General features: G+C 39.5%; 1 protein-coding gene across 2 annotated transcripts; it reads right to left on the reverse strand.

Annotated features, from left to right (window-relative positions):
• Positions 1-7,272: 7,272 nt before the first annotated feature.
• On the reverse strand, positions 7,273-33,902 carry Hasp (Hig-anchoring scaffold protein). 2 transcript variants are annotated; one of them, XM_076786654.1, is made up of 6 exons: positions 32,714-33,902; positions 31,326-31,456; positions 29,411-29,651; positions 27,507-28,296; positions 24,696-26,126; positions 7,273-8,638 (listed from the first exon to the last, which is right to left on the reverse strand). In XM_076786654.1, exons 1-6 carry the CDS (start codon positions 33,504-33,506, stop codon positions 8,566-8,568), a joined length of 3,459 nt encoding a protein of 1,152 aa, XP_076642769.1. In that variant the 5' UTR covers positions 33,507-33,902; the 3' UTR covers positions 7,273-8,565. The 2 variants fall into 2 exon arrangements, with proteins under 2 accessions (XP_076642769.1, XP_076642778.1); XM_076786663.1 differs by having other exon boundaries at positions 24,681-26,126.
• Positions 33,903-72,089: the final 38,187 nt, after the last annotated feature.

Consider the following 72,089-nt stretch of genomic DNA (forward strand, 5'->3'; position numbering starts at 1 on the left):
CCCCGGGCCCCTGGTCGAGGGATACTTATCGTGGAACAGGGTGGATCAATTCAAAGTACCGAACCTGTCGTGACCAATTCCCGCGGATGGGATTCCCTTCTCCACGTGAAATAGATACACCTCGGACCCCTTTGCCTCCCCGAACGACGCCTCCTCCTTCTCACTTAATTGGGAATAAATTGGATCCAATCTAATTCGAATTAAGGGCCGATTTTTTTTTCTGATGCAGCCGTTTCTTCGAAAACGAGCCACGAGATGCTGGATTTGTTCCTAACGCTAGCCCCACCTTATGCTGATTGGGGATGCCAATAATGGAGTTATTCCCTGAAATTGATCTGCGTTCTTCGGCGTCTGATTCTTTCTGTTGGACGCTTTCGATAGGGCTTCAGGTTCGAGCTGCAACGGGCTTGGCTATCTTTGATGCATAGATTGGGGAGAGGGGTTTCTCGTTTCTTTGCATTCTTTGGTTCTAGATGTGTATTCGGGAGCTGCTAATGTTCTTGCGGTGGTGTACGGCTGATAGGAATGTGCAAAGTTTTGATCTTTATGTGACCAATTAGTTATCGAGTTCGCACGTCATGTGGTAGGAAGCATTCTCGAGGTTGAATTTTTGCCACGTGATAGCAAAGCTATAAGGTCTAAGTGGAGTTCTCGAGCCTGCAAATTGTGATAATCGAGTCTTATGAATAGACTGCAGGTCCTTATGTAAAATATTTTCTACGTCGATTGCAAGGGAATTTCTTCAATCCTACACACAACTCTTTACAATGTTCTTTTGGATAGCACATAGTACATTTTGTACAATTTCTTATTTTACTAGCTTTAATAACTTTAGCTTTCTCTCATACTCCACACGTTTAATCGAGCGAAATTTCATGAACTAAATAAAACTGTGTTCGTTTTTGTCTTGATAGATAGAGATTAAATTGTATTTAACATAATTTTAACAATTCTTCTAAGGACAACCTTACATGGTTTATAATAATTCTTGTAAGGACATCATTAGTTTTAGGCGAGTTTTAAATAAAATTTTCGTCCTATGTAATATGATTTTCGAATAACGCCATTTTTATAATGTAACACGTTTCGAAAATATACACTGATTTCTCTATATATGTCTGACATGAGGTGCCACGAAGGATGCGAGGCCTCGGACGTCGAGGAGTGTAAACATAACACGGCTCGGGTATGTCTCCTGTACGATACATGACGCTGGCAAGACCCGTACTGTTGACAAATATCGAGAATTCACTGTAATTCTTGCATCACAAAAATAAAATTACCACATTTATCTGTAAAGGAGCCATTTAACAAAATTATTGTAATAAATAGCACATTATTTGGAAATCTTGTTTTATGTAACCATTAATTAATTATTTATATAATCTTTCCAATAGTTCATTCTCACACTCACGAATCTGTAACGCAAGAATACTCTACCGGATTCCTAAAAAATATCGAATGACCCAGGTTCCACCTATCACCCGTAAACAATAAAAAATCAATGTTAAAAATCGGTGGCAACATTTTTTCCCGGCAAACCTGGCCGAAGGTTCGCGGTCAGCAACAAATCACGTTGCGGTCCGAGCGGCGATCGTCCTTGGGAAATAAAACGTGCGTCTGACAAAGGGGTATCCCCTATCAAACGTGAATTTCCAGAGATCAAATCCAGATTTAGCTTCCATTTAATTCGTGGGCAGTTCAGATTAATCTGTCCCATAGAAACGCGCCGTTTTTCATTTCCACTCCGGGTCGTCCGAATAGCCGGCTCGCCGTGCCACCTGTGCATCCTTGAATCCGGTTTCAAAAAGATCCACGCAACATGGGAAGCAACCGAAAAAAGGGGTGGGACGAAGGGGACCAAAGGACCACAATGACCGGTGCTATACTACTCGGGCTATACCGCTCGGAGCTAGGACCACCGACGGGGCTCGTTTCCATGACGGGGGTAGACGGTGTCTCGAATTGAAAACGGGTCCACGCGTTCCGAATTTAATTCATCTACAAATCCCGTGATTCATGAGCGCCGCCATGTGAAATCCAGCCGGGACCATGTGTGGAACGTTGGTTGGCCGATCGAGAGATTCTTCAGCATCTTTGTTGGTAGATCTCTGGCCGAGGACGTGACGGATCGATTGGGTTCTCGGAGTCGTGGGAACGGTCAATTGCAATCGGCGAAATTTACGGTGGAGAGAGGGTGAACAATCACCTTTCTTCAAGCTCTTACGGTATCAGTGCTTGACGAGATTCTTTTGTAAGGATCAGGGTGTATGGAGTCTTTTATCGGAGCTCTCTTTGCTCAGAGACTCTGCTCTGCATCCTGAGTTGGCGAGTGGATGGCCGAGGATAAGCTGGATTACCATTTCTTTTGGGAGAGAAAATTTTTAGGTTCTTTGCAAAAATTCAGTCCTTATGATGCTAGTAGTGGAAGAACTTTTGTTGAAGACCGCTTCTAGAGGTGACGTCACAGCATTCCAAAGCAATCTTCAGTGTTCGTATTATCGTAAATATTGGGAATAATTTGTTTGAATGCGATGCATATGATGCTACAATGAATTCTCGATATATGTCAACTCCGATACATGTTTACACTCGAGACCTCTCGAGCGTCATGGCCCCTCACGGGGTATATTCCGCGGTAGTGGGGATAATTCCGCGACATTTATCATGCAGGTCTTGGCGACATATATAGAGAAATCACTGTACCAGTAGGACAACATTTTTGTCTTGCTGGAGAACAGTCCTGGCAATGAAGACGATCAAAAGAGAACGATCAGACGATCTAAAGCAACCTTGACTATTCAGTCAAGGTCACTATTCAATCTTGAAGATCATGCTTATGAGAGAGAAAATTTTCTAATCCCATGCGAAAAATCCTTTCCAAATTAAATTTTATATATCTGATCTCGTGATAAATCGAATTTCACTAATTTTAGTAGAAATGCTGGTTCATTGAACTTCGCATAAACTAATTAAGCACATACCTCTCTCTATTAGGTCGTCAAACATTTCTCCCTCTCTCGTATATTTTATGCGGAATGAATCATTTGAAATTGTTGTTGTTTGTCTTTAATTATAACCATACAGAAGTTCGCAATCGAAAACTTTCCCAATTAACGGGTCGAGCATTATCTGGTTGCTAATTATTATGCAAATTAGGAACGTGCAATTTGCGTTAATGGATCGTTCATACCCTTGATTGGGTTGGCTTATTATTCAATGACGTTTTTGAGATCGTATTGTGTTTCATGATTTTGGCGTAATCAAATTTTAGTAATATTTCCAGCAGAAGTGTTATGAAATCGTTCGTTGTGAACTTTAACTGTTAACATTCAACGTACCCTAACATTTAGCTTTTATGTCTTTATATCTTTCTATTGTGAATAATAATAGAATCGTCTGTGTAACAAATAATTTACGGAATTTTAGACAGAACAAAATTTGTCTGCCACCATTGTACAAAATGGAAGAAAAAAAGAAATGTCTTCCTTTCTTTAATAATCTTAGCAGGTTAAATATGATACATCAACTCATTTTTATCGTAAATACATAACAGTCGAGTAGTATCTTTTTATAAGGGATAATGTAAGACAAGGAAGAAATATAAAAGAAATTATTTGTACACGAGATACAGCTTTAAATAGAATTTCTATAGCAGGTGCCTTCTTATAAAAGATAATATTGTATAAGATTTAAGAGGAGAAAAAGATATTAAAAGAATTATTAAATGCAGCTTTAAATAGAAGTATTACAATTTTCCTTTTACTCAAATCAAATTCTACAATTTTGTTAGACAACCACTTTCTAGTATAACCATATAATTTAATTCGATAAAGCATTTTTAGATAAAAAATTACCAGATTTCATGGTTTCCATAAAGCAAGAATTATAACACTACTGGACCCGTCAAAATGATATATTTTAGATATTTTATTTTACAGTCATTGCAACTATAATTCTGCTTTCGCGGGAAATCGCAGACATTATTTATTCGGCCACAAATCATAATAAAAATCGCCTAAAATCAGACTAACCGAATTCTCATTACCCCCATAAAACCGTGAGGAGGCAATTCGGGGATCAGTGAAATTTCAACGACAATTTACAACTTCCCGTAAAGTCCAAGCCCACGCGACGGAGCACCGATGCCGATAAGGCTCCATAAAATTCCAATTTCGACCGGGATCTGTAACTTCGTGACAGTCTCGTTGCCCGTTTCCGGTACGCGAAAGTGGCCGCGAATTTGCCTGAACATCACTTGGGTTAGGTAATCGGAATACGGGATGAATTAATGAAACGGAACAGCGAAATAAAACGAGAGGAGGATAACTTAATGACAGCCGAGACCGACCGGAACGGCACAGAATTTCACGTACCCGCCCACAGCGATCGTTCTGCAATATCCTGCACTGTTTCGCAACCGGAGTATATCGGAGACACGTCGTTTTCGAGCCCGCAATTAAATCGACGATGATTCGCCTCGACTCATGGAGAATTAAAGTCGGACGACAATTATCGAATCGTTTACCCGCGCGAGTAAAGACGGCAATTACCATGGCAATCGTCCCCGCAGGCTTTCATTAACTCCCGGGATCGTCATTCGCAGCCATCATTTCGCTCGCTCTGATTGCAAGGTCCCTCTCGCGTACTCCTCCGCCACCAGACGTCATCGTTCCGGCTAACGGGGAATTCTGCCGCTGTACAACTTCATTGATTATGCAAAAGGCCCCGGTAAATTGGCCGTGCCCGACGCTTCCACCGAAACGAGGGTCAATTATTTTCCGATTAATTCGATGACTTGGACTTTTATCGGGCCAACGGTTTCTTGACGTCGGGGAAGAATTGATGGTGAGAATGATTGCAGATCGATAACACGGTCCGTCTTTTAGGAGACTGGACGCGTGGCAGGAATAAGGTGTTATGATTAGACTGTGGGTCTTTATGTGAAATAAAAATGATCTGCTTCGATTATTTGTTTTATTATACTGCCTTTCTGTAATTCTTATAATGTATTCAATATTCTTTTAACGATTTTAAGGAGCTGAAGGTAATATATTGATATTTTCTATATACTTGATCGCAATATCAATTTTAAATTTAATCCACTCGCTTTTATCGTCAGAAAACAGTAAAAACATTTAAGGAATTCAAGAATATAGTTGTACTGCTCTCAACTCAATATTAAGGAAAGAAATAAATGTCTATGTAATTGAGTATTGCAATTGATAAAGACAATTTTCTTTGTGCATAAAAATCCGCTGTCTATTTATCATACATGCATCAAATTCGTAGTTTAGTTATGATTGATAGTACTCGATGATAATAGTTGTTATTTGACATAGATTTTCGGGGTAATCATAGAATTTGGACAATTAGGCAAATAAAGGTAATTGAAGTAATGTGCATTATAATGAACACCAAATACGAGGAAATTAATGAACACTAAAATTTCTCCTTTCTATATATGTCGTACATTGTATAATCTAAATAATTGTATTAGAAATTAATTAAAAGACAAATCTATTGAAATTTGTATTGCAATAATTACAATCATCGCCAAAATTATTCTCAATATAGCGATACAATGTACGTGAATACATGTAATTAAAATAATTGTAGTAGAACCACATTAAAATTCATTGAAGGTAATATATACAATGAATAAATACGATTACATTAAACTATCCCAAGATTGATCCTCAGCGTAAAATACACACGATTAAAATAATTGTGGGTGAAGCAAACTAAAAGTCAGTCGAATCAATATACATAATAATCATTACCACAGCGACCACCATCAAAACGTCATTTTTAATAAATACCCTCCGAATGCCAAGATTATTCTCAATATAATGTACGTACGTATAATCAGTAAAATGTACAATGAATAACAATGTACATAAATAATCTACAACAAACCAATGAAAATTTCACTTTAAATAAATACAATTACATTAAACCATCCCAATGTTTATCCTCAGCGTAAAGTACACATAATTAAAATAATTCTGGGCGAGACAAAATCAAGTCGAATCAGTATGCATAATAACCGGCATCAAAAGATCATTTTTAATAAATACGCTCACATTAATAAACGTTACGACTTTTACCATCAAATTTCACCTTCGCGATCGATCCCCATGTTCCGAGCGTCTCGGAGCCATCGTTCAAAATATTGATCGTGGGTCGGTGCGAAAGGCTAACGAGTGAAATCGCTCAATTATTAATGCCGTAACCGAGATTATGGCGCCGATAATTCGGGTCCATTAACGAGCACACAGGCGCGGCGGTCCGGAACGAGCCAAACCTGGAAGCCACCGCGAAATCGAAGGTTTGTTTCTGTCGGGGCCGTCCCGGGGCCCGATGGAGATTCACTTAAACCGCGTATGGTGTGACTCTCCTTGTTATTGAAATTAACCGGCGTGTAATCGTTCCTTTGCCGCGCGCCTTAAACGGACGAGGAGGGACGCGAGAAATCCGCCATTTGTAGGACAGCGAGGCGTAACTCCTCGCGCGGCACAGCAAGGTGCGAAACCCATATTTGGCGATGCTTCGATAAATCTGCGTCGAGGGCTGAAATGAAACCGTCCTGCAATTTCGCCGCCGCCCCATTCACTCTCTTCCGGTTCGAGCTGCTTGCTTGGAAACCCGGTGCTTCAGGCTCGATAGCCACTGTCGCTGTTAATAAACTGGAACCGGGCTCGGAGAACGTTCGGTCGCTCTTTATTTCATATCGACAGACGGCACATTTTGCGCACTCGTGTGCCCCAGGCGAGAATCCCGCTTACAATGGTCGAAAAACCGATTTTTTAACGCGGTGTCCATGCATAAGAATTTTTTTGAGACGGCGCCGCACTGTGTGCCCGATCGAGCAATTAGCTGTTCACAAATATTTTAGTATTGTTTCAAGACTTAAAGCCATAGCAAAGGAGTCACTGGATTCGCCTTGACGTCAACTATAACATTATTAAGTAAAAAATATATAGCGGCAATTAAAAAATCTAGGTGACATGAATTTTTTATTTAAAAAAAATTTTTTAATTTTTCATATTGAACATTATAGAAGATTAATTACTGATTAATTTTTATTTGAAACATTTTCTTGTCAGAGTACAGGAAATGTCCAAAAAATTGCGATAACATGTGAAGAATGAATGACATTAGGGGTACCCATAAGTAATCAATTATTTGCAAAGAATTTGTTTCGCCTATAGTTCTGTACCGATCGTTCAAGAGGAAACACGTATTCTTTTACAGTTTTCGGTAAAGCAGCCTGTGTTCAAAATATTCTAAAAAGTATAATTTTTTTTACAACCCCGTAATAAAACGACGCCGTCCGTACCTTCCGAGCATCGTTATTTCAATAAATTATAAATATTAAGTCTTAGTACACAAGATATACTCTCAATACAGACAAATACTATTCATTTGAAACAAAAATGGACAGATAATATTAAGTAGATTCTCCAGGATATCAATAAGAAATTATGTAATTTAATCGGTGAAAAATAGGATCCATAAAGTGTTGATGTTTAAATGCTTGTTCTAGTCACAATTTTTAATAAATAATTAATAGACATTTAAGAAGCAACATACATTCGATAAACATCGACATGAGCAAGTTGCTTGTTTATCAAATAAACAGCTAATTCCTCGATCTGGTCCATAGTGCGCCGTTGGCATTTGCATGTTTTCAGAAAGGAACTTCTTTCAAATTGGACCAAACGACTTAAACTGTCCCCAGTTATTAAAACAATTATTATATGACGAATATAAACAAAAGCCATATTTTCAATTAAATTCCATTTCTTTTTGTCTAGTACACTATTCCTATTAGCATCTCAAAAAAAGTAGTCCGGTCTAATTTCGAAAATTAGTTTTTAAAGTGTGTCCACTTAATTTTGTCGCCGACTGCATATACCACGGATTTACATTTTAATATCCCATTCGGCAAACGGAAAGCCGAAATCGAGCATTTTCCCGAAGACGCTTACTTTCACGAGCAGAAGCACTTCAGCGGAATGGGTTAAAGTTAGATCGGCGTGGTAACCTCAGGCTTCCCAGCTCCCACGAAAGTTGTCCAATCAGCGTAGCAGCTTCGACAGCCCGAACGATCTCCGAAAACTCTCGAACCCTCGATTCAGAAGACCGATCCATCCGGAAGGACGTTTAACGTCAGATACGACAGCTTCCCTTTTCGCACCTAGCACCAGCAACTTTTCGAGCTTGGCCGTTGAATGGTGCCGGGGCAGCACAATAAAACGATTTATCCCATAAAGAGGCCAGGGCTTGTGATCCGCGTTACGCGAGGCCGTTAAAGTCTCTCTTCCCCTTTAACGCCTTCTCGCTTTCTACTTTTATCGTTGCCTGTGCACGCGTCCCTGCTCGCTCGCAAATTAGCCAGCTGCTCGCAAGCAAAATCCCGAGATTATGACACCATCACAGCACGCGGGGGAGGTGTATCGAGACATCTGGCGACCTCCTATCGTTCCAGGGTAAAGGATTTTCGACGGTGAAACACCGTAGGTGGTCCTCCTTCAACGTTTAACCACTTCGTTGCTTCCACTACTTTCTGTAATCACGGAATCGTGCCCTCTCATTGGCACGGTCTCTTTGTTGTTGCTGGGTCTCTGCGAAGCTGCAAGCAAAGGCGGGATAATTCGTTATATGAGAAAAGGGTTTAAATCATTCGGTAGCCTAGGAAGCTCGTGATTTTTCAATGAGTGAATGGTATACAAAGCGGTTCATGTGATACCTTGTTTAGGAAAGTTGTTATTCTGCCGTTGTATTACATTTTTCCAACGACACAAGAAACTCTGCATTTCTTCTTTCGTGAAAGCTTTTGCTTATAGTGTCAAACATGTTTTCCAATTTTTTTTCGGCACGAACTTTCTTGGCTACATAGTCGATGAAGTCAATTATTTTTTCTCCTTTTTAAAGACACACAGCTTCAGATTATAGACTCTTTCATGATAGTGCTATATTAAAGAATGTTTTTGAATAATGATAGTCTGGGGGGAAATTGTTAGTGCTATTGAAGAATTTATTAAGAAATCCTTAGCTATGAATTATACATGTTTGAAAATTTTCAAATAGTCCCTGATAGGTTAAGTTCTCATTTTAAAAACTAATTGTATGGTTTCTTTGTACTGTACTAATTGGAACGGTTTCTTTTAAGGGTTGTTATGTGACAGGTTCTCGTATTGTAATAGTAGTTGCAGGTGTGAATAATAAACTGCGAATAACATTCATTTTTTAATGGAATGCAGGGTCAATATACAGGGTGTCCCAAAAATGTTGTACTTCCTTGACAGGAGTGATTCCTAAGGTCATTTGAAGTAACTGTTTCCTTTGTTCTCCGCAGCTTTGATAAGGAGTTATTAACGAAAAACGTAGGCCCAATGCCAACGTCATGCTTAGCACGATACGTCGCCGAGTCGCAATCCGGAAACTATAGCCGTGCTCTGATTGGTCCGTGTTTTTCGTTAATAACTCCTGAACGAAGCCGCGGAGAACATTTTCCCAAAGTAAAAAATTACTTCAAATGACACGTAGGCCCTGTTAACACTTTACCGACCGGTAGCCTATTAGTTTATTAGTTTATTAGTTTGTTAGTCTATTAAATCTGCTGACACAATGTGGTTACTCTGTTTTTGTATCTAGCGTTTATACACCTCCACCATCTGACCTGCCTAGTATAATCTGACCCTTAATCGGCCATATTGAAAGCCGATTAAAATTGTGATTAAATTGTCGAACAGGAACAGTAAACCAATCGTTTCTCAGTTCATATAAATGTGAAAAGGAATTGAAGATCTGCACCCAAAATTTTAATACAATAAAGTATATTTTTTAAACAAAAGAAAGTGTTCTGCTCCTAGGAATATTGTGCGGTGATTATCTGTATCCAGTAGTTTACGTTGAAGCTACGTTATTGCAAAATTGTAATAATTTCTGGCTGAAAGTGACGAGGAAGCTCGCTCGTGAATTTCCTGTTTAACGACCACCCGCTGATTCCGCTTTTTTCTTAATTAGCAGCCGCTTAATCAACTGTAACTACACTAGCGGTATACCATAGACCGAAAACAGCTTAATGAATCGGGTAATTAACCGAGTCGGATAGAAGTACCTGTCACTTTTCGGCTGATAACGAGGCGAAAATGTAGGCGAATTGCAGTCGGTAAAGATCGTGTATTTACAATGGTAATAAACTGTGCGCTCGAACGCCATTAAAAACGGTGTAAAATTGTAATTTTTAAAGGCGTCGTCGAGCTGAATGATATTCGAGCCTGAGGCTACAAAGAGACGACAGAAGTTCCGAAAGCGTGGGCGCTCGCGAGAAACATCTGTCGGTAGCGAATGGAAACTTGCTCCGACGGAAATTGTAAACTGTTTTTAACTTTCTCAACATTTCTCTGTTAATGATACAAAAGGAATTGCAATAAATATAATTATTTAAAAACATATAAATTTTATAGTCTGCAAAACTTGGAATTTGTGGAAGTTGCAAGTGGACTTTGGCCGAACTCTAAATTGGATCTCTTAATTAGTTTAATTTACAGAGACTGTGCACTTTATCTATGTGAACAATCTTATTACGTAATATCCATATAGTATATCCTTTTCCAGTAAGACATGTATCTGTACTGAAAAGAATATATATTTTGTGGCTCTACCGTTATTTAGTGTTATTTAAGACTACCTAGATGATGATTTTATACATATTTAAATTATCCAATTTAAGACTAGAAAGTCTAGAAGGATTATGCAATTCATAAACTTTTAGCAGATCATATTTAATCAATAATTTTTTAAAATCTTTCTTTTGTGAATTGAGGATCTCTCATAAAGTGTTAACCAATAAAGTGGTTACCCGATATTTGTCCAAAACACGGGTCTAGTCAGGGACATATATCGGCCAGGAGATTTCTTTGATCCACGCCGAACGTAGAAAAGGACAACGAAGCTTCAGAGGCCTCGGTTCATTCGTCGCAGTGGGGATAGCTGTGGGACTTTTATCGGGTAGGCAATTGGGACATATATCGAATAAACACTGTATATAAAAAACTGAACGAAAAAATTTAATTCCTGATAATTCCCTCGTTGGTCTAAATACTTTGCTTTGTCTTTAATAATTGCTGAAAATTAAGGAAGTAAATAATTAAAGAATTCGTCCTTTGTGGGCGAAAAACCTGTAACAAAACATGAGCCACTACCCACAAAACTAAATAACAGTCTTCGAACGTATACTGAGGATTTTATGCATTTACGAGAAAAATGGATGAGCATAGTTTGTAAAAATAGAAAGCAGAAAAAGTTTGGGTAATATCAACATATTGTTTGCAACCTAATAAAACTATAAAAGCGATAAACAAACTCCAATTGGATTCCTGTGTTCTGCAGGCAACGCAAACAATTTCTATTTTGCATGAAGGTCCACAGTCTGGTAATTAATAATGTAGGTATAATTAACAGAGACATGAATTTTCTCCAGCTTTTGGAGATTCTGGCCAACTGTGGAACGATTCCTACGTTACCCCAACTCCTTTATTTTCGATAATTGTCGAAGAGTTGGAAAGGCGCGCGGTCAGAAAAATGTTCCTTTGTGAACGAGGGCCCCCTAACAAAGTATCAGCGAACATGGTCGAAAACGTAGTACCTCTCATCCCCCTCGACGAAAAGTTCATTCACAGAAGCATCATTCAGTGGGCAGTTTCGCCATTGGCAAAGTCACGTCCAGAAGCGGCGGGTCTCAACGATGGAAGCATGGAGTTCGAGGAAAGTTCGCGGAACAATTCTGAGCGGGCAAGTCGATTGTCCAGCGAGGCGCGACTCGGAGCTAACCTGTAAACCCTTTCGCTGGGTTTCCGATCCATTGGAGGTGTAGCCGGTAGCTTGGTGGCTACCAGGGGAGGGGGGGGGGGCACGGTGCCATTCATGAACTCGTGGAAAGTACAATGATCCGTCTAACTTGGCACGCCTATCCACCGGCCGGGCTGTGCGGTTATCTAGGCAAATCCTCGCTCGGAATACCAGTAGGTTTCATTGAGCGAAGCCACCGAGCAATTTCGTGGCGGCATTGACTGCGCTAAGGCGACACTTGGCTCGGTGAATTGGCAGGAAGCCCGCGCCGCTTAACTCCTCTTTGTATGAGATTATCACCGGCTACTCTCTCGGCCCCTGCTACACCACCGGCCGGCATCAACTGCGTTCACATTGTCGTCATAGGGACCCTTGACGATTTCTGGACGAGTCTTTCCCGCAAGATCGATCCGCTCACGCCGTCTCAAGTGGGTCCTGCCGTCGGCAGGTGATCGCCAATCCTCAGACGCGTTCGTCATGGACTGGCGAAATGGTCTCCATGGTTCGCCAATTTTTTCCAGGTGGTCCTTGACAGTGTATTATACACTCGATGAACGAGTTCATTCAACGCAGACACCAAAATTGACACGTTTCGAGTAGCGTGAGTTGCATATCTACATTTTGAACTTTTCATTCCCATGCATTCCAAGTTTTTGCTTTTCTTTGGTAGGGGAGAATGGGGTAACATGTTCAATTGCTCAGTTTTATTTTATCACTTTTGAGACACGATTTATAATGTACAGCCTTTACTCGATATATGCCACAAATATTTAGCCAATAAAAGTCCCAGAACTATCCCCACTGCCGCGGGATATACCCCGTGAGGAGCCAAGTTACACTCCTCGGCGACCGAGGTCACTGGAGCTTCACTGTCCTTTTATACGTTCGGCAGTGTATCAAATAATAGTACAATCTTCTAACCGATATATTAAGGGGACCCATAAGTAGCAATTATTAAAGTAATGTTGCTTCTTAAATGTCTATTAATGATTTATTAAAAATTGTGATTAGAACAAGCATCTAAACATCGACACTTTATGGATCCTATTTTTCACCGAAAAATTACATCATTTCTTATTGATATCCTGGAGAATCTATTCAATATTATCTGTCCATTTTTGTTTCAAATGAATAGTATTTGTCTGCATTGAGAGTATATCTTGTGTACTAAGATTTAATATTTATAATTTATTGAAATAACGATGCTCAAAAACTAAAGTGAATCTTCAATGTTTTGTATAATTGGTAAAGGACATCTTTTGAGTTCCATATAGTTCCGCATTGTATCAAAGAGCATTGTTTTGAGTACACTTTCCCCTATAAAATCATGCAAGATTCACATCCCATTCGGTCCCGGTACAAAAGTTATTATTGTTTAAAGCGCCTCTGTGACCAGAACAGCGCGGAGCGTTAAGAGGTTTTTAAGGTTGTCATATGATTGTTTTAAGATAAGATGGGCAAATAATCGCAATTTAAAATAAAAAAACACATTATCCCCAGAATTAAAGATTATTTTGTTCTTTCAAAAACTGGTAACAGCCAACTAAGATCAAAACCTGAAAGTCGAGGGTAAAAAACATTTTCCACGAATATCTTGGAAACTACTGCAGATAGGAAAATGGTGTACATGGCAGAATTGTGTGTCTTTTTATAAGAAATACACCTGCGAAGACAGATTTCAAATATCACCATTTGTATCAATAATGTACTAAATATTAGGGAGGCCCATAAGTAGTCAATTATTTTGAAATCTAAAACAAACTTTGTCGTAAATTCAGGTTTTTATTTCTTAATTTATTATACAATCTCCATCATTATCAAGGACAGTTTGCCATCTTTCCTGCAAGTTTTTAATCCCCCTCTTTTAGAAATCCAGGGTTCGTGAAGCAAAATATGACTCAAGGTGCCTCCTTACATCTTCTATAGAAGTGAATGTTTTATTTCTTAAATAATGCTCCAGAGATCTGAAAAGATGATAGTCAAAGGGAGCAATATCCGGTGAGTACGGGCGGTGCGGTGTAAAACTTCCCATTGCAATTTTTTTATTTTTTCTGGAGTGAGTTTTCTATATGGGACAGCGTATTGTCAATTTGCAGTATTACACCTTTCCTGTGGACTAAAGATGCCCACTTTTTCAATAGTTCTGAATACAGCCGTTGTAATTGCTGACAATACAACTCAGCAGTAACTGTTTCCCCAGGTTTCAACAATTCAAAGTGAATTATTCCACGACAGTCCCAACAAATGCACAGTAACACCTTTCTAAGTGATAAGTTAGGTTTAGGGGTTGATATTGCGGTTTGATTTGCTGAAACCCATTGCTTGGAACGCTTTATGTTATCATAAAGAATCCACTTTTCATCTCTGGTAACGATTCTACTAAGAAATGGATCTCTACGAAATCTGGATAGCCATGAAGTGCAAATTGATCGACGAATATTCTTGTTGGTCTCAGATAATTGATGCGGTACCCATATTCCTTGCCTATATGTCTTTCCCATTTCGTGTAGGTACCTTTGTATAGTTGACCATGTGGACCCAAGGCTTCTCGATAATTCTTGTATACTTAATTTTGGATCGACTTCCACTAGAGATTTTAGGGTGTCATTATCAAATTCAACTGGTCGTCCACTTCGAGGCCTGTCAGAGAGATCATAATCACCAGCAGCAAACCTTCTGAACCAACGTTGACACTTGTTGACCTGCAATACATCTCCATAAACATCGCAAATTTTCTTTGTTGTTACCGTTGCATTAAATCCCGCATGAAAATGAAAAAGTATGCAATGACGAATATGATCCTCGGATGGTACGGACGGCGTCATTTTATTACGGGGTTGTAAAAAAAATTATACTTTTTAGAATATTTTGAACACAGGCTGCTTTACCGAAAACTGTAAAAGAATAAGTGTTTCCTCTTCAACGATCGGTACAGAACTAAAGGCAAAACAAATTGTTTGCAAATTGCAATTGATTACCTATGGGTACCCCTAATATATTCCTGGATAGACCCGTGTTGTGGACATATATCGAGTAGACATGTATGTTTCCACTCCTCGGCGACTGAGGCCACTGGAGTTTTGCTGTCCATTCGTACGTTCGGCAGTGTATGAAGGAATAGTATCTTCTAACCGATATATGTCCTTGGATAGACCTGTGTTGTGGACATATATCGAGAAAACACTATAATACATCTTTCAGAAGAAGGGATTTAATGATGTTAACATTTTTAAGAAATACTATTTCTGAAAGATTGTCAACGCGAAGCACGAAGCCATCATTCAAATCAATTAATTCCCCTGATGTTTCCAAAACCTAACCGCTTGTCCAAACGCCACCAGATTAGAAGTAGCGGCACCGAATGGAGTAGCAAGAACGTCAAGCCGTTGTTCATCAGCCTTCCGGAAAGATTCCGGAGATTAATTACCGGGTGGTTCGTAGGCGACCTGTTGATCGTAAAGTTTCCCTGATTTACGACATTCCTGGCCCATTCACCTGACGCAACGTGTTCGAGGGGTCGAACGACGCGGCGCGACGAAATCGATCAAACACCGGCAGGGACTTCCTGTTCCGTCTGAGGTTCGTTTACTGATCGTTAGCATCACTTTTGAAACAGCCTAGGCCTGTTTACACAGGAGGACGCGGCGCGGGGCTCTAATGGACGACAAAGCCTTTGCCACCCGGTGGTCGTTTATCGCCCGTGCTTTCTCGGTTAGCGCGTTTAACACCGTATCAACTGACCGCATAATCATCGTCGTATGAACTGGAATAATGACTGCCGCAAGAAAACGCGCCGCGCCGGGGCTAAGTGAATTAGTGGTGCGTGCCCTTGTCCATTCTTTTTTTTTTCTTCTTCTTCTACCCGAGAATCTCGTTAAGCGCAGGCGTACTAACGGCACTCTCTTCGTTCGAGAACGTCGAGCACATTGCCTCCACCGTCTATGTATCGATTTTTAGCGAGTTTTGTGGCTCAGCCTTCTAAGACTATTATCGTTCTATCTCGATACTTGAACGCTTTATCGCGCCTTTGACCTTTATCTCTGATCCAGTGAATCTTAAAATTAACCCATTGGCGCGCAATAACGTCTCATGCTTAATATTAAACATTATCAGAAAATTACGTTAATCAATTAAAAAATTTAGTTTTTCATCACATTGTAAAAATCGAAGTAAAATACTATTTAATATTAACTGCAAATATTCTCAGCGGGATGTGTATTACCATCTCTGTATTTTGAAAGTAGTTTGACTGATTAATATGACTTTTACAAATCCAGTCTACTCGAATACTTTCCACTTTTTAGGCCCATTGTCAAATCACAGGGACTCACAGTCACACTTCTATTAAGTATTAAGATTGTCTTCTATTAAGTATTAACTATTAAGATTGGCAGACCGATGCATAAAGGTACTGAGCCCTGTAAAGCCATTCAATTTTATCTCGTACCGTCGCTAGAAAAATGATCGAGTCTAAATGATGAATAATGGAGTGTCAACCCTTGGCCCTCTTGTTAACTTTATTCATAAAATGTTGAAATGTTTTCAGAGACGTTTTCAGCATGTTCTGGACAAAATCAGTTTTTCTCCTGCTACATTATGGAAAAATATCTTCGAAAAAAATGAACTACGAAGGTAGAGACCTAACCTTAACCTAGGCTTTAAAAAGAACCTAGATTTTTTGAGAAGTTGCGACAGTTTCGGCAGGGACCAAAAATAACAGTTATTCTAAAATTTTCTACGATACTAATCATTCATAAATAGTTGATTATTCTTGAAATTTAAGATAATCTACACAAAATATACAGAAAAAAATTCGAAGAACCAAATGATTAAAAAATATCGATTTTTATACTTTTTGGTTACAAATAACAGTTATTGGTGTCCAAAAAATTGGATCTTCCTCGATAACTGTTATCGATAATGAAAAACTGTTTCGATTGCTCAAAGCAGTTTTCGATGATCGACTTTCTTTTCACTTGTTCATAATAATTATTGATGAGAAAATTCATTTGCATATTTAATTACTGAATTGTCTACTTTTTTCGGATGGAGCAAGCCTGTGAAATTCATTGACAAGGTTTCGTACAACAAGACGAATCAGCAGACCATAAGAACAACAGAAAATCTGAAAAAAAAAAATTTTCAAAATTTTTTCAACTGGGAAAAACAGAAATATAGACTCCCGTATTTCTCAAAACTAGCGTGCATCATTCACGCTGTACCCGAAACTCAGGTTAGCGTTAAACGAACCTTTTTTCCTCTAAAATTAACGTTAGATGATTTTCGGTGTAATTTGTCAGGAGAAAATTTGTAAAAACTCATGTTTGTCACAATAAATTTTGATTGTAGCTTTCTACCATTTGAAAGTTGTACTATTTAATAATAACTATTACAAATTTCCTTCATCAATAACTGTTATGAGTCATCGAAATGAACATCTCTCATTGATAATCGTTATGAGCGATCGAAATAAATTTATCTCATCGACAACTGTTATGAGCGATCGAAATAAATTTCTCTCATTAATAACTGTTATTGGTGATCGAAATGAAGAGAAAAAAATCTTCAGTTACTTATGATCCTTATTTGTAACCAATACGATTTTAGTCGATGAAATACTTGTTATTCCATGACTTTTTTCTTTTTGGTTATAACAGTTATGGTCCCTGAGTTTGGGTAATAATGAATTTTTAAAAAGTGTTCAAATATTTGTTGGAGCAACCATATACCTTGTTTCGCTGTTTCTGAACAAAATTAATTTAATAGCAGTCCATAATTTCATTCTCAGAGATAAATCGAGGCGATCTCGGCGAGTATTCGTCTGTCGCGAAACGGGGGGCCAATTACGCGTTAGGGATCGGCTTCTTCCGCAACCCTTTCGTCAATCCCGCGATCGAACTCGCATTTTTATTGGCAACATTATCGGCTGCATCTGTTGCGCGGTTCTCGGACGCCTTATCATAACGAACGCGCGTGTTTTCGGGCTGGATTAATCGATTTAACACGATTCCCCGAACCGGTGGCGGCTCTGTTAACGAGCCGTGTTGACCAGATAACATCGGACACGGTTTCTCGTCGCCGCTCACGAATTATAATTGGTCCGTAATTAATGACATCGTCGATATTGACAGGTGGACGGCGCGAGTGAACGTTCGCGTGAACGGCGCCGCCGCCGCGCGAATTACGCGGGCCCCGCTGCGCCCCTTGATCCCTTTTTCAGGCTCTGCTTATTTTCAGACTTAATTACCTCGGATGTTACAGCATAATCATCGATCGCCGAGCGCTCCATCGATCCACAGATATCGGTAGCACGACTCTACCGACCGCCGCCGTTTTCGAACACGCACCTTTTAGAAACCATGCCACGCAAGTGTTAACGTTCTGAGAAAAACGTGACTTTCGCGAATTTTTTTTTTGGAAAAGTTCATGAACTTCTTTTCAACGAGTACTTCGTTTAAACCTGCATGTACTGTGTAGCTTTTAGTACTTTTTTTACTGCCTAATCTAGAAAAATGGCGGGATAACGGCCTTTCTCGCAGAAGATGTTTTCTTAAAACGGTGAACGTGATCTTAGTGAATTCTTCATGAATTAACAAGAGAGAGATCATTTGAAAAAGTCCTGCATTCATCTCCTGTAATGGATAAATTTGAATAAAAATGAAAACAAAAATTAAAGAAAAGAAAATTAAATAAAAAAAATTAACTAAATTAAATTATTAATAAAATTATTTAATTATAATTGTCATAAATTTTTTATTTCAGACGATTCAACTACAACAAATCATGCAATTCGTCATCACATCAGTAATCGGTAATGCATTTAGGATAACAATTTTTTCGAAAGTAACTGTTACTCAGGAATTTTTTAAGATTCTGGAGTAAAAAAATTACTACATGTGGTACAAAGTATGTACTTTTTACGAAACTGATTGTTTAAAAAAGAAGTGCATTCATTTTCCAGAAAAAATTCCTAAAAATCACGTTTTCTCAGACTAGGCTCGATTCTTTAAGACAGTAAAAATGAATGGCCTCTTTTGAATTAAATTACTCTAATATGATTGGATAAACATACTAATATCTTCTAGAGTTGATAGTGGATATACTTACAAGCAATTTAATAAAAATTAATCGCCAGAATGTTGGAAATTGTTGAAGTTATGGATCAATAAATATTGCACTACAGAGCATGTAGCTGTAGACGGTGCGTTAGATTCTAAAATTTGGGGCAACCAATTGTTGAAAGTCAAATGCTTCGGTGAGAGTAATCTCTATATCCAAAACTAGATTTGGTTGGGTAAATTCCGACAAAAATTGCGAGAATTGAGCACAAAGCAATATTTGTTCCCATTTTTTACGGAAAGATTATTTTTAATTATTTATAAATCGTTTTGTAATGATTCAATAAAAAAGAATTTCACTATATTCGGAATGGTATAATGCACATTCAGATAAAATTTGAACAAAAAATATTCATCCGTTTATTCCTAAAAATATAATATATCAAGATATTTAAAGACATATTTAAAGTCTGTTTAAATATAAAATATTCGAAAATATTCTCTGTAGCTTCGTAGAGGAGTTATTAACGAAAAACAAGGACCAATCAGAGCACGGCTATAGCTTCCGGATTGCGACTCGGCGACAGATCGCGCTAAGCGTGACATTGGCATTGGCCGAGCCGAAATCCGTCCACTATAGTCGCACCCTGATTGGTCCGTGCTTTTTGTTAATAACTCCTTAACCAAGCCGTGGAGAACATTTTCTCAAAGGAAAAACTTTCTTCAAATGACCTCAGGAATTACCCCTTGCAAGGAAGTAAAACATTTTAGGAACACCCTGTATAGAACCAGACATCCTTCCAGGCATGGAATTATAATTATACGAATGTTTAACAGCAATTTTCCTTGAAGCGTTCCCAAAGAATCGCGTTTTAAAAGTCAACAATAAAAAACTGACTTTTTAAAGATTCGATATAGCAGTACCCCATTAAAAGTCGCGTATCTGTTTTGTGTTTCGTCGATCGAAATTATCGAGGAAATTATACGAACAGGAGAGAGATAAGCAACCACAGGTGAAACGAAACTGCTGGTAAAAGGAATTCCTCACTTTCCAGGTTTTATGGCTTCCGTTTAATGTACAGCCGATTCCGAGGCTTTAATTGGACACTCTTCGCGATCGCGATCAACGATTCTTGGCGGACCTTCGTGTTGTTTATGCCCGCGCTAGCACGCGCTTGGTTTATCGGAATTAACTTTGTTGGATCGAAATTCGATTGAATTTTTTTGCCTTCCTTCGGGTTCTGGAAACGTAATTTCCGTTGTCCATTTATGTATTAATTACCTGCGTATTTATTGCCTCGAGAATATTTGGAGATTGAGGGTATAAATTAAGCGTAATATCTCGCTCAATTCATTTAATTTCTGAACGAATTTCCTGAAAAGTTTCCACATAAACGGTGAACCATAAACGTGCCGACAATTTGGGGTCGGAAATGATCGAATTCGTTCGAAATATGCCTAATTAGTAAAAATTTTTAACAACAATCACTGTTTAGAGAATTGTTAATAGCTTGTCTATTTTAATCAATTTTACATATGTTTCTCGAACTGTTTTATAAACAAACAGTTCAGCAATACTGAGTAAAAATGGGAAAATGTGAGAATAAAAATTTCTTTAATATATTCAAAATATCCCTTTTGTATGTTAGTACGTTTACACACACTAGTCTTTAAAAATATTTATCACTGATCATAGTGTAGAGAAAAAAAAAATGTAATAGCTTGTATTAATCACTGAATCAGCTTCTTTAAAAAATAAATGCTTTTGTTTAACGAAAGGGCTGAAAAACTGATTAAATTCATAGAATACAATGTTTCAAACTGAACTGGTTTGTAATATATTAGCAGTATGCATGCATGTATCCGCAGCTCAGTGAAACGTTTAACTAATGAAAATTCCCTATCTGAAATGAAGACCAATTATGAACAATACACTTTTAAGCATCTACGAAATCCATGCAATTCTGTATCATCGCGTAAAAATTACTATCCTGCGGCGGATTCGCGAAGAGACATGAATTTTGTGGAAGGAGACATTGGTTCGGATAATGAAAGTACACGCTCCGTTTGTCCGTATCATAATACTTATTATTCGCTAATGATACTTATCCAATGGCATTGCGTCTCTGTTCATAAAAATGCACGTGTGTATGACTGTGGCGTATTTTCGATCGTCGTCGTCGTCGTGTCTACGTGTACATGTGTCCGTGTGTACGTGTCCGTGTGTGAGATGCAGTGATCGATCGATCGATCGATACAAATGGCTCGAACGCTCGGGGTTCCGGGCCTAGAATATGCGCAAGTAAAAACGAATTTTACGAAGAGAAGGACGGGAATTATATATCGATACGATCGTGTCTCGTTCGTTTCGATTCACTTTGGCGATCGAACCGAAGAAGATGGGCGTTTCATTTCAAAAATCGAACGTATATGTATGTACAACGATTACAATGCGGTCCGGCTTCCGATACAACAGTTTTACAAAAACCTATTATTATAACCGGCGTATAACATTCAACAAACACAGCCCTCGAGTGAAAACTTAATTAATCGATCGTCTGAACGAGGATCGTCCGATCTCGACCAGACGAGAGAAAGGGAGAGAGAGAGAGGGGGGGGTGGAGGTGGAGGTGGGAGGGAGGGAGAGAGAGACACAAACCCGGCAAACGTGTTTTCCGTGCGATTCCCACAAACATACTTAAAATACGTTAACGTAGCCGTATCTACTAATACGATTTTCCCCCCGTAAGGGCGCTTAAAATGTACGTTCCGCGACGTGAGCGTGACACTACCGTTTGTGAAAAGGTAAACTGTGACAAACAAACATACTTTCAACGATCTCCGCCGCAAGCATCTCTAGATGGAGCAGCAGCTAGCTCTAAAACTTCACTCGCACCTTTGCAGTTGAAATCGGCTTTTTGATTTGATTCGATCGAACTTACCGCGCTGAAGATCCGATTTCGAACCGGAAGCTCTTCCACATAGAGAAAGTGTGTAGGGTGACCGGCCAGTGAACGAACATAATTCAATGAATATTGAAATTTACACAGTACAGTGATTTCTCTATATATGTCGCCAAGGCCTGGATGATAAACGTCGCGGAATTATCCCCACTACCGCGGGATGTACCTCGTAAGGGGTCACGAAGCTCGAGAAACCTCGGACGCCGAGGAGTGTAAACATAACACGGCTCGGGTATGTCTCCTGGACGATACATGACTCTGGCAAGACCCGTGTTGTTGACATATACCGAGAATTCACTGATTCTTTTCTTCAAAGATCTCAAAGAATTCAAAGATCTTTTTTTAACCCATTCGGCACTGCATTAATTTAATTAGTTTAATTAGTTTATCATAAGATCTTTTTTTTCATAACCCATTCGGCAGTGCATTAATTTATTTAGTTTAATAAGTTTATTATAATAACTTATTAACGTATCATAACAAGTCTATTGATATACAATTTAATTTATTTAGTTCACTATATTAAGTTCGTTCGTTTATAATTAACACTGATCATCAAATTGATTATAATACAAACTATGGCCATCAAATATTCTATTTTTCTTATAGATGTTTCTTATAGAAAATTCATATGGAAATGTAGAAATTTTCCTTTTTGTAGAGATAGCAGTCAGGAAATTAAATAACGATTTGTGAATAGTAATTTTAACGGGTACGCGGTTTAACTGTTCATTCACTGTATAGGTCACCCTGGTAGTATGAAACGATTTGTACTTATCCATATACTTACGAAGGTAAATTATTTTATCCGTGCAGCTTATGAAGATTGTTATTCCGTGAGACCTTATTATAGTTAATTTAACAACAGTTTTGGCCACTGTTTTGATATTGAAAATTGGTTAGCACGTTTAGCCGAATCTAGTATCTAATACGAAGGAAGACATCAATTTATTTTTAAGTAGATTATGAATTTTAAGTTGAATGTGTTGTATTGATTCTGAACGAGATGTTCTAGTTCCTATTAACACGTTGGCTGCTACACAACTATCCTAACCATAGTGATTTCTCACAATGATATTCGATTTATGCAAATGTGCACAAAAATTGAATTTGACACTGAACGTACCGCGATCAAATGATCAATTTTTCATTTCGTAATTATTAAAATTATAAAGACGCTTCCATGAGAAATTAATAAATTCTATTATTCCAGCACAATCATGAAATTCGTATAAAATTAATATGAACTCAATCTTTCCAATGTTATGAGGCAACATAGTCAATTTTAGTGATCAGTAAGTTCAGTGTCAATTAATTTAAGGCAAACAATTTTGTTAAATACGTATGTTCGATATGTCAGTCAACGTTTTATGGAAATATTAGATTTGAGAAAGTTCAGAATTATGTCAATTTATCTTTGTGGCAAATTTAGCCATATTATTGAGGAAGACTGAAGAAACTAGAATTTTCATGAAGAATACTTCCAATTGCATGAAGGATGTTGGTCAGTCTTAATTGTCCTGGCGCACATGAGACATGTCCTGATTGATCAAATTCTTTAGTCGCGTAAACAAGTGCTATTCTTCTTACCCCATTCGGCACATTGTTGAGAAGATTGTCTCATCGATGGATATAGAAAAATGTGGCAAAATTAGAACCTAGAAGTGTCGCAGCATTCCACCAGTTTATGTCAATTATAGTGGAACATAGTCGAATTGCACGAGCCATTTACGAAACTTATGTGAAAGACAGTTCTTAGAAAGATATTGGACAGTTTCTTTAATTAAAATTAAATTTGGGGGTTGAAGACTCACGAGGTATCTCGAACACTCCAAAATTTGCATATTTTATGCAAGATTTTATAGAGACAAAATTTAACATCGTGACAAGACTAAAAGAATTTATCCATGTCAATATATTATTTTCAGCTTATTAAAATTACTAAAGCAAGAAAGACATTTTTTCTCCTGCAATTGATGCAGACAATTTGTATTTTGCATAAAGATCCAGTTTATTTATTTTTAAATTGCAGGGAACCAACCATTTCTGACTTACTTGTGTTTATATGAAATTGTACTAATTCAAACATCGAACCCAATATTTTAAAAAATTTCTCAACGTGTTCCCTGATCGATTGAATTCCCCATTCGAAAACGCATTCTTACTTTCAATCCCCAACTTTGAGGGCTGTTATAAACTGTCTTCACCACATACGATGACCGATAAAAAAAAAATCTACATGTCCAATATTAAAAACTATTTGCCACACAAGTTCCGACAATATCGACCCGCGTAATTCGAACACACCCTGGCCGAACGACTTCAGATCACTCCGAACGGTTCGAAAACCCAAGCACATGCATCAACAGAACCGAAGCTGTCCCGCTAACGAAATACCCTGTCGCACAAGTAACGAGCATCGGGAAGACAGCGATCCACATGAAAAAAAAAAGGAAAGAAAAATAGAAAAAACCCTCCATTTCCTATCGATTGCAACTGCAAAGGTCGCAAATCAACACCGACACCGAACGAACGCCTCTTGATCTAGACGACGAGCAGCTACCGGCTCACATCGCGTCCAAAAAACCGTCGATTAATGACCCCGTGGGTTTCCGGGTACACCGAGACTTGCATGGAAAAAGACTGATTCATGAAAAAAGCGCGACACACGCGGTACAATGCGCATCGACTTTCTGGGACAACGATTATAACTATCGTATATGGTGTATACTCGCCTAAAATCGATTGATATCGGTAAATGACTTAATAAATTCCGTTAATATCACAACACAATTACATTCCCATCGCTCACTTGATCTCGTACGCGCCGAGGTTGCCCTTGCGTCTCCTGTAGACAGCCGGTTGCTGTTGCGGCTGTTGTAGCTGTTGTTGTTGTTGTTCTTGTTGTTGTTGTTGTTGTTGCTGATGCTCATTGGTACGATTATTCCCTTGGTCGATCGATCGTTTCACGTTCGCCCGGTACTCGTCCTCGTACGCGTTCAGATACAAGTTCTTTAGAAATATTTGATTATCCAGCTCAGAGAGTGGCAGGAATCGCTTCGAACGGCTCTGCTGCTGAGCCTCGAGCTCTTTGAAAGTGAACTGCCGTGTTTTCTCGTCGTCGTAGGCCTTCCTCGACCGCTTCAAACCCCTGCGAACCCTTCTGGGCCCGTCCTTCCTCTTCGAAAGAAAGTTCAAGCCCAACAGTCTCCTCTTCTGACGCGTTGGACCCACGTCCTCCGAAGCGTTTCGTATCCGCTTGCTTCGGTGCTTCGGTGCGCCCTCTTTGCTGGGGATCTCGTTGTCCAGCGTCGAGGACTCGTTCCCAGGCACTGTCGAGGATCGATTCTCGTAGCTCTCGACCTCTCTGGGTGTCGGCAACGTGGTCGTGCTGGTCGTGGTCGTCGTCGACGTGCTGGACGCCGTCGGAGTGCTCGTCGACGACGAAGAAGCAGCTATCGTCGTCGTCGTCGTCGTCTTCGTCGTCGTTTCCAACGTTTCCTCGCTGCTGTTCAGCTTGGCCTCTATGATATGTTTGAAGAACGCGTACATCTCGCCGACCGTGAACGTGCTGCCGTTCCGCACCGTGAACTTGTCGATATTCATCTTCCTGATCAGCTCCTCCGTCGCGTTTCTGGCCTCCAACATCGACAACTTCTCGGTCACGTAGCTGTTCACGAACTCGTAGAAGCCCTTGTAGTAATTCTTCCTGTGCTTCTTCTTGTCTTTCGATTTCTTCGACTTGTCGCCGTGAGCCTGGCCCTTCTTGCGAGAGTCCTTGCGGCCCTTCTCGTTCCAGCGTGTCGACTTGTTGTAGAACCGCATGATCTTCTCGAACTTCCGTTTCAGCTTGATGAACTCCCGCTGGTTTCGCACTTCGAAGTCCGAACGGCCCTTCGAGTTGTTGCGTCGGGCCTCGGAGAGGTCCACGTGGAAGAAGTTTTTGCTCATGGCGTTCAGGAGGTCGTGCATGCTACCGTTCGCCGAATTGTTCGATTGTCTGGCGTCGATGCGTTGCAGCTTCCTGTAGGCGATCTCCAGGAAATCGATCATCTTCTCCTCGCGCAGCTTGGTCCGGTTAGCGTGGTTCACGTGCTTCTTCCAGGTAGGGTCCGTGGAGTTGTCGCGATGCTGCGTGGAGTTGATCGGTTTGTCTGGCTTGTGCTTCCCGTGGTCCTTGCCCTTGTTGAGCTCGAGCCGCAGCAGCTTCTTGCCGATCTTGCGGAAGAACTCGATGAATTTTCTGGAGAAGATAATCGGGTAGCTTGTTATTACGGTGGGTGATCGGTCGAGGGACTTGTTTGTGTGATTTGGTTGCAGTTCTGGGACGTGAAAGATTGGAACAAGTTCGATTGAGATAATCGAGTTCCTTAATACAGCGATTTCTCTATATATGTCGCCAAAGCCTGGATGATAAACATCGCGGAATTATTCCCACTACGGCGGGGTATACCTCGTGAGAAGCTCAAGAGACCTCGACGCCGAGGAGTGTAAACATAATACTGCTCGCGTATGCCTCCTGGATAGTGTTCCTGATTTCTCGACGTTTTTCATTTCTCGAGAAATGAGAAATAAGACTATATTTCTCGAGATTTCTCGAGAATTTTTAATGAAATAAAAAAATATTGGGAAACTTTTACCAAACTTTTATAAAGTGATCTACTAGACAATCTATATACTATAAGACAATCTACTTCTTTTTTTTTTTGTAACAAAATCTGTAGCCGTAGAAAAATTTCTTTCGTTTTGTGTGGATGTCGGCTTTATCGTATACAGAACATCCAAAAGTTGCTGAAGATTGGATGTCCTTTTTTCAGTGGACTCAAAAATTTAGAATTCCTTTGTTAGAGTCCGGAATTTATTTTCTTCTGCCGCTAAACTCTTGACACTAAATTCTTGAAGGCTATCTACAATTTCTAATTCTAACTGTTTTTCCAGTGATGGTTCCGCATTCTGAGAATCTGAAAGTTTTTCACTATTTTCATAAGAATCATTGTTATATTTTCCATAAAGTCTGCTTAGAATTTGTTTTGCCATTTTATACATATCTGCCTTGGATGTTAAATAAAAAAATGTATCTTCTGAATCTTTTTGCAGAGATTCTGGATTATGCAGATATTTTATAAGGGATACAACAATCTTGTCTCTTCTTTTAGATATATCTTCTTTAATAACAACAAGAAACTCATTACTCAATTCAGTATTCAGTTTTTCTAAAGTTTTAAATAAGAATTTAAGAGAATTTAAGAATTTATATGTTATAAAATAAACGAGATTCATAAGAATTTTCCTAAATTTAAATTTCTCGAGAAATACTCGAGAAGGAACACTACTCCTGGACGATACACGATGCTGGCAAGACCCGTGCTGTTGACATATATCGAGAATTCACTGTAGATCACGTTTGCAAATATACTGGAGAAAATGTGTGTTTATATTTTTAGTTGTTTTAAAGGAATTCACAGTTCGCCCCTTTGACAGCGGAGCCCGGGCCCATTCTGTCCAGTTTTAATAATTTCGACAATAAATAATATTGCCTATAGCTAATTACATTTCAAGCATGTCCTACTGGTGTTTCAATTGTATTTACTATTTGAAAGAATACTCGATCTCTGGTCCTTACCTGTATCTCATGGTGAGATCCTCATCACTGATGGACCTCCTTCTTCTTCTGCTCCAGCGCAGCCTAGGATGCTGACCAGGTATGCACTTAGGCAGCTCCTTAGGGCTCCACTTTCCTCCGACACAGGTAGCCCCCGTAGGACCCTCATCGAGCACATATCCCTTATCACAATCGTACATTATCTGCTTGTTGTTCACAACCTTCTTCACATAGGGTCTATAATCATAGACCCCCATATTCCCAACCAGGAAGACCTTGCCATTCTCAATGCTCCCGGGGAATGGACAAAATACTTGAATACAGTGAGGAATGCTCCCTGTCCAGTTCCCATACTGGCACTGAACCGACATGGAATCATTCATCGGTCCCCCTCCAACAAGTTCGAAGCCGTCCTTGCACTTGAAAGCTGCCCTCATCCCATGATCCATCTTCGGTGCTATCACCATGCCGTTTTTCGGCGGTTTCGGCATCCGTTTGCACCTAGCAGGCGAGCAACTCGGCACTATCGACCAGGTGCCATTGTTGCAAACCACCGGCGTGATGTTCGACGCGAATTCGTAGTTCTTCACGCAGGAGACCAGCAATCGCTCGCCGTGCTCGACGACGGTGGCGTTCTCGTTGCTCGCCACCGTGATGTTGCCATTATCAATTTGCGGCACTACGCACGGGGCCAGACACTGCGGCAACGGGTAACGCCATTTTCCCTCGGTCAGGCAGACGGACGAGGCATTTCCCTCGAGCTTCATGTCGTCGTTGCACCGGTAAATTATGCTCGCGCCCAGACCCGTACCTGTCGCCGAAAGAATTCCGCGGGATTAGCTAGCTGGCCGCTTGACACCGTCCGTCGAGCAATTATTCGCTTCTGCGAATTTGCGCAAAACGATACTGTAGAATGCACTTACGTGTCGATTTGAAATAAATAAATATACAAATTTTCACTGAAAATTTTCATCACTGGTCAATTTTTCGTCGACTCTGAATAAGCATTAGGTTGTCCCGTTTCTGTTTCCTATTAATGCACACAATGCAAATGCAAACTAGTTTTTGAAGAACGTAAATAGCGTGGTTACGTAAGAAAAAGTTTCGGAAAAATTAAATATTAATGAATGGATGATTGCTTATATGTGTTCGTGCTATCTAACCTTGTTAAACGTGCACATTGCGAATGAAAATTTTCGGACCATCTAGTAATAGGTATGTTATACCTATTCACTTTTTAATCCTTCAGGAACAACATCTGTGCACTGGCTCTAAATAATATTTCAAAATTTATTTCGCAAGAACAAAGTATTGCACATTTTTAAGAATTACTGCTTACTTTCTAGTATTTAAGGATGGCTACGAAAAATTTTAAAAAGTCCTCCAACAAATTCTGCGTAAGGTCTGTAATAAGAGTGGTTCTTCAAAAAGAAAATGGCAATGGAGCGTCGTTCCTGAACGGTTAATTGTTAATGATGTGAACAATCTTAGTTCAAGCGTATTGCACATTATATTAATTTTTCATTTGTAAAGCAGAAATTTATAGAATTGTTTCCCTTTCCATCGTATTGATTGTTTTACCATTGTGCCAGTTCAACAACAAGTGAGGTCAGAAAAATGAGGTGAGGGTTAAAATGAATTTCAGCTATATAATATAATATCGACAGCAATACTAACATGGATTCACCTACTTTTATTCGTCGTAATAAATATTCTGTTGTGCTGAATTTTTTTTTTTGTAAAAATTATAGAAATACAATTGATGGAAATCTGGAGGATTAATTAATCGATCAGGGTGGAGAGATTACCCAGTATTACCGCGAACAAACTGTTATCACTGTAAGAGGATTTATATAGCGGTTTATTTTTATACGACGCGATTTATTTATAATACAACGAAGAATCTTTTTAATCTTCCAACTTACCAGCCTCGAGATTCTCAATCCAGCCGTTATAGAGAACGCCAGGTGAACCGCAATTAATTTCCTGGCAAGTGGGCATCTTTCCAGACCATTTTCTGTCAGCGAGGCAGCGTCTCGTCCCTGCACCTACCACCGTGTACCCATAGTCGCATTCGTAATGTACGATGGAATTGTATGCATACGAGGTGTAGACCGCCTTCCCATTTACAGGGTGCTCTGGTATAGGGCATTGCACCGTGGTGACCTGAACAAGGAAAACGTTTCCATGCTCGAGTCCATGGAAAGAGGGTGACATGGGTTTGGGGGATGCTAGGACAACTCATATTCAATTCTAATTCATAAAGCGTTGATGATCACATTCCTCAACACTTAAGGGCCCGGGATAGTCACGTGACTTTTTAATTAATATCATAATTTCCACTCACAGCCTTCAGACACAGACTTAAGATCCGTCTTGGTCTTGATCCGACGGGTCTTAAGTCTATGACTAAACTTGTCACATTTTTTGCTCTGTATTATCGATATTATGAATTCTGACGCCAGAAACGTGCTTCAAGTTTTTCGCTTTATTTCGCAGAGAATCGAGACAAATTATAGCTCAATTTGTAGCTGGAGATAGTTTCTAGTGCGCGCTGCTCTCGATTTCATCCAGAAAACTCATCCAATGGCATAAAAATGCTTGGTTTCCACGGCATGCCCATCGTCAATTTTTGGCCTACTTCTAACGCTTATACTACCAAATATATGCATAATCTCGGCAGCTCCTGACCAGCGCGCGCTAGATTGAACCTTCCTCTTTCGAATAAGCCCTTTACCAGCCACAAAATATTCTCATATAAGGACGAAAACTTGATGCACGTAAAACCATTTTTTGACAGTAATGTAGTCACTCTACCCTATCGCGAATCTACGAAGACCGGGATCTTAAGTGGCCTTGCAGAATAGATTGAAAAAATGATTAGACTTAAAATCCCTCAATTTGAACAATGGATACACATTATGCTTTGCAATATTAGGAACGTAGAGAGAGAAAGAGAGAGAGAGAGAGAGAGAGAGAGAGAGAGAGAGACAGAGTGATAATACAAGTTTATGTTGAAATGATTAGATCAATGCACGTTACATAATTATTAGCACAAGTCTAAATTCCGTACTTAAGGGTTAATATTGAAATTAAATAGTTTGCAATAACAAACGAAGTTTGAAAAACCTTGTCGCATATTATACATCTAATAAATACAGTGATTTGCATTACAAATTAAAAAAAATCTCTTGAAAATACTAAATTACTAAATTGTTAAATATACAGTACGATGTTAAGGCTTAACCAATTGAGAAAACATGAATATAATTAATATAAATTTTAATGGTTCGTATAATATCGATGAATGTTATGGATATTGTGCAGTTTAAAGCAATAAATAAAATATGAGAAACATTGCCAGTTATGATTCATCGCGTAAACATGACGACTTGCATCATACATGCGAACAATTAGTGAAGAATATTAAACGAATACATTATTAAATATGCAGAACAATTATAAAGTTCTTAATAATGTCCAATATCAATGCAATGTATATAAACATTAATGGCCCACCTAAGGACCAATATCTAAATTAAACAATATGGAGCAGTAAGTAAAAAATATACAAAAAACATTGTGGCGTACTATTGCAAATAAAATAAACAAAAAAATTACAAAACTGTTGAAATGTAAAATTATTGATTACAGAATGCATTTAACAATAAAACACTTTTCTAAATATAAAAGTGTATGTAATATAAAAGATTGAAACGATACTCAGTATAGTATAAAAACAAATTCGGCTTTCACGTGACAAAAATTGTACGATTGATGGGTTCACGAAAAAATGATAATGCAATTGTCTGCAAGCGGAACTATTCATTGAACGCTTACTTGAACGCATTGTGGTGATTCCTTCGGTGTCCATGTACCGTCTGCCAAGCAAAGCTTTTCGGCCTTGCCAACTAATTCGTTGCCATCCGCGCAGTGATACGACACGCGACAGTCATACGTGTAACACTCGCCTTAAAAAAAGAAGAATAATACTACATTCATACCTGTTTTCAATTCTGAGAATAAGTCTTCTAAAATTTAGTGTAAGCTATCCAGCGTGAGAGCATTAGTGGTGTTCAAGGTTGTCAAGGGAGAGAGAAACCGATATGCCATCAAAGAAGATTCGTGGACTATTTTCGACACGACCCTGAACGTCAAAAACATTATATAACCAACTATTATATACAGCACCAAAGGAGGGCAAATATCTAAAACTGTCGTGTGGTTAAAAAACAAAACTTTGCAGATTATTATTTATCGGATAAATATGCCGTTGTGATACTAGAGTTCTCGAAAATCATTGAATAATTCAAATCTCTTTACAATTGCGTAATGGTTCATTAATTTGTGTTAAGTTATGTAATTCACCGGCGTACGTGGTCGCTAATGAGTATATTAATAATGTATTGCTCATAAATAATTGAACGTAGATAATTGTAATAATATGTGTTTCATTATTCGATGGAATTTCGGGAGAGTATTCATTAAAGACAAATTGCAAATACCGTTAATGCTTCCACGTTTTTAATTATAAAATTAGTGAATTCGTTTATCAGTACTTTAATCGAATTAGTATAGCTGACATTTGGACACAATCTAAATTCTCCATAAATTGATACAACACAGTTTAATTAGCGGTTTTGTGCATCCAGTAGTAAAACAGGGTTTTCCAAATCATTTTATGACTCTATCACTGATATTTACAAACTAAAATAAAATAACATTTATGCGAGTAACATAATAAATATACGTAATCATAAATATTTCTCTTTCTGGTTGCGACGAGGCCGCAAAACACTGCTACAAACAAAGAAAGTGAATTTATTTAAGCTATCAAATACTTTCAAGTTAAACAATTTTCTTCATGAGACAAACATAACTCGTGAACCACGGGGTTAATATTTCAATTTAATTAGACCGTCTACGTTCACAGAATTACGATAAAATTAAACATGTACGTTCGCTTTCAAACAAACCATACGACCGGTGGTTAAACCCAACACCTCGACAAAACGTTAAACAAACGTTTGCCAATTCCACCCCGTGCTCCCTCATCCGAAAATAACAAACAAACGTCACCCAGAACGCTAAAAAACAATAGAACCAAAAGGCGAGGCTAGACGAACCAAGGGTTCTACCACCTGACCATCTACCTCCGAAACCAAACATCCCTAACCGGCCAGCGATCACACAAATAACCGTAAACAAACAAACCCCAACATACGTACCGGCGTGCCATCCGTTCGCGATATCCGCCGGTGGATTGCACTTTTGCGGCTCGCAGGTGATATCCGGACCGAACCAGCTCGCGTTACCCTCCATCAACAGGCATTTGGCCTTCCTGACCCCGTTGGTCATGTAACCATGATCGCAGAAGTACTGAATATCGCTGTCCAGGTCGAAGGTCGTTTGCTCCGCGAGCGCGTTATGCCGCGCGTTTTTCACTTTCGGGGGTTGCGAGCAGAAGGAATTCTGGTCCTTCTTGCACGAAGGAGTGGTGCCGGTCCAGTTTCCATCGGCTCTGCATGTCCTCTCAGTCAGGCCCACGGTAAAGTAATCGGTATCACAAGTATAATGAGCTCTGTCCCCGAAGAACCTGCCGGTGACGGTCATGGTACCATGCGGGATCTCCGTCAGTGTCGGACACTCTCTTTCCGGCTTGATGCAGGACATGCCGCAGGCCCCGTCGCACCTGCACTTCTTCTTCTTGCTCTTGCAGTCCTCGTCAGTGGAGCACTTCCGGAGACACTTTTGTCCGAGTAGCTCGGCTTGCTTTTCGTCGCGAGGGCACATGGCCGACGGCGAGTTCCTGGGGTTCTTGTAGATCCTGCCATCGTCGTCGACCTCGGGCTTCGTCTGGTACGCTTGGTCATCGTCGTCGTCGTCCTCGTCGTCGTCCCAGTCGTCGTCGTCGTCGTCGTCGTCGTCGTCGACGACCGCCGCTTGCTGTCGAAGCTTCGACTCTGACGAGGCGATGAACAAGGTGCAGAGGAACAGCAACAGAAGCGCGCTGGGTCGCATCCTGGCAGTCTCTCTCGCTGAACAACACTGGCTCGATACGCGCCCCGCGAAACAACTGTTGTCCCCCGTTCGTACAGGCGGCTCGTTCACTGGCTGGCCACGCGTTTACATGACATTCGACGGAAAAACTGTCGGACCAGGCGGAAGCAGAGCGAAGCCAGTCTCATCCCGAGGCTCCGAAGAGGACGACGTCGTTTCTCTCGCGGCCGTGACTATTAATCGAGTCTGCCTCTTCGGCGTCCAGGAGGATTAGGACGGTGTCTCTCTCTCCGTCACGCTCGCCGCCTCTCCGTTCCCCTAACTCCGCGGAATTTTTTTCTTTATTGTGCGGACTGCGGCCCCGTGCTGCCGGGAATTCGCGGATACTCGCGCATCTCTGCACGCGCATTCAGCCTGTTCAATACATCTCCTCACTCGTGCAGCTTCCAGCAGATGGCGAGGGACAGGGGAGAAAGACCCCGGAGTTGCGCAGAAATCGACGACCACCCTCAGACTCCTCTCGTTCGACCGTGGTACACGACGGGGGATGATGCTTTCGATGGGGGTTCTTTTTTTACAGACACAATCGGACACAATCGGATATGTGTCCTTTACTACTCTACCCCCTCTCTGTCCTTGACTACCCCCCACTCCGGAGAAGTAGGGGAAAGTTGGCGAACGGAACTTGGTGAATTAATTTTTGTTTTTGTTTATTATGTGCAGTATGGACCGGTAAATCTTCTGCTCAATGGTTGTTGTTGCTGTCGTACAACCCCTCTTTCAGGGCGATGTGTTTTTTTCGGTGCTCTAGACTGAATTAAAAATGTCAGGGAGGGCTGATGCCATTTTTGTCAATATCATTTTTAAAGATGGATCGATTATGTTTCTTCATGTATTAAATGAACCTCTTTTGATATATTATATTTTTCATATATTTTGGATTGTATGGAATCAAAAGAATCTGATTAGATGAAATTCAAAGCAGTGAAAATATTCTCAGAATTTAAAAATATTGTTGCTCTGATGATTTTATAGCAGCATATTTTTGTATCTGTTTCTATGAAATCGACATCGATATTCTGATTGGTCCCAATGATTTGAATCGACTGGCAAGAAATGAAAATTTTTCGGTTCAAAGTGGACCCAAGTAACGCTATTAGTGGGTTACTATTCATTTTCACTTGTCCCAGATTTTTTATGTTAATGTTGGCATTTTCTTGAAATTTTTAATTCTGTAAACATTCACAGAGAATTTATAGAGATTCATGAAGATCATTAGTTGTCTTGTGAAGCTGTACAAGAGTAGAGTAGCTTTTGATTGATTTTATGCAGCGACAGCTTCATAGATTCCGTTCGTGAAAGGTAATCAATGTTGTGCTGTTACGAAGGAAGCAAAACTTTCATTGTATAGGATATCGGATAAAGTGATGTACAATAATGGGATAGTTATGCGTATAAAAACTTTCTAAGCTGTAACAACTGAACGTAATTGAATACTTTCTTCCCCGGAAAAATAAATAATAAAAATTGCATTATAAGTGGTATACTTCATTCTTCTGAAAGTATAATAAACTGCATCGTTCAGTAATGAAAAACGAATGATAAAAATAGCGCCGTAGTAAATGACATACTCCTGAAAGACGAACAATGGAAAATGTATCGCAAATAATGGCATACGTTATGTACTATAACAAATAAAAATACATTTAATATCATAATATAACAGGAAATACTTTTATTTTGCAGAAAGTTGTTAAAAATGTACGAATTATCAATTACAATACAGTGATTTCTCCGTATATGTCGCCAAGGCTTGGATGATAAACGTCGCGAGATTGTCCCCACTACCGCGGGGTACACCCCGTGAGGGACCACGAAGCTCGAGAGACCTCAGACGCCGAAGAGTGTAAACATAACACGATTGGTGGCAAGACCGGTGTTGTTGACATATATCGAGAATTCACTGTATTGGGCATTTATCGTTCAGGATAGGAATTTGAATAAGGATAGTTCGTTGTAATCGACAATTCAAGAAAATAGAACTATTTGCAGTTGAAGTAATAAAAATTTAATTATTAAATTATATAGAAGCAAACAACAAATCTTCCATGTTTCATGTACAAACCTAAAATTAACCATCGAAGAAGCGATCAATAACTTTTCGATACTGCCACGTGCAAAATTCTCAGTGAAATATGATGCTACCGAAGAAAGTAAGAGAAACGGCATTACGTAAAAAGATTAATTGAGTATACAGTTTTACTTAAAAGTCGTATCGACAGTTTGAAACGTTCATTGTGACGTGATATTACATTTGCTGCGAGATACGGCGCGCACTGTCGCACAGAGAACAGAGAGAGAATCAACGGAGACAGATAGTAACTACCCAGGCAACCGTGTTTCCAACAAGTAGAAACAGACAGTCAGGGGCAGACATGTCGGCCAAATGGTATTCAGTAGCACACGTACTCCAGCGATCTTCAAAGTTAATTTCCTCGAAAATGAAGCTTTCTACGCAAAATATTTGTTCTACATTTGCAGCTTACTTCATCCTGGAGTATCATCTCGTGTGCACCGGCACCATAATTTTCCAAGCACTCTGCCTTTCTGGCGAATCTGCTGAAGTAATCGTGTCTTTTGGTGTAATAAATGTTCCCGTGCGGGAGCGTCGATACTTCAAACGTATCTTTTGTGCCCAAACAATCTATTGAATTTTCACGTATCGAAATTATTAACAAGGAGACGAAAACAATTGTAATGTTATTGCTTATCATTTTGTTAGCTTCTTTGTAGAATACTATAAATAATTATAATGTTGTTTCTTATCACTTTGACTTTATCAAGGTGTTTAATTAAATGTTTACTATCAATTTCATTTATAAACCAATAAGTTATAATATAAGAAAATTACTAACCATCCTTTTACAGATAGTAGTAAAGTGTTAGTATGTTTCTTAAGCAATGACCTGATTGATAGAGCATGCGGATTTTATGCATTTACAACAGGAACTAAAAATGTTCTTAAATTTTTCCAATATTACTAAAAGAAGTTTTATTCAGCTTCTGGTCCTTACAATACCTATAAATACCGTAGTCTGCTCATTGCAATAACTCAGCCCGAACAAATCGCAGCGGTTTTTCACATGTTGTGTGTCTAAAAAAAAATGTGACATTTAGTAACAAATAAAACTGAAATATTTCTGGTCATTGCACCAAGCAGCGCGTATAAAAATATGGCACGAAATAATGGGAAATACCGGGCAGGTAGTCCGCTTAAAAATACATTTGCCAGGTGTCAATTTTATCGGTGTCTTCCACGTCGAATATATCTCGCCCGGCATTCGCGGCCGAATAACTAAAGTCAGCCCGTGGAAACAAATATTCCCCGGGTGTCGGAATAAAGTTTCACGCTATATTTTCGCGGGGCGAGCAGCTTTCGCGATCCATGCAATTCCGGCCCCGTAACAACGAGGAATATTTTCAGCTAAGCAGCCCTGGGAGCAATTTCGAATCGTTCCGAGTGGCCCCCGGAATCTCGTGCGCCGACTCAATTACATATACATATTTTCATGTCGCTCCCATGGAAACGTTACCCTTTAGTAACCCTACCGAAAACCGTCCGGCGTTCAACCGTCGCCGTCGAGTTGCTGCCGGTACCATTCCAAAACGCTCTACGCTCCCGTTAACGCGTCGAGTCACGAAACCAGCCACCTGCAGCCACTTTCTAACCTGTTCACACCTGATTCACCCGAGCCCAAATAGACAGGACGTCGCATCGTCTCGGTTTCGGTTCTCGGTCGCTCGATTCACTCGTCGTCTAGATACCGATGTGACTTCGTTGCTCGATTGGACCGATCTCATTTAGAAGATCTCTCGGTAGTCCTCGCGTGATCTTCGCATATTAAGGTTCACACGTTTATTACAGTTTAGCAGGTGAGGATCGTTGCGATATAGAATCCTTTGTTCGTTGTTTTTGGAAACCTGTGGAACCTACTGTTTAGCCCGTTGAAATAGGCACTTATTAGTAATTTTTTAATGTATATACAGGCTGTCTCAGCTAAAGGAGGCCGCCTAAATATCTCCTTTATTTTTAATGGCAGAAAAAATATTCATGGCATAATTTAAATTGTATCGAAGGGGGAACGGCATAGAAGAAAAATTTGTTTGTCCGATTACTTTTTCATAGTTTCCTTAACCCTTAAATGCATGAGTGGGGTCCGCAAAGGACCCCAGTGTTGGTTTTTGTGTTAACAATTTTTAGCCGCGCCATTTGTGAATTGAGAGTTCAGCTATTTGCTTCTGTCAATATTTAGGTTATGTTTAATGTGTTTACAGAAATAAACTGTTGCTGTAATCAAAGTTAGCAAGGAATTAGGTAAGTGGGGTCCTCAATGGACCCTATGTATGCATTCATGTTCCTAATATTTAGTTTACCTATGCACTTAAGGGTTAAGGTCGTCGTTATTTTTTACCCGGAAGACTAATATTTTTTGGTTATTCCATCTTGTAGCGGCTGAAAAAATGCATTTGAATCTGTTTAAGTTGTGACCTTCAGGTGACCTTGAGTACCAAAAATGTGATAAAATTGTAGGATACCTATTGAGTACCATTTTTATACCAGATGCAATAAACAAAAAATATAAGTCTTCCTGGTAAAAAATAACGATGACCTTAAGAAAACTATGAAAAAGTAATCGGACAAACAAATTTTTCTTCTATGGTGTTCCCCCTTCAATAACATTTAAATTATGCCATCAATATCTTTTCTGCCATTAAAAATAAAGGAGATATTTAGGCGGCCTCCTTCAGTTGAGACACCCTGTATATTTAGCAGTAGAATAACATTTTAAGTATTTTTAGGTATTTCCAAGAGCTTAGGTTCTTAGGTCTATAGTGGGTATTGAGCAGGTTAAAAGCTCTTTCTTCTGAATCGTTTTGGCTCAATCAGAGTCTCGAATTTATTTGTAGTATTTAATGGAGATATTTTTAACCGAAATATACCTTGCTTTCTCAAATCAATCATAATAATAAATAAGAATGAATCGTGTCAATACACTTCTTCTGAATTATTTTGGGCCCAATGGAGCGCATTGAATTTATTTGGAGCACTTATTAGAGATCTTTTTTGTAATATCAATAATAATAATAATAATAATTTTAGGTGATTTGCGAGGATTTTTGTCACTGTTTAAATACTTGGGTGTATAGTGGTACACCAAACAAGATCGATTAAGATAGAATCGTTTTTCTTGAATTATTTTGAACCAAATGAAACTCATTAAATTATTTCTACTATTTATGAGCAATTTTTTAAAGTAAATACATTTTTAGAATTTTTAATTGATGATAACAATAAGTTTAGGTATTTTGAACTGTTTTTAGTCGCGTTTAATTTAAGGTGATTTAAGTTTTATTTTATTTTATTTTTTACTTGCATATGAATGAAATTTTGACATTGCGTAGAAAAATTGTTTCAATCATTTATAAATGTTGTGTGATTGTATTTATTATTGAAGAAGACTTCACCCACTGCGCCAGAAGTTTGAACAAAAATATTACAAATTGAACAATATTTCTGGCACTGTAGTTCCCTGTTTAATTCATTACATTATTGAAAGAAGGATGAAATTTTTCTTTTTTTCCAGCAATGCGCACAATCATCAAACCCGACAGCGAAATCTGACACGTCAGCATCCGCAGATTAAATTTGAAGCTCGAAATATTTCAAGCGAGCATAGTATGCGAACAATTTCGTCGGATTTTTACCAAAATGCGTGGGGAGAGCGTGCGGAAAATGGAGCATTCAACTAGCAGAAAATATTTTAAAATTTGGATACCGGGAGTTATAAAAGCAGGGATTTTCCCGTATATTTTTCTATACGTTCGTATCCCGATTTGCATGATAAAGCAGCATCCCCTCTGTGTGTGTGTTTGTGAGCGCGCACGAGCGCGCGCGCTACGACCATCTGAAAAACGTCGGAGATAGCGAAGCGTGGGCAGTAGCCGGATCAGTTTTCATCGGACAAAACTCGATCTTCGGTGCTTGTTAACCGTGGCGCAGAGGTAATCCCTGATTCCTAAGTTAGTTGCGTCGTTAGAGTAAGCCCGTGTCAGCCATTGTCTTCGTAACGATCGTAATCAATCGGTATGGTTCGATGCGCCCGGTTCACGCCGTAGGTGATCCTCGGACCAATCTCGGGTATCAGCTTCATCGTTCTCGCCCTGTGTCCCCCGGATGTCTTCATTTGTCTTATTCAAATGAGTTGAGCTGGGACACTCTCCGAATAGATGCACTGTGGATCCGGAAATCAGCATTTCGTAGGCAAAGGCGATTTTCTAACGATCCAAAATATTATACATTTCAGATAATTCTATGGTCATAGATCTTAAAATGATTATTTTCTAAAATAATATACAGTGGATCCAAAAAGTATTTGAACACTTTTCCGATTCTAGAGAAATTGTCAATATTTAAACTAGGATAGCATATTTCTATATTCAGTATGTATTGCTATTTTTCAAGTATATTTTATTTATTGTATGTATTTTTGGCGAGGAAAGGTCCATATGGCAATATTTTCAATTTTGGCCACAAAAAGTAGCTTTCCATATTATGTATTATTCGACTAAGGCCGGAACGAAAGAATATGGAATCACTTCGCGACTTTTTCCCCAAGATTTTTAGGTTAGGAGCGTGGGTGGACAATGTCTCCGGGCTAGTGGGATCTCACAGGAACGAGGCCACTTGGGGCTGTCGCTTCCGTGCACATAGTGCCACCGTTTGTCCGAGATTTAAAGAGCAAATTGGAGCGAATGTAGGATATTTTCATATCGCCATTTTGTACCGATTTGATATCGGGAGCCCATCTAGGTTTCGACGGACGCCATTTAATTTTCTCACGCTTTTCTATTCTTTTAAAAAGCAAAGGAAATAATCTCGATGGAGATCGATAATGCTTAAGTTAAAGAAAAGATATATGTCAATAGCACGGGTCTTGTCAGCGTCGTGTATCGTCCAGGACAAATATCCGAGCCGTGTTATGTTTACACTCCTGGGCGTCCGAGGCCTCTCGAGCTTCGTGGCCCTTCGCGAGGTGTATCCCGCGGTAGTGGGGATAATTCCACGACACTTATCATCCATACCTTGGCGACGTATATAGAGAAATCACTGTATATCTAAAAATTTTAAGTGGTTAAGAATTACTTCTTGGGATATAGACTTGCTGTGAACGCTATCATGTAAATAATATCTACCAAAAAGTCCGCCTATATTTCAGCTTCTTTGTACACTCTAATCCCAAATGCAAATAAATACTTTCTGACAAAGGAACGCACGCTCCGTTCCAGCGATCAGCATATTTTGTCAAACGAGAATAGCATTTGTAGGAGTTTCATTAGAATACTTTATTTGGCGTGCTAGTACGAGCGGGTCTCTCTCTCTCTCTCTCTCTCTCTCTCTCTCTCTCTCTCTCTCTGTTCATTAATATCGGCGTTACAATAGGGCATCAGCAATGGAGATGATTCCCCGGGAATTTATTCAACAGTTTCTCCGAACTAATTTCCAAGGCTGATCGCGTTCGCAACATCGTGGGATACAAACGATGCGACTTTTCCTCTCGGTGCCAGCGCGAACGGCCTCCGAGGGTTATTCATTGTCGGGAGTGTATCTTCGTTTAGACGCGAATGTCAGGTGAGATTGACAGAGTGGCAGTAACTCGGTAGCTGAAAATGGGAGTGGCTGAAAGACGAGAGGACAGCTCGCTCAGCGACATCCCCGCGGCGCCTCTTCGCAGATCTCGAGCCAAGAAGCAAGGACGTAAGGAAACAGCGGTTCTCAGTTGCATACAAGCATTTTTTATTGTCACAAATTTTTCACATTATCTGCGATTTGTTTTATCAATTTTTTGTGTCCACAATTTTCATTTTCGTACACTCTTCTTGTTAGTGTCACCAATTTTACTTTTGTAGATCCTATTTGTCAGCATCTTTTAGTTTGATCAATTTTCAATTTTTATAAATCGCTTTTGTCAACATTTTTTATTTCCATCAATTTCTTACGTCAATCAGTTTAATTTGTATTTGTTTCATAATTCATATGTACACATTCATTCTGTTAGCATATTTTATTTTCATCAGTTTTTTTTATACCAACAGTCTCCATTTTATTTTATCATAAAGTTTATCCAATTTTCCTATACATCACATGTTTATTCAACAAAGATTTCTAACCGATTTTCGACGACCAAACCCAAGAGTAAGAATTATTACAATGCTGCATAATAATAAAATTGACAAAGTACAGAAGCATTCACAAAATACCTTTACGACTTATAATATCCACAAGTGTACAAAACATCGAAACACAATTCCCAATGTAGCTTTTACTTTAGCTTCATCTTAACCAACATAATAAATGTCCTTTTGCGCCGCGAGTTCTGTTAATTACTCCGCAGCGTACAGAAATCAAAATAAGTATCCGCAGTCTGGTTATTAATTCTACTTACCCAGCAGGCAGAAAGGAAAGAATGAAATCAAATTTGTTATAAACCTCCTCTCCAAGAGCGTCCTCCTTCAGAAATTCAAAGGATTGCTTGTTGCAATCTCCGACGGGGTAGAAAGTGGCGACTTTGTCGAGTTATTAAACTGCAGAAAAATATATTTCTGAAAATGAGACTCCCTGCGAAAGCGACTCCGTTGTGTTTGTTTCCTCAAATGAAGAACGTCCTTTTTGTCGCGCAGTGGGCGGTACGCCCGTCTCCGTTCTGAAAGAACGACGAACCCGCGGTGTCGGCTTACAGAGCTACGTGCTTATGTTATGTCGCGTTATCTTTTTTAATTTATCTTCTCCCGATAGAAACGGAAAGATGCTGACAATAAACGCGCCATGACCGAAAACAAAGCGGCCATGGCGGTAAAGTAGTAACTCGGTTAAATTTAAATAAAATCAACTCGGTTAAAATTTATAGCCGGATAAGGTGGTCCAAACCAAATTGATCTTTCATCATACCCTTCGATAGAGCCCGCAAATAAAACCCTCTGTGTGCAAGTTTCGTGTCGCTACCCCTACCATGAGTGTAGTTACAGGGCAAACACGGATTAATTAATTATACTCTATTTCTTCCAATCTGCTCAACAAAAAATTGCGAGAAAAATTCATTTACATTCTACCGTACAGCACACAGGACTCTGAATTTTTTCCGAATTTTTTACTTGAAAATAGATTTTTTTAAAATTACAAGTTTACATTGACGTGGTAGTTGCGGACAAAGCAGCGGAGTTGGCAGAAAACTTGTTAAAAAATAGACGAAGAAGATGAAGAAGACTTCGCTCTCCGGTTGATGTTGCGTATCGATCAGAGGCCACGGCCAGATTGCTGTGATACGTCGCTCAAACGTTTGTACGTTTTCACGTGCAACCTTTCATGTGCACGCTGCTCTACTAGCTGAACGGCTCGAGTACCCGTTCGCTTTTAAAGCGCTAAAGCCTTTTTCGCGAGTACGCTCCACCTTTCTATTTCTTCGCTCCTTCTTCGCTTACGATGTTATTGCGAGGTTATATTACGAGCTTCTTGGTCTAATTTCTTTCTGGTAACGCTTTCCTTTGGATAATAGGTCGATTCGACAACGGGAGGGTTTGCCTGGGTGAGTTTGTGCCTTTGTTTATGAACGTTTTCAAACACGTTTTTGAAGGTACGTATTACTGGTAACTTGAAAGAATCATTATGAAACCAACTCAATGAGTACGTCTCGTTCCAGATAACTGAAGAAAGATCCAAAATTTTTGAAAATTCCATACATTAGTACAAATTATATGAAATAATTTCGTTTATTTCTTGTGCCCTTCTGCGAATACTCATTTTAATAGATATATGCAACTGATTTTTATGAAATTTTCAGAATTTCTATAATTGACACAGATCTACAAGATTTTTTAAATTTTCAACACAGTCCCGCATACAAAGATTGTAAAAAAGCAAATTTTTCTCTGCAATTCCGATTAATTGCAACGTTTTCAAAATTTCCTTTCCACGTTATGTAGTAAACTAATTGTTAAAACCAGGGACCAAAAATAACACTTATTCTAAAATTTTCTACGATAAAAATCATCAATGAAAAGTTGAATATTATTGAAATTTAACATAATCTACACAAAGTATAAAGGAAAATATTCGAAGAACAAAATGATTAAAAAATCGATATGTTATCGATTTTTATACTTTTTGGTTACAAACAACAATTATTAGTGTCCAAAAAATTGGATCCTCCTCGATAACTGTTATCGATGAAGAAAAACTGTTTCGATTGCTCAAAGCAGTTATCGATGAGAGAAGTTCATTTCGATCGCTCATAACAGATATCGATGATCGAATATCTTTTCACTTGTTCATAATAATTATTGATGAGAAAATTCATTTCGGTTGCTTATTTAATTACTGAGTTGTCTACTCTTTTTCGGATGGAGTAAGCCTGTGAAATTGATTGAGAAGGTTTCGTCCAACAAGACGAATCAACAAACCATAAGAACAACACAAAATCTGAAAAAAAAAAATGTTCAAAATATTTTTATCTGGGAAAATCAGAAATATAGACTCCCGCATTTATCAAAACTGGCGTGCATAATTCACCCTGTGCAACTCAGGTTAGCGTTGAGTGAACCTTTTCTGCTCTATAATTTGTTAGGAGAAAATTTGGAAAAACTCATGTTTGTCACATTAAATTTTTATTGTAACAGTTAATTTTATGAATAAAAAATTGATTAAATAACTGATTGTCTACCATTTGAAAGCTGTACTATTTAATAATAACTATTACCCTTCATCAATAACTATTACGAGCGATCGAAATAAACTTCTCTCATTGATAACTTTTATGAGCGATTGAAATAAATTTCTCTCATCGATAACTGTTATTAGCGACCGAAATAAATTTTTCTCATTGATAACTGTTATAAGTGATCGAAATGAATTTCTCTCAGCCTCTTTACTAGCGACAAAATATTCTTATGTAAGGACGAAAACTTGAGGCACGTAAAACCATTATTTGACGGTAATGTAGTCACTCTACCATATCGCGAATCTACGAAGACCGAGCCCTTAAGAGTGTCCGAATTTCATTGCGAATTCATGATTCAGATTTTTCGATATTTTCCCCAGCTATCTTCATATTCTAGAGAGCAAAGAATAATGCACGAAAGCACATCGCAGTTAATAATCTGACCTTCTGCAATCAATTTTGAAATATTCCTGAGAGTAAGTACGAGGCGGAGACTTAGTCCCTGAGGGGTTAAGAGTTCGTTCAACGGGCGGGTCACGTCCAGCCGACTGCAGTCTCTCGAAACACCATAGAACTTTGCGACAGCGGCCACCAACTCCCAATCGTGGAGGACACTGACAGTTTCGCCGGTCGAGGCTTCTCTCGAATTTCCTCCCTGCAAGTTATAGGGTTGTGGCAGCTTGTCCTCACCTACTCGGCAGATCTTTCCACTCGAGCTGCAATCACCGTCGCGCCCGTCGTCGCAGCTCTCCTTTGTCCGTTCGCCTGGCTGACGGATGCCACGGACATTGCGGGCTGCCTTTCACGGCTGCATATACACGCGTATGTACGTGCCTTGAGCCGGCCGACCAGGCTCTTTCGCGACTGCATCCAATTCAGAGGCAATTGAATTCACAATTCCGGCCATTACGAGTGTCGGGAAAGGATTACGGTGGCGGAGAGCGAAGAAGGAACAGCATCGGGGCAGACGTGTGCGTGCCGCATCTGCATCCATGCGGAGAAGTGCCGGACATATGCATAAATGCATGCACTCCGCGTACCCTGGACCCGGAGCCTGCATCCGTTGCATCGCGAACTAACGGGACGAACTGCGGGAAACTAGCTTTCGCGCTTGGGAAATAGGAAACCGAGGTATATCCTCGCTCGAGATCTCGCCGCTACTTCGTGCGAGAAACTTACTGGCTGAGAGCCGGCCAATGAGGACCCCCTGGGCAATGATGTCGTCGTTATCGAGTTAATTATGGCGAGGGGACCTGGACGCCGCGGGAGAAATGCGCCGGAAAATTCTGGGGACTTCGCGGAGATTAATTCGGGATGTCTGGGATTGTTCCAGCTAGCTCGAGATGCTTTTAGTATATTGTTGGAGGTATAGCTCTTGAAATCTTGTTTGTGCTGGACGAACGCAGGTTCATTCAGGTTATTGGTTGGACGCAAAAATTCGTGCTAGATCGTGGCGTTAAATTGTTGCCACACGCTGTAGTTGAAATACATCAAATATTCGCGGGGCCGGTGGAATATTCAGCCCGTGGGATCCTTCGCTGGGAACGGAGCGTCTTCCGCTCATTACGCCCGCGCGAGCTGCCAAAAAACGGTCGCGCGAACCCGGCAAAAGCTGCGCTAAACGCTTGACGGCTTAATAATCGCATGCAGAGCGCTCGGAGAGCACCGCGAGCTGGGATGGCCCCACGGGAATCCGTTCTACATGGTGCCGCATAATTACTATGATCCTGCGCGCTTCACGGTGCTCCAGTTCTCCGCGAGAGGCAGAGAGACAGGCGGGTCCGTTGTGACCCCCGCGCGGAGAACGTGCTCAAAAAGCGCCGGCACCGAAAGAAAACCTGCAATCAACGCGTCAAAAAGCAGAACTTTCACCCGGCTCCGATCGTTGTAATGTATCCTCGGCGTTGCTCGCTCAGGATTCGAAGAACCGGTGCACCGTATCTGGAACAATGTCTGCCACGGTTTTTTTTTCACCCTCACGTTCCAGTTTGATGTATTATTTTCTTTTTTTTACCAGGCGAGATACGCCTATCCATCGGAAAACGGGCTGCTCAACTATATCGAGTTTCGTTGGCCGACCCGATGACAGCTCTAATTTTGCTGTAGCGTTTTTTTTTTTTTTAGTTGGGGAGGGGCGTCGGTGAGTTATGGAAACCTCGGGTGAATTATAGGGAGGTTGAAAATTATTGGGAAATGTTTGGTGAAAAATTTCGTTGTTAAATTGAACTCCATTCGGAATTTTATGCGACGTTCAGTAATATTGTAGTGGTTAAGCTTCATGGTTTTAATTTTATGTTGCATTTTTATGCCTGAAAATCGATTGGTAATTGAACCGTTCACAGGCCAAATCGTTCAACCTCACAAAATAAAAAGTAAAATTGAGGAAGTAGTATACATTTATTTTTAAAAGTTCTTTGAACTGTTTTCGTTCGCTGGTATTAGGCACAATCAGTATGGAGTGGGTACTACTGGATTTGATTGACAAATTGACCTTTCTTTCGTTAGGAACACTGGCAAGTTTCAAATTAGCCTAACCCCCATTCGAAATGTATAACGTCAAGCATTAATCAAGTCCTTGGGTAGTACGACGTTAAAGAACTGAATGACACGGCTCTTAAATATGATGTACTGCAGAAAACATGTATAATAATTTACATAATAAAACGGAGAATTGCATAAAAATTATGTTATAATATTGTCCCAAAACTTTGTTTTGTTTTCGACTAATGTATACGATGTGCATTTAGAATGTGTTTTAAATTAGCAAATGGGGCGGTTACATAAATGGAAGCTTAGTAAATAATAAATTAATAAAAAGATGATACACGATGATGTTTACATATGTTTATGTCGCTTAACAATATCAAGAGCTTTTAGGAGAAATATCTCGAAAAAATGGTCCATCAAAACCCTCCGCAATGACGTAAAGAAATAGAAATATCGAAAGGCATTAAAACCAACAAGTCTCCGTTTACAACGCAGTTACACCTCATCACCCCGCTCGTTCGTTTACAATTCCTCGAGAGAGAAGCGTCGACGACTCCGGCTAATTTCCATCAAACGAATTCCACCGGCAAACAGTGACGATCCGGTCCCCGGAGGACGCATTAACATCCGGAAAGGAAACTAGACTAGCGGCGCGCGGCGGTCCTTTCGCGACAATTACGCAAACTGTTCGCGTTCGCCATTGTGCATCTTAATTAACATCCGGAACGAGAAAAGTCCTCGGGTGTAATTACGATGCGGAAGAGACGGTCGCCGCGACCGGGACCAGTTCCTCTCGTTCGTCTCCTTCCGGCCTTCCGCGAGTTCCGCGTCATTGTCTCTCTAATTAGCCATTCAGAAATTACTTCCTAAAAGCGACAAGTGCGCGCGGATGTGACGCGTTCGATCGTCGGCACGTGGACGACGCACGACGACTGGCTAAATGCGTGCCAATGACTATATTTGACATGGAGAAGCTACCCTAATGCCAAACCCTCTTCGTCATCCTTAACACGTTAACTACCGAGTCAGTTGCATATGGGTGACATTAATTTTTGACCAGCTTCCGAGATTCATTTTTATTGTGCTGTAGTCGAATAAATGAAATTTCATTTCTTCAATGCAGAAAGGCAGCATCTACTATGATTTTGAATTTTCTGCTAATCGGTCGCACAAAATAAATTTATTCTGCTAATTGGTCGCACAAAATTAAACTCTATCGCAGTGTGAATTCTGCAACCTGTCCAACACATTAAAATTAAAGACCTTGCCGCGGAAACCGAGCATGTCACATTTCTAGTGAAATTGTGTTTTTTGAATTGCTGCGTATTTTTGTAGATGATTGTTTGCAGAGTTAAATAATTTTTCAAATCTGGACTTGCCTGGTTATCGCGCCAAGGTCTTCAGTTTTAAAATGCACAGAATTAAACGTGACGCGTTCGATCATCGGCACGTGGACGACGCACGACGACTGGCTAAACGTGTCAACGACTATAATGTGACAACGATGTAGTGAACAAGCGCGCTCGGCAGGTGGTGGACTACTCACCTGGTGGGGAAAAAGGCAGAAAAGATAAAAGACCGAGGCGAAAAAGAAGAGGAGCGTCGGTGACGGAACGATATTACCGGGAAGATGAGCGTGTAATTAAAACGTAATTACCAGATACGAAGTGTTATTTAAAATGCTATTTGTCCGGCTAATGGACGGGCGTGGTTTGCTCGCTATCGCGGAATTTCAATGGCGGATTGCTCTCCAGACCGCGTTTCACGGTTCAGAATGAACCGTAATTAGATGCGTGCTTCCTGTTTGTTTTTTTTTCTCTCTCCCTCCCTCCCCCCCTCTCTCTCTTTATGTTTCTCTGTCTTTTATGTTTTTGTCTTTGAAGAGGAATTCTCTTCTCGAAACGTTTCATTGCGTTTGTCCACATACTCCGGTGGAAGTCAATTAAACGAGCTATTATTATTGGGCCTTGTGTAGGGTCTAATGACGGTGGTGTAATTCCGTACATTGTATTATGTTGGGAAAGCTGCGAGCTTGGTCGAAAGTGGAGGGATGTGAGCAGAGTTCGATAGAATTGAATTTTTCCGCTCGGAGTAAGCAACATCGAATTTTTGGTTATTACCCGAGAGCTATTCGTGATTATTCGACCGTGAATTTCGTGAATTTATTAAAATTTTAATAAACCGGTTATCGGTCTGTTAAAAATTTAATTTAGTTTCAAATGAGGTTTTTATTTCACTTGGGACTTTAATAAAAATTTGAACAGGAGAAATGTATTTAGTTTTCATTTTTGTGTATTGTTGTATAAAGCTGCGTAGTGTACGTTAAAATGTACGTGAAAATTTGTAATGTAATAATTATGTTGTTGAGCATTATTCCTGCCAGAATTAAGAACGAGAAATTATAAATGAACATGTTAGTCGAATAGAATTTCTATTTCTTGTTTAAATTCTTGTCGAATAGTGGATAAAGTCTTATTTGAAATTTATTCTTTTATATAGATTCTATTCACCTAGTGAATAATAAATGTACTATATTTTTAACAAGTCCTTTTAAAAATTGTATTTTAATGGAGATTCCACAATGAGCGGGTAAGAAATAGACACATGCAACCAGATAATAATGAAGATAATAATGAAATTTAACATTTAACATTAGAAAAGAGAATTGATACCAGTTGAAGTTAATACTAAAAAAGAACTGAATCTACCTAATAATGACACTTCACCTTCATAGAAGAGATCAATTGATATTTAAAACTTCCAGAAGAAAATTGATATTGGAAATTGATCTGAATTTATTTAAGAATAAAGGTTATCATAAAAATATACTGAATATACATGACACTGTGATGTTGTCGATAAGGGTACCACTTATTTATTTATTCGTGCAACATTTATATCTAAAAAAGAAAATGGTTATTGTAAATTGTTCTGAATTCATTTAAGAATGAAGGCAACAACAAAAATGTACTCGGACTTCTCAACAATGATACTCCTTGTTGATAATAGTACCATTTATTTATTTATTCGTGTAATGTTTACCTTTAAAACATGTAAAAGAGGTATTCCTGACTGCAGTTGCTTCTTTTTAATTACAATTATGTACATTTACTAAAAGTACGAAAAATAAATGGCACGTAACGGCACAAAATTTATTCCAAAAATGGCAAGATTGAATTGATTTAGACTCGGCGCGACTTCACGATAGAACATGCTTCGATAAAGAATATTAGCCAATAATTTCCCATAGAAGCACCTTCATAATTTCAATGATAGCCGAATAAAACTCTAAAAGCGGTCACTTAATCAACACCAGCAGATAACATCATCGAAGAGAAATGCGAGGAAACTCGGTCATTCCACGTTGCAGCAAAACGAACGCGGAACCACGCGGGACTTTTAAACGACAGTCCCGGCTGCATTTTGATCGTAATCATAATCCGGAATGCACTGATAAGGAGCTCGTCCGTCTCGAAATCCTTGGTTTTACGACGCGAGGCTGCGCAGCAACGACGTCGCGTTCGATAATAAAGCGGCATCTTCGCTGCGCGCCGTTAATGAAAAAGTTTGTGCATCGCTTTAACGACGTTGGATTCCATTAACAAGTCATAATTGCCACTTTATCGATCACCGACGCGGCCGCGTTATCGGCGCAGGCGGTGCCAGCACGAGTCTTTGTAAATATCGTAAAACCGTGGCCCGCGTCTTAAACCGCTCTCTTTACAGCCGGCAGTAAATAAATAATTAAGCGTTTTTTCTCCTCCCTCCTCCCCCTCCATTTCTCTTTCAGGTTTAATAGTGAACACAGGCTAGAGTCCCCCACGGCTTTATCCGTCGCGTCGAAGGTGCCACTGATAGCGTATGAAACCGCGGAGAATTGCTCGGGACCAAGACACTGACGAGACATAAAACCGAGCGCAATTACCGACCTATACAGCCAGTTATTAGGCGAATTTGTTCTGACTCCGAGCCTGAAACGTCTGGGAAACCCGCGTGCAATCGGTTACCATTATTTCTCGCCGGGCGCATTAAATGGGATAGTAAAGATACACTCCGATTAGAGCCCCGGGCAATTAGTAGGCTCACCGTTTCGAACAGGAAATCACAAATCCAGGTTCGCGAGAAAAATTCTGTCGTTTAGGTAAAAGCCTCGTATCTTTAGTACTGAATGGTAAAAGTAGCTTTACAACAAAGCGTGTTTGTTATTTTATTGGCTATCGTGATTTGATCCTTGGTGCTGGAAGTAATTGCGGCTTGAGTTGTGCTAGTCTGTGATGAAGGTTGCATTTCTATTATTAGATAAATTCAGTATATTCTTATTAGCTTCGTGCCTTAATTCAGCTGATATAACAGTACTAATTTTCTTCTTTGGGTTTAAGATACGAATTTTATGGAACTAAATAAATGGTACGAGTTTCTAGGCAACAGCATTATTATTAAGTAGATTCAACACATTTTTATTGTTACCTTCATTCTTCAATAAATTCTGGTCCATTACTAATCGTAAGTTTATTTCCCAGGTTCTAAATATAAATTTTGTACAAATAAATAAGTGGTAGATACCCTTATTTATGAGGGTGCAGTGTCGTTATTAAGATTCAATATTATTGTCTAGTAATATACTTTCCCTAATTTAACTAGCACCGATTTACAGAGGCAATGATTTAGATAAAATTAGATTTTATGCATTTACGACAAGAATGAGTATGAATAATTGAAAACAGTAGAAAGAGTATTCAAACTTTCTCTCAACTTATTAAAATTATTAAGAAGAGGATGAAAGGAATTTTTATTTTGTATAAATATCTTTAGTCTAGCAACGAAGTTCTGGGTCGCAAGGAGGATCCGTTCGCAGAAATGGAGTCGTCACGAGTGTAAATTGTGACCAGAAAGCGATGTTAATGTGGCCGATTAAATCTGAGACGACGGCATTAACAGTGAATCGACTGGTTGTCCGAATTCGATAAAATCGATCTTCCAGCAGAGAGTACGAAGTGCTCAAACGAGCGGCAAACCAAGAAACGATCATCGAATATTTATAAATTTTTCGCCGCCTTCGGGTCATACAACCATATAGATAACGCTAAAAACTTTCGACGGGATCGGCCGAGCGTGGTGATTGCCGTTCGATGCATCGAAAAAGTTTCGATCGTACCCTCGAAATTGCAGAACAAATTAAATGTATCAGCGGTTCGGTATTAACTGTTGCTTAATCGAAAAGAATAACTCCGGATGCCCGGAATGTTAAAAGCTTTCTACAACTTTCGAGAAACTGCAGGTTGCAAAGTCACATGATAATATATTTCGTTGTGCTGCATGTTATTTCCTTAGCCAGGGTGCATTTACATTTATTCTTATTCGATAACAACAGACGTTATGTTTTGATAATATTTTTACAAATTCTTGGGGTTACATTCATACTTTAAATAGTTTATGTACAAAGACAGAAGTTCATTTAATGTATATATTGACGATTTTATTTTATTGTATCTTTGGTTAAACTTCATCTTCTGGGACCAAAAATTTTGCACTCTTTTTTATACAATCCTGTAGTTTTCGACGAAAAAACTTCAAAAATGCAAGTTTGAAAACGCGAAGTTCACTCGTTCAAAAGTTATATGCGCGTGTGAAACAGTGAATTCCTCACATTAAGATTTCGATTTTTGGCATTTTCTTGTAAAAATCAACAGGATTGTATTTAAAAAAGTGCAAAATTTTTGGTCCCGAAAAGGAAAGTTCAGCCATATCTCTAATTATATCACTGCGAAGTGCAGTTTGATTACGGGCTTCGATTAAAAATGGTTATACAAAATAACATACATATATTGGATAAAAAAATAGCAGCATAGATCTATCCATTTTTTGGATGAACAATATTTAAACATTATTTTAAGAATCGTATGTGGAATTTCTTGATAAACCAAGGAAGAAATATTAAAGTGAATTCGGAGATTTTAACGAATGAGTACAGTAAACCAAAATGGCCAAAATTAAATGAGGAATTTTAAGCATCATCGGGTGGAAGGATACCTTAAGAATTAATGACTTTTACACGGTATTCCCAGACGTTCGATGTCGTTTCTCGTATCGATTGAAATTTGTGCACTCTCGGGTCGAACCCAGGAGTCGAAGGGACCTTGTGCATTCCCCGGCGAACCTTTCATTGAATTCTTTTCCCCATTTTATACCCGCGAACAGTTTACGGCGCAGATACAGAAGGAATGATGCCAGAAGGGGATGAGTCTTTTCATTTGTACTACTTAACGCCCGCCCGCAGGAAATACGATGGCGTTAATGCTGGCCTAATGTAATCGAAAGACGGCGAACGCTTCGAGGAATTAACAAGTGCGAAAAGGGAAGCCGGATTTATTGCAGCACCACCGTTATGCCGTTAAAGCCACCGTGAATTTACACTCGCCACCGAATTCGGCCGATCCGCGCATCCCGGTACCAAAATAGATTAATTAACAGCTGTCGAAGTCGGAGAGACATTAACCACAATCAGACAAAATATTCCGCTGACGATATTCACCATTTTGTAAATAGACTACGGATTTTATACACTTTCCTGGCTAGCAGACACATAAAGCGTAATACGAAGTGGCTTTGGAAGATTTTAAGCGAGTTTCAAATGTTTACGAATGGACTCTTTAATGAACGTATTTGTGAAACAATTTTTGTAGGTACACGCTTTATAGATACTTCATTAGAAAAGTTAAGGAAACAAAGAACAGCATGTCTCATTATAATTATCGGATTTTATGCATTTACAACAAAAACGAGTCGGTGAAATATGAACCATAAGATAACAATTTCAGAATGTTGTATTTTTTTTTTAATTTTTTTAAGAAGAAATAAATTAAAAATTATTTTTAAAAACTGAAATAAATTATATTTTGCATACAGTTTTATGGAACGAGGGGAAGAGAAATGAAATAACAATCTGTGGAATACTAATTTCAGCAGACACGCGGCTTAAGTGTCCATTCATTGGACAGGTCACTCAACATTAATTATAGGACAGAGAAATAATTGATGCAACCGTCCGAGGACAGAAATGCCGGCAGCTAAGCCGCTCAATATATTCCCAACGTCGCGTCGCGTCGGAACCATTTTTGTTCGTGGAAACTCTTATCTGGAAAGCGCCAGGATGCAACGGCCTAGCACGGACGCTAATCCTTCTTTCAATATCTCAATCGCCACGAACGAGAGATACAGATGTCGCGACAAATGTCCGAGGGTTTTCAGGTGTTGACGGTCGATCGGTTCCGATGCACGTGTGCGCCGGAAGCGGAAACGCGGTGTGGGAACGTCGGCCGTCGCAACTGGCATCGGGACCGGCTAATGATGCGCATATAAATGCGGGATGCGCGAGAAGTCTAGATGACACATGTAGATAACATCGGCAATGTGACTGGCGTTCGATATTGGCTCTATCATCGTTCGAAATTGATGTCGGCACGCACGCCTCGATTCCCGCCACCGCCTACTCCGTAAAAACACGCTTCACGGTTTTCACGGATTACCGGTCTTAACGACGCTCCGTTCACGTGAACATTGTGTAATTAGATTGGAGGAAAAAAAAAAACAAATTACTCGCGTACCGTGCACACGAAACGTTCCGCCTCTGTGTCGGAAACGTTTCACTAAATTCCGAATCTAGAATGACCGAACCATACTTCGCGACTGCTGTTGCCTTTCTTCTAATTACAAAGCTGTTTCTGTTCGGCGATTAACGCCAGACTTTGTAGAATTAAATTAGAGTACCGGCGACGGCTGTTTGATCTACATTTAAGAAATTTACTTGGTAAATTACATTTACACGTGAAGCTAACAGGTTCAAGCAAGTCTTGCTGTTTCAAGTAATCCTATTTCTTGGAGAAAATGACTAGAATAAGTTGTTTGCAAATGAACAACAAGACAAGGTCACCGATTAATTTGCACGCTTAATGTAACAATCGTAACCAACTCAATGAACATGTCTTGTTAATAATTGGAGAAAGATCCAAAGCTTTTGAACATTTTATACCTACGTCAACTTAAACCAGATCATTATGCATTTATGGAATTTAAATATTTTTGAAATACAATGAAACTTGCATAAATATTAATAACATCTGTACTCTATTCTTATCAGAAGGAATCTCCAGTTATTAAATTGAACTTGTTCCGTATCATGGCTTTTATACAGAGGTCTTATCTAACTCGACCATCTAAAATATCTCGCTTGTTTTTTATGATAGAAGAAAATTCCACAGGAAAACATTAGTTGGTTCAGAGGGGTAAATATTGTTCAAGGTGATATTTTTTGAGATTTCAAGCTCATCAAAGTTTTTTTGAACAGAATGATATATTTTTTCAAGACAAATCCATCGACCTGTAATATTATGACCTTCGCGTCACCTTGAGTACGAAAAATTCACATGTTATCAACAATGATTCCACACCATACATTTACACTTCATGTCATCGTTATTTCACTATTTACAAGTGCCTTACTCTTATGATTTTTTCATACTCAAGGTCACGTGAAGGTCATAATATTACAGGTCATCGGATTTGTCTTGACCTCAGCTATCATATACCGATAATAACAATATATCATTCCACTAAAAAAAACTTCGATAACCTTGAAATCTCAAAAAGAAAACCTTGAACAAATTTCTTTGCCTATCATAATATTTGCCCCTCTGAACCAACTAATGTTTTCCTCTGAAATTCTCTACTATCATAAAAAACAAGCAAGACATTTTAGATGGACGAGTTAGGTGAGACACCCTCTAGAATATTCTATAAACATTGGAATATTCGTAAAGATCCGCAGTCTATATATCGCTAAGATGGATTCTATTATTGAGTAAGAAATAGTGTGCACAAGTATTAATATGAGTGCGAGTGTGTGCGTATGTGTGAATTTTGTTGTAAAAGATATGTAACAAAACTAGACATAGTGATATGAATAGTACAATATATTTATACAATATATTAATAACAAGGAAAATCTAAATTGATGTGGTTTTTGACTAAACATTTCAAAACAAAATCACAATACAAATTTTTAAATTCATCTTTTTTGTGTCCTTTCCACAACAAACAAATCGGAATGGGGTATTAAAAGACATTGAAAACTGTAGTTCCGACTAACAATTGCCTGGAACATTCTCCGCAACAAAAGACCCAATAAAAACGAACTCAAAGGCTAGGAGCAATTGCTTTCAGATCCACCAGAACACAATTACAGAATAAAGAATAAACGTTTTCCCCCCGATTCCAATCACAGAAAGATCGAAACGAGACCAACCCCCTGACTCCCTTCCATTTCCCCCAGAATTGCCGAAACGGGACTAACGAAGGAAAACCTCCAGCAGCCTCCCGCGGGGAGTACACGGATCCTTTTATGGCGTGGCACAATGGCGACTCGGATAATTCCCCAGAAGGATCGATGAGTAATGATCTGCCAGTGATACAAATCGTTGCGATTCACCTGCGGGCGATCGGCGATTCGGTTCTGGTCCCAATTAAAAGAACACAGGTACGGGTCAGCGGGTGACGTCCGATGGCTCCCCATGGGAGACCATATTCCACGGGGCTGCTCGGATCGATACCAGGATTTTTCGATCGCCGGTTATTAGTCACGGGAGCGAGAAAGAAAAACCGGGTTGGAACGGGTCCGCTGCTGGCGTAATTACCGTGTACATCGTCGTGCACGACGTAATTAGCGGTAAACGTCCGTTCGACCGGCAGATATAGTTAATTTGTATCGGTCTGCTTTAAAGTACCCACCGATCGTCGCCGATACATTTCCCCGTGCCGATGTTCCTCTCTTTTTCTATTCTTTTATTGTCCATTCACTGAACACCTTACAATGAATCTTCGTCAGAGCTAGATAAAATTTCTACAAAAAAATATTTTAGATAATCGTTGTACAATTCGAGCGAAATACTTTTTTAAATAAACAGTACAATTTCCGTAAATAACATATTTTATTTCCAAAAATGCAGGTATTATTTTAAATCTACGGTACAATTTCCGTAAATAAAATATTTTATTCCCAAAAGTGCAGGTATTATTTTAAATAAAACAGACTATTAACTATTTACAATTGAAAATTGTATTTAACCAAGCTCTGATCTTCATATATTTTCCAGGGATTACTTCAAGCATTTAGACTCTCTGCATACTGTGAAAGTATTAATTTTTCTCTATTGTGAAATGTATTTCTTTAATGCGTGACGTTAATGAAGCATTTGTTGTTTTAAAGTGAAAAGCAAAAATGAGTGAAATTAATTAGCATATGAGAATCAAAGTTGCAAACATCGTGCAAAAGCAATTCGATAAACATGTCTCGTCGTAAATGAAGAAAAATAAACATTTTGTGAAAATTGTGCACATCAACTTATACCATGTGAAATGTAATTACCGTATAATATACATTGTCGTTCACGACGTCATTGGCGATAAACGTTCGTTCAACTGGCAGATATAGTTAATTTGTATCGAATCCCTTTAAACACACACATTAGTATCAGTAGTATCATTAGTATCATTAGTATTAGTGTGTCTTCTGACCCCCTGATGAAGCTAGCTGCAATGCTTGCGAAACGTTGGGAAATTTCTTCCTTTAGGACACGGCTTACACTCGAAAGCCTCAACAGACAAAACTGACTATGAATCCCTTTAAAGTATACCGATCGTCGCCGATACATCTACCCGTCGATATTCCTTCCTTTTCTCTTCTTTGTTCTCTGTTGCTACTTCTTCTTTTCTTCCTCACCAGCTCCTTTGAGTGAGAGAGAGAGAGAGAGAGAGAGAGAGAGAGAGAGAGAGAGAGAAAGAGAGAGCAGGAAATTACGAGGTAATCCTTATGTTAACCGCGACACGATCGAGCGATCGTCGATTAGGTTAATTGAGACGTTAATTAACGCCATACAGGGCACACAGTTTTTTCGAAGTAAGCTCCAATGGCCACCGGAAATCGGACGGCGATAACGGTACCGTTAAGATTAAAGGGAAAATTTAGTTTAATCGGTATACCTACATTAAAACGCTCTTCAGCCTGGTTGAAATTCGCCGGCTTATCTATGACCGTGATAAGGACGACGTCGACCAGTTTTATTATTCTGATCCCATTCAGATAACCGAATGAAGAGATTCGGAACTTAACGTCTCGGGACCGTTTCGGGAATATCGAGAGGAAACGAACGGTGGAAGCTGGAAACTTCAGGTATTGATAAAATATGACACTTTCGAGCGAGAGAAAGATTTGCATAATTGAACGAGATGTAATGGGAGCAACATTGTAGCGGAAAACATTAAAAAGCGAAAAAGTAACATAGTAAGGATATAAAGATAAAATTATGGTCGTCGTTTCTCCTTATTTCGCGTTACTCGCTCGCATACGCAATATATTGTACTTTCTTTATTCTTTACTGTATTTTATATAATTTATTTTCGTAGGTCACCGCTGTATCTTTAACGCAATAAAAACTACCGCGTTATATGCGGTACAGTTCATTAAGAAAAAGTTTATTAACTTTCAACTTTTTGAGTATGAGCTTACTGTACTGTACAAGGACGGGTGATTTCCAGCATTCCTTATTACAGTGTTTACTCGATATATGTCCAAAACACAGATCTAGCCAGGGACATATATCGGCTAGAAGATACTATTCTTTGATCCACGCCGAACGTAGAAAAGGACAGCGAAGTTCTAGAGGTCTTGGTTCATGGTCCCTTACGGGGTATACACCGCGGCTGTGGACATAGTTCTGAGACTTTTATCGACTAGGCATTTGGGACATATATAGAGTATACTCTGTATAGACATTCCTTACAATTTAATTCCAAGTTTTCAGATTAAAATATACTATTCTATTATATCTGACGCTCTAAAAGCACATCAATGGAAAATCAAATAATTCATATTGCTTCGAAATCGATATCAAATTGTTAGGTTGCTATTACATATGGAGAAACGTTAAAAAGAATTTGGCGTCCGTAGTCCATGACACGTCATTTCAAGGTAACATTGACATTGACTTTTGCATCAACATTTGCTTATTTGATTACCACTATGTTAATCAATAATGTCACAATTTTATGGTACATAGCAACAATTATAGTGCTTCTTAACCCCTTGCCCTACAATATCGAGTCAGACTCGCGATGAAGATTCTGAACAGAGTCTAATAAATATGTATGTTATTAATTCAGTAGTTGATATCTATCCTTTGGAGAAAAGACAGGCATACAATAAATATAAACTATCTTTTTTTTTTCTATGAAATTCTGAACGATGAAAAATTTCTAATCATTATAATCACAAAATAAATAGTAGTGCAAGGGGTTAACTGTCCTAAATATTAGGGGGACCCATAAGTAATCAATTGTTTTGAAATCTAAAACAAACTTTGTAGTAAATTCAGGTTTTTATTTCTTAATTTATTATATAATTTCCATCATTATCAAGGACTGTTTGCCACCTATCCAGCAAATTTTCAATCCCCCTCTTGTAGAAATCCAGGGTTCGTGAAGCAAAATATGACTCAAGGTGCCTCCTTACATCTTCTACAGAAGTGAATGTGAGTTTTCTACAGGAGTGAGTTTTCTGTATGGGACAGCGCATTGTCAATTTGCAGTATTACACCTTTCCTGTGGACTAAAGATGCCCTCTTTTTCAATAGTTCTGAATACAGCCGTTGTAATTGCTGACAATACAACTCAGCAGTAACTGTTTCCCCAGGTTTCAACAACTCAAAGTGAATTATTCCACGACAGTCCCAACAAATGCACAGTAACACCTTTCTAAGTGATAAGTTAGGTTTAGGGGTTGATATTGCGGTTTGATTTGCTGAAACCCATTGCTTGGAACGCTTTATGTTATCATAAAGAATCCACTTTTCATCTCTGGTAACGATTCTACTAAGAAATGGATCTCTACGAAATCTGGATAGCCATGAAGTGCAAATTGATCGACGAATATTCTTGTTGGTCTCAGATAATTGATGCGGTACCCATATTCCTTGCCTATATGCCTTTCCTATTTCGTGTAGGTGCCTTTGTATAGTTGACCATGTGGACCCAAGGCTTCTCGATAATTCTTGTATACTTAATTTTAGATCAGCTTCCATTAGAGATTTTAGGGTGTCATTATCAAATTCAACTTGTCGTCCATTTCGAGGCCTGTCAGAGAGATCATAATCACCAGCAGCAAACTTGACACCTATTGACCTTCAATACATCTCCATAAACATCGCAAATTTTCGTTGTTGTCACCGTTGCATTAAATCCCGCATGAAAATGAAAAAGTATGCAATGACGAATATGATCTTCGGTAGGTACGGACGCCGCCATTTTATTACAGGGTTGTAAAAAAAATTATACTTTTTAGAATATTTAGAACACAGGCTGCTTTACCGAAATCTGTAAAAGTATACGTGTATCCTCTTCAACGATCGGTACAGAACTAAAGGCAAAACAAACTCTTTGCAAATAATTGATTACTTATGACTACCCCTAATAGTAGAGGTATCAATGAACATATAATTGAACATTGTAGCAAGTTGTGAAGTAAAAGAGGGGGAAGTCCAAGTTTCAACAGACTTGCGCGTCAAATTTTCATTTTCTGGACAGGTCACTTTATAGAGTCCCTCAACTCTATCGAATATTTTCGGGCTTGAACACGAAAGGAGAAGAAGGAGCCTGAGGGAAGCAGGGATCTCGAACTTGTACGACTGGCGTGAGATTTACAGCCTAACGGCTCGTCGCCGGGCCCACGTCCAATTTCCGTGGATATCCACGAAAAACATACCCCTTTTTCGTCGCAACGAAACCCTCGTGTCGGGTTTCCTGCGGCGTGGCTGGCAGCGTAGGCGTCTATAATAACTCCTCTCATGGAAGCTGGGCGAGGCACGAGCGAATCGGCCCGCGTTTATCGTACTCCCGGAGTGAGAGTCGACTTCGTATGGCCTTTTAACCTTATATGGCTGGTGCACCTGCCTGCAGCCCGATAGGACATTTCCCATAATGCGTTCGTTCTCTCTCCCTCGCTCTCCTTCTTTCTCTCTCTTTCTCCCTTTTATCCGCTTCCTCGTCTTCTCGCCCCCCCCCCCCGCCCCTCGCCGCCCCCGTTTTATTTTCCTTTTCGTTTTACGCGCGTTTATACACTCTTATAAAATCACAGAACTGCCATCGAAGTCGACGAGGATTTATGATCGAACGGGCTCACGTGTAAGCCGTGTCAGATCCCGGAGAAATGCCTCCCCCTCCCTCGTTCCCCTTCATCTTCCGGTTGTTCCCGTGCCCTTTGGCCGAAAAGAGGTTTCTTTCTTGCGTGACCTCTTTTTTTTTCTTGTTCAGTCCCATATGGATCACGGCAAATGAAAGAGAAATGAGGCTTGCGGTTCGACCCGGTGCAGGTGATTTCCTGTGGAAAAAATGCTGAAAGCGGACGATGATGTCCCGGCTCGTGCAGTCACGATTGATGACTCCGGAGGATGCGCGGTGAACGGTGTCGATTCTTTAACCCTTTGCGGTCCGAAGCGCTTTCTCTCTTTTATTTTCGAACTTGCTTCAACGCAATATAATTCAATTGTTTCCCCATAGCTATCCTAGCTTTGCTAGGACAGCTGAGAAGTACTACAATCGTCGATACATATCATGAAATTGTGGTATTATTGATGAAGGCACTGCAAATTAGAAAAATAGGTAACTATTTGTGCAACAGTTCTGAGGCTAAACAATAACTTTTTTGTAAACGGACTAAACGACTTCAGTTTTTCTGCCAAGCCAGATAAATTACTTTACTAGATGATATGTAATGAAAATTTTGGAAAAGTTTCGCTTAGTCTGAATTGTGAAAAAATAGCGAAAGTTGCATTCCACAAATTTTTTACTTGGGCTTGCAATGAAAATTTTCATCGAAATTGCTCCTTGAAATTGTACTTACCATAAATTGCCATATTTTCAAAAGAATATGAAAAAACGTCATATTTATACAAAATATTTTATAGGGATCACGAAAGACCCCAGGGTACCATTCAAGGGTTAAAGTGCGAAGCAGAATGTGTGAAGTACGATCCTAGGATCTTCCTTGAGCTATTTCTGAGCAGCATATGAGGATCAAAGCAACAAAATATTTCTAATCACAATAATTGCCAAAATCGTTAGACCCTAACCAAGGATGATTGTACCCCGAAGCGAATTCGAAAGTAACTGTCCATGTCCGTGTGAATACGCGGTTAATCAGTAGTGAATCGTTTACCATACACTCACAATTAGTGCCCCGCCGATTTTCTCGACTCAATTAAACGAAAGGTAATTAACGAGACCGTTCAACTGGCCGGGCAGGTTCATCGAACACGCGACCTATGCAAACGAGTCAGCGACACCGTGCCACGGCTCGATAAATCCTTGGCCCATACAGAAAACCAATTAAATCCCAATTAAACGAGGCTTGCGCGGCGAGAAAGCGGTCCCCTAAAATAGCTGAAGAGGGTCCCCAAAAAGCTGACCGTTTCCCTCGGTAATCTCGGTGATCTCGAAATTCTCATTAGTCAAGTCTTTCAGATAGAGAGACTGTTATCGCGCCACCTTATCTCCCTTCGTGGGTTGTCAGGACAAGAGAAACGAGAGGGAGGGAGGAAGGGAGGGAGGGAGAGAAAAAAAGAAGGACGTTTTGGAATTGGGTTGGGTCGCGCGCAGGTGCTGGCATAGCACAGGTCACGGTCAGATTAACCCCGATCATGTTACTCTCAGCGTGGGAGTGCTGGCAGGTCCCCGCGTAATAATAGGATAGCTAGGAGAAGTATAGGAGATCGCATTGCCCAGGATAGATCTCGGTTCGTTATAAACGGTTTCATCGGGCCCCTTGATTTATCTCTATCGCTGTTCACTCGTTTGTTACATGCGGAACAGCCGAAGCGTTCGATTTTCATAGTGCCAGCCGAAATTGCGGCCCCCGGAAGACCTCTTTCTCGATTAAGCGTCGAAGATCGATGACGTTCTCGCCGCTAGTAATTTATACCGTACGGATATGGGTGTCTGGATCTCGCTTTCCGATTATAGGGTTCCCCCGAAAATCAAATAGAAATCGCGGAGGCAACGCCTTGTAACTTCATCGGGATTCGACTCGGGCCTGGAAGAAGTGTTTCTCGGAGGGAACTGCTCGAAATGAGATATTGATGAAGTGGGCCACGTTAGAGCGGATGATGGATACGCTCTTTCGAAAATCTGTTGCGAGTCTATGTCTTGATCGTAAGCGGTTTCGATCGGAGGTCTCCGGGAGAATTGTTCTTTTGTGGTCTTGATGATTGAAGCTGTGGGGAGTGGGAGAGGAGGTTGATGATCGTAGAATTCTCGTTTTGTTTTCTGGATTTGTAGAGTGGCTGTGAGGTACTTTACTATGTCAGTTTCTAGTATTAATGAGCTATATATAAAAAAAAAAGCTTCACCGTTGTCTACTACAAGGGGAACATCTTCCGCGCCGTCTTTCCGCTTCCCCCACTACTACTCTGACAGTTCCCCTACCTCCCCTACCTGGAGCATCTGCTTTAGGCTCGTCTGGCAGCACTGGAACTTACAAGGGAACATATTATTTAAGTTACACAAGTTGATCTTTCCAGTGAAGCATTTGTGATAGATCTTAGAAAAATATACAACACTTGCTTGTTTTATCGGCCATCACTAGGTTAAAACTAGGAATCGTTAGTCCTAGTGTTAACAATAGTTGTTAAAATAATAATGTAATTTATAATTTTCTTATAATATTTTCCTATCTCATACATATAGATAGGTGTCACGTAATTACGAAGAGGAAGACGAGGAGTCAAGTGGGTCTGATGGGAGTAGCTCAGTAGAAGGGGGATAGAGACCCCCAATTTCCCAGGCTTGGTCTGCTATAAATCGGTGAATCAGAAAAATGGGAAATCACTGTTACAAAACTTGTATCGACTCTGACTCAACATCCCAGATAGCACACGACGTCTTAAAGACGTCCATTTTATGTCGTCTGAACGTCTTACGACCCAAACTGGACGTTGTTTGAACGTCTGAAATAAGACGTTTTAAAGATATCTGTTTCGAGACAGTTTAGAGACGTCTTTAAGACGTGTCAAAGACGTTTCCATCTCGACGTCATTTGAACATCTGAATGTGTCTAGAAGTTGTGTAACACGAGTCGATCCAGAGACGTTCGGAAGACGTTCGTAGGACTTTGAAGACGTCTTCGGGACATCTGAATGTCCATCAACAGTTGTCTTCGTGCTATCTGGGATAGGACCAGAAAGGGATACAGCTAAAGTACCGTAGCCTTAAAATAAAACCCGAAGAGAGGGTTAACGCATCTTCCTGTCAATTCCGTACCTCTCAGCCATCTCAGCTCAGGCCTGAACTTATGAAACGCTCTATAGTCCGGGGGACAGGATAGCCCGCGGCTTAATTAAATTCGTCGGTGGACACGTACGGGCGATAATGAATCAGAACGCACCATGACCGCCGCCGATATCACAAAGGGAGCATTTCCCGAGGACACGGCCGCTAGAATAAGACCGAATTAATTGGGACACCGCAGGGGCCGGACCCACGGATTTATTTATCATGAACTAGGACAGAGACGCCGCCGACGACCCCCGTCGGCTTCTTCAGATTAATTTCATTTTATTCGAAACCAAGGCCGTTTCTCTCTCTCTCTCTCTCTCTCTCTCTCTCTCTCTCTCTCTCTGTTTCTCCTTCTCCCTCTCTCTCCTCCCATCCTCTTGTTTCTTCTCTCTCTCTCTCTTTTTCTTTCTGTCTTTCTCTCGTTCTCTCTCAGGGACCGGTCCTGAAACCGTCACGGGCTCGTTCGGTTGCGCAGCTCGTCGCGCGTTTCATGTTTGTTCCACCTCTGCGCTCGTTCTTCTTCGTGTTTCCACCTCTTTCGCTCTTTCTGTGAGAACGAAACAGGACTGTTGTACACGCGAGACTGCCGGACACGGATGAGATCTTTATTCGGTGGCTCGTTTTGCGTACGCGCTCCTCCGATCGCAACAGAAACGAGCCTCGTGGGAGGTTCTTGTCCGTGGATTTCGGCCCGCAGTATTCATTAGCATGGCGAATTATAATTCCCTCCGGTGAGCCGCGCCGAAGGTGATCGCACGCAACAACCAAAATCATCGTGCAACTTCATGGGTCACTGACAAAATCGGTCGATGTAAGAACGAATATATTGAAGTCGTGTATTGTTACGACACTCGTTTTGGGAATGGACTTTAGATTTCTAAATCCTTTTTTATGCAATCTTTGTGCAAAGTAGACATTTTTTTTAGAAATTGGAACCTAGCGGAAATTCCCTCGTTAACCCCTTGCCCTACAATGTCGAGTCAAACTCGTGATGAAGATTCTGAACAGAGTCCAATAAATATGTACGTTATTAATTTCCTTTAAACCGAAATAAAATTCTATTTTGTTTTAGTTAATATATATCCGTTGGAGAAAACATAGATATATAATAAGTATAATCTTTTTTTTTTCTATGAAATTCTGAACGATGAGGAATTTCTAATCACTATAATCACAAAATAAATAGTAATGCAAGGGGTTAATAATTTCAATGAACTAAAAATAATACATTGACACTAAAATTTTTTTAACCCTCCATATGCTATGCCGGAGTCATTCGTGACCCGTTGGGATAAGCTCGAGCGACCGCCAATATGTACAATTTTATGCCAATATGAGACGACGCTTTTCTCTCTTCTTCTTCTTCATCCGAAATACGACAGAAGCCGGTCCCGAGCCATCGCCTAATATCGAAAGAAATCTGAAATATCGCCGTGGGTCAGAAATGACTCATGCATAGGCCTAGGACTCGCAGGAGACTAGTGTTGTTAAAATAAGCTCTGAGTCCTGAGCTTTGAAGGCTTGAGTCGTGACTTTAGCCGTAAACGCTGCAGCTTTCCAAGTTTGAATCTTGAGCTGTGAGAACTGGAGTCCCTACGCTTGAGCTTGAAACTCGAGTCTTCTGTATTGCCACGATGTGTTTGAATACTTCCGATGTAATATGTATACACAGCATAGATGCGGCTGTGACCTCTGTGACTAATATCATAACATACGCGGGTGTTTCACTACAAATCTCTCCTCTAACTAGTTTCAATCATAACGTTGAAGAAGAATCTCGAGAAGCGTATCGATCCTTTAAACTTTCTTTAGAAATTAACAGTTCATTTAGTGAAAAGTCGTCTGATACCGAAATAGAAAATGAAGCATTAACACAAACTCGTAGAAAGTGTTGGAAGTGGAATAGTTTTGAACAACAACAAAAAAAAAACACAAATAGATTACGAGGTCGTAGATGTGATCAGACTTTCTCTTCTACAACATCTCATACTATTTTGAAAAAACATTATAAGAGACATGAAGGAATAATATTACAAAGAAAACAAAAAATTACTGGAAGATTGAAGACAAAAAAGGATCTTCAGAAATTATTAATAAATTTCATAATTCGTGGAACCCACTCAATACGAATAGTAGAAGAAAATGCATACATTACATTTGTCAGTGCACTGAAACCTGATTATAAACTCCCTAACAGGTATAGTATAAGTCAAATGATTCAAAGTACATTCAAAGAAAAAAAGAATGAAATTATTCAACATGTAAAAGAATGGGAATATAAAGTTTCCTTAATATTTGACTTTTGGACGTCAGGAACAAATAAACCATATATCTTCATTACAAGTAATTTCGTTGTGAAAAATATTTTGTACTCTATAATACTCACAACGTCGACAATATTGTACAGAAGATTAAATCTGTTATTGAAGAATTTGGACTTGGAGACAAACGTATAGCTCTCACAACAGATAATGATGCAGCGAATTATAAATGCATACAGTCATTGAAAAGAAATGAAGAGTATAAATTCGTTATGCATGTACCATATATTGCCCACATTTTAAATATCGTTGGAAAAACTGGTTTGTAGGAAATTGAAAATAAATGTAAAAGAGTATCTGAACTAGTAAATTTTGTAACATTTTTTGCAAAGCGAAAACAGATATTTAGCTCTTGTTAAGGACTTGCCAGTTGCTTGGAACTCAACATATCTAATGTTAGAACGAGCTATCCATATGAAAGAAGTTTTAAATTATCTCTGTGATGAAAGGCCAGAGTTTATCCAATATTCAATTGATTCATGGAATAATATGAAAGTTATTGTAAAATACCTTGAGGTTTTTAATCAAGCAACTGTTATTTTATCAAAATCGATATACCCCAGTATATGTTATGTACAAGTAATTGTTCAGGTATTACTATAACATATGTCTAATTTTCAAAATGACACTTTTTTCAAGGTATGTGCTACAAATATGCAAACGCAGTTACATGAATATCTGCTTTTGAAAATGATACTCTTCTTAAACAACGTGCTACAGCTATGCAAACGAAGTTAAATAAGTATCTGAGTCGTCTCTTGAATGATTTGAGTGAATTCGCTGTTACCTTAGATCCTCGCTTAAACAACGCTTACTTTATCCAGAGAGGAACTACAATTGCTTTAGAAAAATTGAAGAACTATTTTTACGCTAATTATTGCTCTGCAGAAGATACAGCGAAACAAGTACACCAGGAAGCGTCAAAAGAACTTTATACATCAAACAATCCTACCACTTTTTTATTTTATAACATTTAGAAAAAATCATAAATAAATAATTCCAATGAAATTGATACATACACAAATATGTCACGAGAATCCAAAGATACAGATTTACTCGTTTAGTGGAACATTCGAAAAACATCGTTTCCGATGTACAAGTCAAATGGCATCAGATATCTTGTCAATTCTGCTACAAGTGTTCGAAGCGAAGAATCTTTTTCAAAAGCTGGACATTTAATTACGAAAAAAGAAACAGGCTAAACCGATCCACAATTCAAGCTTTCACGTGTTTAAATTCATGGCTAAACTTTTTAGAAAATAAATGACATATACATACATAGAATTGTTGTCTATTTCTTTTTCATATTGGAACGCCAAGAGCGCCGAGAGCTGAGCGTTGAAGCTTTGAGTCTTAAAGCTTTAAGACTCTAACTTAGCTTTAAGCTTCTAACTTAGTATTTAAGTCTGTGACTAAACTTGTCACATTTTTTGCTTTGTATTATCGATATTATGAATTCTGACGCCAGGAACCTGCGTCAAGTTTTCGCCTTTATTTCGCAGAGAATCGAGACAAAATATAGCTCAATTTGTAGCTGGAGATATTTTCTAGTGCGCGCTGCTCTCGATTTCATCCAGAAAACTCATCCAATGGTATAAAAATGCTTGGATTCCACGGCATGCACATCGTCAATTTTTTGGCCTACTTTTAACGCTTGTATTACCAAATATCTGCATAATCTCGGCAGCTGCTGACCAGCGCGCACTAGATTGAACCTTCCTCTTTCGAATGAGCCCTTTACCAGCCACAAAATATTCTTATTTAAGGACGAAAACTTGAATCACGTAAAACCATTTTTGGACGGTACTCTACCTTATCGCGACTCTACGAAGACCGGACCCTTAAGACTGAGCTTTGGAGCTTCGAAAACTCGAGCTTTATACAACACTACAGGAGACTCAGGGTTAATTATTGAAATCGATTTAATTGTACCTGTCAATTTTTCCACAATCCCAGCAGTTCGAATTTCGAAGTTCGTGAACGTCCGCCGATTTAAAATGATAAACGTCGCAAGAAGTGATCGGATGAAGAATAGTAATTGTAACTGGCCGACGTGTAAAAATCGGCGAGTATCATGCGAGTCAGGGCATGATTCAGCGAAGTTTATGGCCGGCGACGGAAAGCTTCTTTCCGCTACACGATTCCAGACAGATATCGATGTACATATTTTTCTGCTGCACCAGCCAAGCATATTTGGTGATTCAGGAAAAGTATGGGACGCGATACGTGGATGGGTTCAGATGGAACTCCCGCCAAGTCTAGGGTGTGCAAGAACCTGGAATCGTGAGGCAATACGTACACCTGTTGCCTAGATCCGTGATTTATATCGAAGACTTCCTTTCTTCTTGTTCCTCGCGCCACGCGGAGTTTCTCTACGCACTGTGCGTGGGTCGCGACTGGAATATTTTTCCTCGTGGTCGAGCAACAAGAGGACCGAACCGACACATGCCCACACGGGCCGTTGGTTTTTCGGAATATTCTCAGACAACGTGATGCAATTTCACCTATTTCAAGACGTACATGCTAATTTTTAGCTAATACGATTGTACGTCGTTTTCTGAAATTTTTAAAGGCGATGGAAATTAATTCTGTAGCGTTTATATCTTTATTAGCACTGCGTGTTTCTCTGTATTTGCAAAGAATAAAACATGGAGAATAGAAAGTTATATTGGGGATTTTTAATTGAATTTTGTGTGCCAATTAATATTTATGAATATCGGATATTTGTGCATTTAAAAAAGAACAATGGAGGTGGGAAAGTCAGACTGACTATTTCAAATTGGATGTCATGCACTATTCATAGCTGTTAACAATATATGTTTGTTCAAAAAGAACAGTGGAAGCCAGAAATTTCATAGTTAAATGTGGACAAATGAATTTTCTACAAGGTTATTATGTTCTTTCGAAAACACTGCAGTAGTATATTAAAGGAAAGGCTAATTAATTGCACAAAGTTCATCATTAATTTGTACCTGGTCCTCAAAAAGAAAAAAAACCACATAAAATCGTATAGAAAATGCGAAGAAATATTTTACTGAAATTTCAAAAAATAATTTACACTATGAACTTCGGCTTAACGAGGCGAACTTTACACGCCGTAAAAGAATGTGCCGGCACACCACACCTGGGGACGCATACTTACGTAGTCAGCTGATTAGTAGGCCACTTTGCAGTCCAAAACTAATTTAGAATCTAATTTAAAGTTTTGATTGACTTTGGATAGACGCGGCAAAACATCTTGCCCGGCCAAGGATGAAATCCCCATCACATCCGCTAAAAAAAGAAATAGAAAAAGGATTAACCTATCAGATCGCTATAACCTATCTACATACAGAGAACAATCGATTCATTCAGAACCCTGTACCAGCAAACGCTACTCAACAAAACGAACCAACACGCTCTCGTACGCCAAGAAGATCCCAAAAATCGTACAATAATATTATTCTTTCTATCACAGCAAAACGGTGTTAACTTCCAATTAACTTTGTATTTTATAAGTCCTTAGGAACTTTTATAAACTCGTAAAGATCTGCAATCTTCTCCGCAGACAACTGTCACCGATACAACGACTGACCAAAACTTTCGGCCCGCGGGGAAGCGAGAAATAAAGCCTGATATTCATTCACCAGCATCTTTAATATCAGAGTTTTCGGAGCAGTTAAGAAGAACCTTGCCCGCGCGCTTCGTTCTTATAAAAAGAATTGTACCGGCGCGTTCTGCGATACAAACAGCGAGGATGTTCGCCGAACGGAGCATAATAAAAGATAACGTGGCAGCGTGGCCGGTAAAGAAAATAAGAAGCAGTTGTATCGCGAGGGCTGCTCGTTGCATTAAAAGCTGGCCGAGCATGCGGCAGCAGATAATCAGCTTAAAAACTCGAGCAAAATTCGCGCGAGGGGCTGGGCGCGCCGGGCAACTTCGAATCTGCTTCTCCGATCGAGGAGCAGCGCGTGTACCCGCGGCGACTCCGGGCCCCGTGTGCTCTTAATCGACCGTAAATAATTGCATTTATCACACCTATCATTGCACCTCGGCAACGGGCCCCGGCCCTTCGTAAAACCTCACCGCCGCCGTTGCTTTCACTCCCGAGCCGAAAATTGGCACGTTGCCAATCCCCGACTATCGATCCGCGCGTCGCGCCGCCGGATTTCGAATTTTGATTTATCGCGTTTGCATCACGTTCCCTCGGACGTTGCACGTCTCACCTGCCCGACAATCCGCACGTAACGATCCACGCATCAGCCGCGATAATTATGGTGGACGTGGCGGACTCACTCTCTGTCCAGACCAAAATCGTAAACGTAACTGAAACGTTACGCTGATTGTATTTTGATTATCGATTACGCAATGGACGTTGTATTGAAATGCCCTGGCAGGCGAGATTTATGCACGATGCCTTCTGCGAGAACTTTTTTCACGTTTCACGCGTGTAGAGAAGGCAACGAGACAGCAAACATGGAAGTATATGTGTTGGTTCGATTTTTTCTGTGGATGTACTTACACTTGTCTGATTATTTGAAAAAATATTCGAATCGTAGGGCAGGTTTGTCGACAGTCGCAGAAGTCTTTATATTAGGTGTAGAAATTAATTAATTTCTTTCACAATTAAGCAATAGTAGCTTCAGAAGATGCGATTTTACGATGTAGTCACTAGAAACGAGTACCAATTTATTAGGAAAATAATTAGTCTGCAAATTAAACAGATAGATACGTAAATCTATACGTACTATTGTAATGACTGGACTGCGAATTTTTAAAAGGTTTGAACAATACCGATGAAGTATTTCTTACTTAATAATAGACCGTGGATTTTTATGCAAAATAAAAAATGTTTGCGTTGATTGCAAGGCACATAAGCGAAATAGAAATTGCTTTCTCGTTGAAATATCTTATTAAGCTGAAAATAATATATACATATACTAATGTCCTTACATCTTTTTGATATATCCACTGCTTTAAATTGTACATTTTTCTTTCAAATGCATAAAATCCGCAGTATACTTATTAAAATTATTAAAGAAATAGAGACACTTGTAGGGTAAGGGATCCAATTACTGTGCCTATATTAATTATACTTATTTTTTAATCACAATGCATATTAAAAAAGAGATATATAACACTAACCGACTTCAATGAAAAAAATGTAATATCTCTTTTTTAATATTCATTATGCTTTAAAAATAAGTATAATTAATATAGGCACAGTAATTGGGTCCCTTACCCTATTTAGCCACTGTTTCTTGCAACTGATGCTGAAAGTTTAGATTTTGCATAAAGATCCGCAGTCCTGTGATCAATAGAAGAATCGATCCAGTGATCAAAATAAAAACTTTCTCTATTTATTTACTTCTTAAATCATTTTAGTAAGTCAAAAAGGCAGATAAAATGTAAATAAAATATAAAAGATAGATAAAATATAGATGTTCTCGAGTTCATTTATTTGTCCTGCTGTTGAAACACCAGCCATCCATTTTCGTTAAAAATGCATAAAATCCGCAGTCTGTCACCCACCATAATCAAAACTCTCAAACCCTCATGAACACCAGTGTATATGGAAATGAGTGATCGCGCAAAAATCGGTAGACAGCGAACAATGTCCCTCTGCCTCATCCCGAAGATAAAGAGCCCAGTCACGGCTCGGGTTAAAC

This window comes from Halictus rubicundus, chromosome 1 (genome assembly GCF_050948215.1).
Source record: "Halictus rubicundus isolate RS-2024b chromosome 1, iyHalRubi1_principal, whole genome shotgun sequence".
Taxonomy (NCBI): domain Eukaryota; kingdom Metazoa; phylum Arthropoda; class Insecta; order Hymenoptera; family Halictidae; genus Halictus; species Halictus rubicundus.

Bases quoted from the DNA above. Each gene is read 5' to 3' on its own strand.
- Hasp (XM_076786654.1), bottom strand. From the start codon at position 33,506: ATGCGACCCAGCGCGCTTCTGTTGCTGTTCCTCTGCACCTTGTTCATC. The intron at 28,297-29,410 runs GTAAGTTGGAAG...TTTCGGCGACAG, and splicing joins GATTGAGAATCTCGAGGCTG to GTACGGGTCTGGGCGCGAGC. The intron at 26,127-27,506 runs GTAAGGACCAGA...TATCTTCTCCAG, and splicing joins GATCTCACCATGAGATACAG to AAAATTCATCGAGTTCTTCC.